Source organism: Camelus ferus, chromosome 19, assembly GCF_009834535.1.
Source record: "Camelus ferus isolate YT-003-E chromosome 19, BCGSAC_Cfer_1.0, whole genome shotgun sequence".
Taxonomy (NCBI): Eukaryota; Metazoa; Chordata; class Mammalia; order Artiodactyla; family Camelidae; genus Camelus; species Camelus ferus.
In genome coordinates this window covers 2258627-2323775 of record NC_045714.1, presented here as the reverse complement: position 1 = coordinate 2323775, position 65149 = coordinate 2258627, and the positions used below count along the sequence as shown (strand labels likewise).

At 50.0% G+C, this 65149-nt stretch overlaps 4 protein-coding genes across 8 annotated transcripts; 3 read left to right on the top strand and 1 right to left on the bottom strand.

The window, feature by feature from the left end:
• The first annotated feature begins 5150 nt into the window (after positions 1-5150).
• On the top strand, positions 5151-25507 carry SDC4 (syndecan 4). The gene is made up of 5 exons (XM_014566691.2): positions 5151-5304; positions 17331-17469; positions 18602-18648; positions 19662-19860; positions 23413-25507. Exons 1-5 carry the CDS (start codon positions 5236-5238, stop codon positions 23562-23564), a joined length of 606 nt encoding a protein of 201 aa, XP_014422177.2. The 5' UTR covers positions 5151-5235; the 3' UTR covers positions 23565-25507.
• Positions 25508-27526: 2019 nt separating this feature from the next.
• Positions 27527-40620, bottom strand: RBPJL (recombination signal binding protein for immunoglobulin kappa J region like). Of its 5 annotated transcripts, none has more exons than XM_032461234.1 (12): positions 40493-40620; positions 39174-39282; positions 37757-37882; positions 36530-36600; positions 36244-36359; positions 35810-35984; positions 33894-34031; positions 33397-33506; positions 32969-33121; positions 32091-32246; positions 31838-31954; positions 27527-31730 (listed from the first exon to the last, which is right to left on the bottom strand). In XM_032461234.1, the coding sequence occupies exons 1-12, from the start codon at positions 40509-40511 to the stop codon at positions 31527-31529; spliced, it is 1494 nt and encodes a 497-aa protein (XP_032317125.1). In that variant the 5' UTR covers positions 40512-40620; the 3' UTR covers positions 27527-31526. The 5 variants fall into 5 exon arrangements, with proteins under 5 accessions (XP_032317125.1, XP_032317122.1, XP_032317121.1 ...); XM_032461231.1 differs by having other exon boundaries at positions 27527-31733; positions 31889-31954; positions 40493-40618; XM_032461230.1 differs by having other exon boundaries at positions 27527-31733; positions 31851-31954; positions 40493-40612.
• On the top strand, positions 37932-51692 carry MATN4 (matrilin 4). Its single transcript, XM_032461227.1, has 10 exons — positions 37932-39250; positions 41444-41557; positions 42268-42837; positions 43567-43689; positions 45614-45736; positions 45835-45957; positions 47503-47916; positions 48018-48170; positions 51132-51239; positions 51322-51692. The coding sequence occupies exons 2-10, from the start codon at positions 41479-41481 to the stop codon at positions 51378-51380; spliced, it is 1752 nt and encodes a 583-aa protein (XP_032317118.1). The 5' UTR covers positions 37932-39250; positions 41444-41478; the 3' UTR covers positions 51381-51692.
• An 8657-nt stretch (positions 51693-60349) lies between these two features.
• On the top strand, positions 60350-62688 carry LOC102517762 (antileukoproteinase). Its single transcript, XM_006193530.3, has 4 exons — positions 60350-60440; positions 61094-61261; positions 61744-61893; positions 62487-62688. Exons 1-4 carry the CDS (start codon positions 60359-60361, stop codon positions 62489-62491), a joined length of 405 nt encoding a protein of 134 aa, XP_006193592.1. The 5' UTR covers positions 60350-60358; the 3' UTR covers positions 62492-62688.
• Positions 62689-65149: the final 2461 nt, after the last annotated feature.

Genomic DNA, 65149 nt, shown 5'->3' with positions numbered 1-65149 from the left:
TCTCTGACCCTGTTTTCTCATCTGTAAAATAGAATATAGTTCACAGGGTCAGAGTGAGGCTGATGTCCAACACTCCCTTTTAACTAAACATACCCTCTGCTCAGGATATGTTAGAAGTTAGATGATGTTCACCCTCTAGGCCAACTAGTAATCCAAGAAGTGGTCTGACCTGAAAGCTCTCAGTCTAGGAGACAATGAAGGCCATTGGCCAAACCAATCAGACTGGCTGTCCCCCAAATTTAGACTAGAAGAGAGAGAGCCAGTAAGTCAGTAAAAGAGATAGAGGCACACATCCAGAAAGAAGAAATATCCTCAAATAAAGACCAAGCAGCTTCAAGAGCTGGAGATAAGCCTCCCAGCTCTTGGAATTATCATAGCAATTGATACCTTCCTCTCAGTTTTAGTCTTTAACCACCTATATCCTTCTTTAACCCCCACATCCTTTTTCCTTAAGGAGAACTGAATGAGACATTGCTCCTTGCACTTGGAAACACTGCGCTAACACAGAGAAGATGCATATACAGTTGCCAGCCCAGAGCTTGGCATATAGTAGGTCCTTAGCCCCCAGTGGTTTGTTCACTAATCAGGGAGCTGCTTAAGAGCAGGGATGGGATCTCATCCACCATGATTTTTCAGAAGTCCTCTCACATAGAAGATGTTCATCAAATGTTTATTGGATAAATGACCAAATGAGTGAATTTCTATGTCTGAGCCCCTGTGGAAAAGCATCCAAATGGCATACATCCATTTATCCATATAACAAGGATTTACTGAACATCTGCTTGTGCCAGGTCTTGGGCAAGGTGTTAGGGATCTATCTACACACAAGACAGTGTCCCTGCTCCCCTGGAGCTTGTATCTGGTGGAGAAGCAGATGATAAACAAGTAAAATAACCAATATATGGTATCAGGTAAGGAAAGTGTTATAACAAAAAATAAAGCAAAAAGAATGATTGGAAGAGGTGAGTACAGTTTTTAGAATTCTTTCAAATACCTTGAGGATGTTGACTCACTGTGTGAGCCTTGGTTTGCCTATCTTACATTGGGGGTGCTGTTGGATTGAATGAACTGGGAGGGTCCTTCTAAGCCCAGTGTTCCCGGTTTCTGTGGTTATGCAAGGCAGTGGTTGGACATTCCACAGCTTCTGGAAACTCCAGGCTGTCATTATCTGGAACTGAAGAGAAATTTGCATGGAGCAAAGACTAGAGATGGTTGGTGGCCATTCTGGGAGAGAGAAGGCCCCAGGGCTCACTCTGTCAGCTGTTCTGAAAATAGTGACATGATTACCCATTATCTACTGTGTGTTGCTGCGGAGGACATTTCTTAGAGGGAGACCTCTGTGAACACAAAAACGGATAGCATTTATGTGCAAAGTATGTGCTGAGAACCATACTCTCAACACTCAGGATATAAGAATTCTAATGACTCCCAAGTTATAAATGAGGAAACTGTGACACAGAGAGGGAAAGTGTTCTGCCCCAGGTTACACAGCCAGGATTACAGCTCAGGTCTCTCTCAACCTGAGCCTGTACTCTTAATATCTAACTCTAACATAAGAGAAAGAAATGTCTGCCCAAGGAGATAGACAGATGGAATACAAGAGGTCTCAGGGGAAGGAGAGATGAAAGCTAGAATGAGAGAACGAGGGATCTGAGAAGGCTTCCTGGAGGAGGAGGCATTTGAAGTGGGCCATCAAGGACAGGATTGGTTGTAGCTTCTTGGGCTTGGTGTCTCAGTCCGGGGCAGGGAACTGGGGACTTCAATTCAGTTCTACAAAACTTGGACTACTGTATTTTATTTTGTGGGAGCCAAAAAAAAAAAAAAAAAGATCTATTAGAACTTTTTAAAGGGTCTCAGGGTCTGATCAAGTTGATTTTAACCCTTTGGGGGTCAGTACTTCTTTGTGGATCTGAAGAGAGACTCTGAAGTTTCATGACTCAGAAAACTTTACATGGAGACATATACCCAACCGAAGTGGTGGCTGTCCATGTACCCTTACCCTCAATCCAAGGAGCACAGGTTAAAACTCCACTGATTCAGAAATAACTATATTCAAACATCTTTCATGCCTTTAGAGAGATTCTCAGAACTTGGAGAAGGGGAAATTAATTCCTTAATTTCAGAAGATAGTTCCACTGTCTCAATTTAGCAGTCTTCAATATTGTTTGTTAGTGTACTCTCTAATCATTATTGAGAAACCATGTAATTCCTGGCATATTTTTTAGTTGATGGCTAACCATTTTCATCAAAAGTTTAAATAGCTACAAAGGTTGTAATTTCTAACATGTTTTAATTCATACACTTAAAAGTAAATGGTTATATTATTCTTCTAAATGTATCCAGTTTAGTTAAGTACCCTAGCAATTTGAAACCTACAACTAGCCATTTAAAAAATACATGAACAGAAACAGACTCACAGACATAGAAAACAAACTTCTGGTTACCATGGGGGAAAGGGGTTAGGAAGGGATAAATTGGGATTTCAAGATTTGCAGATACTAACTACTATATATAAAATAGCTATACAACAAGTTTCTTCTGTATAGCACAGGGAACTATATTCAATATCTTGTAGTAACCTATAATGACAAAGAATATGAAAACAAATATATGTAAGTATATGTATGACTGAAATTGAATTGATATGTACACCAGAAATTGACACAACATTGTAAACTGACAATACTTCAATTTAAAAAATTTAAAAATAAATGAATAGGCTTCCCTCACAGTCAGAAATTTCACATCATTCCTTTTTCTACTTGAACTCAAATTTCCACTCCATGTCCCACCACAATATTTTACCATAATGTATTTTTTTATGCTTAAACCGCTTACCAATAACTCTACTATAACTCTCTGCCATATTTAACTTTCTGTGACCATAACACTAGGCATTAAAATTTTCCATCATTACAATTGTCATACAATTGCAGTTGATCAAAACAATATATATTTCAATTTTTTAAGTCCTACCAAAATTTTTAACCCTTTATTGAGATACAGCCAACATAAAATAAATGACATATATAAGGCATACAATTTAACATATGTATGGTAAACCAGTCTGACAAACTAAGATTATTATACAGAAAAAGTAAAAAAATAAGGTTTTTCCTCCCCAAGTAAGTCATATATCCCTGGATGAATATTGCTTGTGCTAGAATGAGATGGGTTTTTAGCAATAATTTTATTCCCATTTTGCTTTTTTATTGCTGTCAAAACAGTGGTGTGCTGAAGCTAGCTTGTGCTGGCTCAATTTTTAGGAATTTTGTGGGTAATTGTTAAACATAACAATTAATAAAAATTAAATTATATAAACTTACAATTAAATAAACTATATTAGAAACAAAGAAATAAATATTCAAAACTTATCACTTACCAATTATTTCCCTACATTTAACTGTTATCTATGCTCTTGATACTATTTGCAACTCTTGTATTTGCGTGGTGGCTCATCTATAACCAGCTCCATGTTCAATGGCATCACATTAGTAGCTTGAACTCAGCCATGGGGGAGTATTTACACCACAGAAATTGGCAAATGGTACAAATTAGCACTTCCCGCCTCCCCCAACCTATTGTTACACATTTCCCAGCACTGGGCTGGCTGGCTGTAGGTGCTGAGAAACCTCCTTCACTTAATGAAGTTGATGGGAACAAAAGGACTGTTGTTATAGCAATGTGATGACAGATAACTGAAACTGCCTAGTGACCTATCATCCAAAAGTATTTTTAATGATCTTTCTACTGACAACACGATTAGGTTCTCCTTCAATTCTGTGGAAACCAAAGATGGCAAAAACCATCTGACTTGCAAAAGGATTTCTTATTCAGACATGAAATTCATTCCTTTTCTCGGTTTATTTCTAAATCCTAAGGAAGAGTACTGGGGAATAGCTGAAAATAATTGCTTACCTTTAAATCTGGAGGGAAAAAACATGATTAGCGTTTGAAGCTTGCCTTACTGTCAAGGCTCTCTGACTCAAAAGATTTTCATCCTTTGATAATAATTAAGAGGTGGAAAAAGAAGTCACTCCCAAACTCTTCACGAAGTATATGAATTCATAATAGGCCAACAGAGGCCAAATACTCTAGTTCTGAAGCCAAGTTTGTTATCCTTATGCCACAATAAAATATATATAAATATATGAAATATATAATATATATTTTTAAATATATAAATCAGGAAGAGATGAGTTTGAGGTACTTTTGGCACTTTGATTGATATCATAGTACACTATCCCCCCTAAAAATTCCAACATTACTTGTACTTGGGGCCTCAGAGGATTTTATCAGTTCCCCCAACAACACACGTACATGCACTACAAGAGGATATGGAGTAGGGCGGACACGAAACTGTCTTTTACAAAGGGTGGAAGCAGGTCTGAGAATTAAGATAAGCTCAAAGAGATCAAACTTTTTAAGAAGTTCAAAATCTGGAAAACAAATCCCTTTGGAGAACAGCGGGCAGCCACTCTAAAACCAAAGTCTGCGGTAGCTTGCTTATTATGTTCAGCCCACTAAGAATGGTTTTACATTTAAAAATGGTTCAAAAAGCAAAAAGCCAAAGAAGAATGACATCTTGTGACACGTGAAAATTATATGAAATTCAAATGCCAGGGTCCATAATAGTGTTTTATTAGGACATAGCTACTCTCTTTGAAGTATTTAAGGCTGCCTGAGCTACATCGTTAGAGTTTGAGTAATTGCGACAGAGACCGTCTGGCCCGCAAAGCCTAAAATGTTTAGCTCTTTACAGAAAATGTTGGCTGACCCTGCCTTAAAACAACTCGAATTCACTTCCCATTTGGAAAGTCTTCTGTCCTTCAGAGGGGAGCGTACGGAGTTGGAAGGGCGTTGGTCTAAATTCACAACCCTGGGTAAGTCCTTCTTGTCTGTGAGCCTCAGTTTCCCCAACTGTAAAATGGGGTTAGGCAGTGTGATCTCGAGTCACCTGCCTAGCAGAGGATCGGAGATCCGGGCTCCCGGAGGCCAGGGATTCGGGTGGACAGAGCGGCCCGCGCGCACCGGGCGAGTCCCTCAGGTTTCCAGCCGGGCAGGCAGGCGGGCGCAGCGCCCCGGAGGCCCGGCATTCGCGGGGGAATTCCGGGCGGGTACGGGCGGCGGGGGCGAGTGGGGGCGGGCCCGGGGCGGGGCCGATCACCGCCTATAAGAAAGGCCGCGCGCCTGGCCCGGCCACCCGCCTGCGCGCCCTCTCCGGACAGCCGCACGATGGCCCCCGCCCGCCTGCTCGCGCTGCTGCTGCTCCTCGTGGGCGCCCCCGCCGCCGCGGCGGAGTCGGTAGGTGCTTGAGGATCCCCGTGGGGGCGGACCGGTGCCTCCTTTGTTCCTGGAATCCTGCAATGAGGGGCAGTTGGGGGTACTGCGCCGCCCCAACTAGATGCCGAGGCCAGAGAAACTTTGTTGGAAACTTGGTTTCGGGATCCCACGGAGGCTCCGGGGCTGGGACTTCGGGTGGCTCCTCCGCGCGTCTTGCGCCCCCAGCCTGTTGCGCTTCCCGCCTCCCCCTGGCCTCAGTCCCCCTGCGGGCTCCAGGCTGGGACGTGACTAAGCCAGTGTCACCTCTTCTTCCCTCACCCTCTCGCCCCTTCGCTGGTGATCCTGGGGCAGGCCCGGAGCCCTGACCCCACTTCTAGCCCTCCAGAATCCGAGATGGCCTGGGGATGAAGGGGGCAGCGTGTTCTCGGAAGGGGGAGGGGTTTAAGGTTCTGCGGGGCCTTGTTTCACACACGGGGGAGAGGACTGAGCCCTGACCTCAGTTCTGGCCGCAGCCCTGCCACTGGCCTGTGGCTCCGGGGAAGACCTTGCCCCTTCTGAGTCTCGGTTTCCTCATCAGCACAAAGCGGATGGGGGACTGGGGCAGGAGGTGACCAGTGCTTCTTTAGGGCTCCTACAAAGTTGAGATTGATCTTTCAAGGGCAGACGGGAGGGATGGTTTAGACTCAGCACTTTACCAAGAGTTGAGCCTCTGCTTTTCACCAGAAGAGCGTTGATTTCCACTGCTCTGTATTCGGGAAATCCGAAGCACCTACTTTAATTGGGATGAATGAGGGCCAGGGGAAGAGAAGGTCTCAGTGAGCCCTGAGAAGCCTCTCCTTTGCACCAGCTCTGGTTTGTGCTGTAGTTTATAAAGCCCTGGGCCCACCCGAAGCTCCATTCATCCCAGGGGAGGAGTAGGCAATTTTATCTGGGAAGCTGGGGTGGCAGAATTGCAAAGAAAGGCAGCCTGCCCCCACCCCACCCCAAGAGCCTGGATTTTGTGCCCCCTTGGTGGCCTTAAACCTCAGATTGGTAGGAAACAAGTCCAGTGGAGTTTAATCATTAATGTCAGTTCTTTACGGGGCTCCTATTTCTCTGGGATTACTTAGAGGAAGTGGTTTCTGCCTGGCAGACTTCAGTTGAGGTAGGAGTGAGACCCTGGGCTGTACCACCCTCCACACACACACAGTTGCAGCCCTGCAGTGGTGATGGCTGTCTTTTAGTACTTAGCACTGTTCTAATAGCTTTCTAATAGCTGTTCTAATGGCTCTATCAACTAGCTTAGCTCAACCCTCTGTTTACTGTTTTTAAACTGGTCCTGAGGCTAGAGAGGTTAACTAACCTGCCCAAGGTCACACAGCAGATAAGGGGCTGAGTCAGATGCAAATTTCAGCAGGCCAGCCTCCAAGTCCCTTTTTTTTTTATCTTTCTTCTGCACATATCTTAACTTGTAGTCTGATGCTACTCTGAGCAACTGCTGTCTTGTCCCATCCTCAGGTCCCCTCAAGCTAGTTTAGAATCTAAAGACTTAGGGCTGGAATTGGAATCAAGGAATTCGGAGGTAGAAGGAGACTGAGGCCCAGAGTGAGGTGATGACTTGCCCAAACTAATAAGGGCAACCTTGCCAAAAGGTTAGTGGCTGAGCCAGGGCTTGAACTCAAGCCTGCTGCTTACTGCTCCCTGTGCAGTGCTCTAAACTTGGCCCTGAAGAATGTGTCGGATTCACACTGTTGTGGAGGCATCCGAAGAAATGGCATGGCGTGTCCTGTCAGCTTGGGCAGTGTGGGGAAAAGGGGAAAGACCCTGGAGGTTGTGCTGTCACTGCATGGACAGTCACATGCCAGTTTTGGCTCGGGGCTGCAGAGCCTGCAGGTGCTTCAGGGGAAGCAGCAGGCAGCTGTGCCCTGGAGGTGACCAGGAGGATGTGGTTTGGGGGAGGACATGTGGGGACTCATCAGCTGGGGGAGAAGTCAGCCCTGGGCAGCTGCTTCCTCAGAGAGGTGTCCTTCTCTCTCATCCTGACCTCAGCGCTCCCCTTCCTGGCTAATGTTACAGACCTTCCACCTCTAACTGGGCCACAGGGCTTCCCCTTTTGTCCCCCCACCCCCACCCCTTTCCTCCCAAGGTTGTGGCCGGAAAAATCAGACCTAGTCACAATTGGATTCGATCATGGAGGTGATCCGGTCTGCCTTTTTCTTTTTGCAGGTGGAGAAAACTGAGACTCAGGGAGGGTTTTGCTAATAGCAGTTGTCATTTACTGAGCGCTTTACATATACCAGGTCTGGTGCATTTTAATCTCACAAAAAGCCTAGCATATGGGAATTATACTATGCCCACTTTACAGATGAGGGAACTGAGGTAAAACGATACCATCTTGGGGTAGCAGAGAGTTTCCAGGCCATCAGAATCTCTGTCCTGTAGGCCCCCTCCAATAGTGCTATTGGGGCCCCTCCCCAAATTTTAGATTTGAGCCAAAGGCCTGCCCTCCCCTTGGGTGGTGCGCCCCTGCTCTCTTGGTGCCACAGGTTTTGGGAAGGGAACCCAGGCTGAGCCAGACCTTTCTCTGTCTGGCGGGGCTTGCCATCTTAAAAGCAGTTCTTCCTGTCCAGCTGGAAACATTCCCCCTGATCTGCCTTCCTGCCACTCCCTCCCTGGCCAATTAAAGGCAGCCTTGTTTGGGGAGCCCCCCCCCCAGAGGTGTTGCTGCCCAGGGGCACAGACATGGCACCAGGCCCAGTCAGTTCCGGGGAGATATCCCCCACCCAGCTGGTGCTAAGAGATGTTTCTGGTCTTCTGGAGAATTTTCTCCTTGATTGCACAGAAGTAGGGGCAGGGGCGGAAGCTTAGGGGGTCTAGGACCCTTGAGCATCCAGCAAGAGCTCTTTGGAATTCTTAGAAGCCCAGAGAACTACCAAAGGAAAATATTTGGGCCACACTTGGGAGGGCTCTGTAAGACTGGGTCCCTTTCTCTCTCTGGGTTGACAGCCCCAGTCTGTGAAAAGGAGTTTGAATTGAATAGAGAGCCCTTTCCAGTTCAGATATTCTATTAATAATTAAGTACCTACTCTTTGAAAGGGCTGTGGAAACCATAAAGACATCTAAGGCATTCCCTCTCTGGAAGAAAGTTGAAGGCATTAACACACCCCATCAAATTCAGAGCCTTCCTCCCCCACGGCCCTCCCACCCACACACACCAGGGCAGGAACTCCGCTCTGTTCATTCTTAGTAAAATACCTGTCCCTGTAGTTAGTTCTCAGGAAATATTTGCATGAATGAACAAATAAATGTGTGAGTATAGCTTCATTCTAAAAGGTGCACTGAGATTATTTAGTACTAATACGAATGCCTCCCAGTGATACGGTGAGGAATGTATTATTATATCCATCTTTACAGGAAAAGGATGGCCAGAGGGATGGAGGGGCTTGCCAGGGTCAGACCCAGGTCTCTCAGATAGCATGAGGTGTCTGTTTTGAGTGTCCTTAGAGCATGTTCCAAATGAGGAAATTGGCTGGGTTTGAAGGTAGATGCCTTGGGTCCTCCTTCTGAATCGCTGGGTGACCTGAAGGAAACATGCTCTCTGGGGCTCAGTGTCCCCAAGTCTATAATGAGGAGGTTGGACCAAAGCCCTCTCAAGAGTCCTTTCTGCTGGGGGGAGGGGAGCTTTCTAGGCCTCCTTGGTACACAAGAAGGGACGCTGGGGGAGGTGGGTGGTAGAGACATTCAGCTCCTGCCATCCTGGGCTCTTGGAAACAGAGGGCTCTTCCAAGGACTTGGAGTGCTTGAGCCGGCATGAATGAGGGGCTGGGAGTGCCAGGCTGGGCTTCCCGCCCCAGGTCCCTTTTGGGAGGAGTTGGCTCCTCGTGGTCCTCAGCCTCCTGGACTGGTGGACGTGATTTCCAAGAGATTGCTTAAACTTGGGAGAAGGGGCTGGACAGGGCTCAGTGAGTCACTGGAGGAGAGTGATAGCTGGCCTTCCTGAGTCACCCAGTTCCTTTCAGCCTCTTGGCTAATAGGATGGCTCTGCGGTGGGGATATTGGAATGGGGTCCAGAGTTTTACCTTGACCTTTGCGGGCCTATTAAGGATGGTCAGCCTCTCAGTGTCCAGGGTCCCAAAGGGACAGACAGGAAATACTAGTCCTAGCTCCGAAACCTTCACAGTGCCTTGCCTGTGTGTGGACTTTGACGGGGTAGAGTTCAGCCAGTTCTCAAAATTGATCTCTGCAAGCAGGTAGTGGGGTTTTTTTGTTTGTTTGTTTTTTAAATCCCTTAAAACAAAAGTGAGGTTGCAATTGGTCTGAGTTCCTAGAGCAAAGCTGGTAACGGTCCAGATTTGATTTGACCCCAGGATTCTGATTTTTCTGGTGCCCTCCCTTGTTTCTTGGGGCTGGCTGGAGGGCGTTGGAACACTGGTTTGGAGTTCAGCAGACCTGACTCCAGAGTTGTGAAGTCTTGCTCTTACTAGCTCCATAGCTTTGGACAGACCACTGGACCTCTCCGAGCCTCAGCTTTCTGGTCTGTAGGCAGATCTGGACTATGGGGAGGCTTCCAGAAGATGCAAGCGAAGCTTTTCAGATCCCGCCTGGTAGGCAGGAGGCCTTCTTAGTGACGGCTTTGCCCAGGCCGCCTTGATGCCAGATGGTCCTTTACTTTTGAGGATCCCACCCCCAAAGCCCCTGGAAAGCTCTCTCCCCTCCCCACAACAGCTGCAAGGTGGGAAGGGAGGAGTCTCGGGTGGGGCTGACTGAGCCCAAAGCTCCTATTTGTTTGTCTTAGAAGTGGGCCATTTGCTAGTCTGCTAATTATCGGATGGGTTTATATTTAAACAGGAACCAGTTCCCAGCAGCCCCACCCCTCCTGTGAGGATCTGTGGGAACCCCCTGCTGAATAGTTTTCTGCCTGGAGGGAGCCGGGGTAGGGGGACTGGACCACCAGGATGCTGCCCAGGCCTAGGGGTCAGCCTCCTTGTTGGAGGAGCAGTGTTCTATAGTTATGTAGGAGGAGGACCAGAGTTTCTAGTCCGGGTCTTGGCTGAAGAAATTGCAAAAAGCGTTCTGGGCTCTGGGGGAGGGGGTGCAATGGTGGACGGAAAAGGTACAGTGTTATGAAAAGCCAGTTTTCTTAAATTTTCATCGAGGGATGTGTGTGTCAACAGTTAAGGGCCTGATTTAACCCTCAGAGTGCAAGAAACCTGCCTTCTTGGGCTGATTTGTTGTTAATTCACTGGTGACCTCTGGGCACAGTCCCACACTCCCTGTCCACTGGAGGCTGGGTGACTGGAAAGTCAGTACATTTCACAGTCAGAGAAACCTGAGTTCCCGCCCCAGCTCTGTACTTAGCCAGGGACACGCAGCTAGTTAATAAGTCACCTGGCCAGTGTGAGCCCCAGTGTCCTCCATAAAACACTTGTGTCACTCCAGGGTCATAATGGGTGTTTGGCAAACTTGTAAAGTTCTGGCTTAAATTTAGTTTATTATTATTAATTTAGTTTATTATTAGACAAGGGTTCTTAACCTGGCCAGAAGTTGGCTTGGGGAGGTGGTGTCTGTGTGCACATTGAAAATATAAACCACTGGTTATGGTTCTTGGGGTCCAGAACTTTCTAGCCCTCCAGGAGTCTCCCAAAGATCACTCTGATCTTAACAGTTCTTTCCAGCTTCAGTATTCTGTGGTCCCTCCTACCCACTCTTGTGACTTACCACCCCCATCCCCCAGGCTGGGTCCTCCTACTCAGCCCCCTCCCCCTCTTTACCCTGCATCTCCCCCTCCCCCAGCAGTTCGGCTGCCCCAGTTTTCCCTGGCACAGTAGCAGAGGCTGCTAGTCAGGTGACACCTGGGGTAATGGAAAGGGGAGGCAGGGCGAGGCTGGTATGTGTGGAAACAGTGACTTGGTGGGGCCCAGCCGGTCGCGGCCAGGCCTGCAGGGACTGGCTGTACTACTGGAACCTCGGGGCATGGGGGCAGGGGTGACCAAGGGCTGGGACACTCCTTGCCCTGGGGAAGCCCGGCCAGGAGACATCTGTGGGACAGAATGACCTGGTCTGGAGCAGTGGCTTCCCCAAGTGGCGGGGGAGGCTGGGAAGGGGCGGGAAGCCAGGATCCAGGGCTGATCTAATCAGCCAAGACAAGACTCTATCAACTCTGCCCCGGAGAACACGGGAGGCTTGTTTAGCTCCAGCCCAGGATCCAGCAGGGACCTCGGATCTGCTGCCTAGATTACAAGCCCCAACTTCAATGCACCTCTGTCTCTGTGGCCCTGAGGGAGCCAGCCCCTTCCCGGCTGTCTCCACCGGTAATCGGAGCAGTGCCCGTCTTGGTTACCAGGCCTCAAGACAGAGGGCGGCTTGTCTCTTTGAGAAGCGTCTTTTATAGATGGGGAAACAGAGGCCCAGGGAGGGGAACTCCCATGATCACCAGCGAAGTTAGTGACAAGGGTGCAGCATCAGCTCCTGACAGAGGGCTAGCCAGAGGTTTCAGAAGCTACCCCCTGCCCATCCCCCTCCTGCCTCTATTCCTAGCTGGCACCCTTAGATCCTGGAGCCCTTGCTGTGGGAATGGGCCGCCCCGTGGGCTGCGGGGGCTACCGGGGTTGGTGAAAAGCAGGCTGCTGGCAGTGCCAGGCCTGGCTTCGCTCCTGACTGATTGTGTTCAGAGTAACCCGACCTTGGAGTGGGCTGGGCCGACATTCGAACCCCCACCCCCACCCTCACCCCCAGACCTGGCTTAACCCTTCCGGTACCAGCGCACCAGTTCATGGATTGGTGTGTGGTCCCTTTTGGCCTTTCAGATATGTTTTTCATCCCCAAAGTAGATCAGGAAATACTCTGAGGATAGAGATGCCCAAGTAGAATTTCAGGTGTCTCTGATCTTTGCTCCTTTTTGGCAAAATACAACTGGTCTTTCCTTGCCTCTGTCTGCTTAGGACAGGTACTCCAAGCTGTGTGACCTTGTGTGTGTAGGTATCTACCCATCTCTGGGCCTTTTTATCTTCCACATTCTTAAGGGGCTTGATTGGTTGTTGAAAAGTCTGGTCTCAGAAGCAAAATAAATACCCATATAGGGGGATGTATGTCCCTTCATACTTTGCAAAGCACCTCTCTATCCACCAGCCACCTTCTTTCTAGCAGAGCAACTGCTTCTACAACTTTTCCCAGGTCTCTCTGACCCTTTGAGCACTAATCCCCTTAGCCAGCAGGAAGGTAGATGAGGATTAATAATAGCCACTACTCATTGAGCACCTGCTGTGTACCAGGCCAGTGCTGCGTCCCTTGCTCATGCATTTCACTAAATCCTCACCATCCTGCAAGGTTCTACTAGCCCTGGCTACAAAAAGTGGAAACTGAGTTTCAAGATGTGAAATAAACACCTAGGCTAGTATAGTTAGGGAGTGGCAGGGCTGTGGTTTGCTGGTAGAGCTGACTTTACAGATACCCATTCTGCTGGAGGATCCTTGGTTTCTGCCAAGGGGTAGAGTCCTGATTGTGGCACACAGTTTTTGCTTGTTCGGGGGAATATCTGACCCTTCAGGATCAGAATCAGTGTAGATTGGGGGAGAGAGTGACTATCAGTGGCCCCATCCGGGGATCTCAGCCTGGGATCACTCTGGTGGGTTCAGCAGTTGGACCCAGAGTATTCAGCATCCTCACTTCTCCCCAAATTTGGCTTGCCCAATTGCCCTTCTCCTTTCACCTTCTGAAAGAAGGGTCAAGTGTGTCCCTGACCCCTGGGGGTAGCTTCTTCCTCTGGGGAAGAGCCAGTGGGGGGAAGACTCTCCTCTCTTTTCCTTGCACCAGTTCACAGTAAAGCAAGCCCTGACCCTGAACTTCTCCCTGGTGCCCCAGCCACGTTTCTGTTTCTTTTGTTTAAGCAATCTCACTTTTACCTTTGTTTACTCCCTGGCCAGGGGAAGGGGAGCCCTGGCGCCCTGGCCTGGCAGTCTGTGTTTTGGGCTGTGGCGTTGGGGTGGAGAGGTAAAGCGTGGGTGGCAGTGAAAAGTCTGGTGTGGCTGAGACATGGTCTTGAGAAAGATCTGGGTTGAAATCCAGCTCTGTTGCTTTCTAGCTGTGTGACTTCACATGAATGACTCAACTGAAGCTCATTTTCCGGCAAAGTGGGGAGAGCACCTTACAAGGCTGTTGTGTCAATAGCATGAGCTCATCCCGAAAAGAAGCCAGCTTGAGGCCCGGCACGTAGTGGATACTCTTGCTGGTCGCGTCTCACCCCACCCCGTGCTCTTCCTGGGTGGCTGAAGCTGTCGGGCTTTGCGATAGGGTTGGTGACTTTCCTATTCATGCCTTTTGCCTAAGGACTGGATGGGGGGTATATCTGGAGTGACAGCTGCTGCCTGTGGATTTGCTGAGACCTTTCAGGGCAGCCAAAACCCTAGAAATGGGGAGGGAAGACAAGTCCAGCCCAGGAGCCAGGAGACCTAGGTTCTAAGTCCAGTTCTGCTTGGGTGACCTTGGCAAACTACCTTATCTTTTAATCTGTTTGCTGGGTAATAAAATGAGGCGATTGGGCTCTGGCCTCAGATACCTTTGTTGGTAGGCGTTAGTCCCTATAGCACAGGATAGCGCCTACCCCTCTTCTTTTCTAGGGAGAGTCTGGGACGCATCCAGCATCTGTAAACCTCCAGGCACCAAATCCAGGTGTCCACCAGGGTCTGGGAGACCCAGGCCCACTGCTTTATTCAGCTGGTGATTTTTGCTGTGTGTCTGTGAGAAGGACAAAGATACAGGGAGACCTGAGGGCCCAGAGAAGGATGCCTGTGTGTTCACACACATGTGAACACACGCTCCCTGGGCAGGGATGGGGTGAGCCAGGAGCAGGGGAGGGTCTTTCTCTGGTCAGGGGTGGGCCTGGCTGCTGGGTGGTCTGGTTCTTCAAAGCCATCCCAGACTGGATGGGCCTTGCCTGAAAAGAGGGTGCTGTTGGCACCACCCCCTCCTCAACATATACACAAAGGGGTGATTGCCCACAATCCCAAGGAGCATGGTTCCATCTTGCTGGCCTAGTCTTAGGGCTCCTGCCCACTTGGGAGTTTCCCTCTTGTCAGGGATCTTGGCCAGAGAGGGGCAGAGAGGGCACTTCTGGAGTTGGAGAAGAATTTGATTTCCTGTGTCCTCCATCAGTATGAAGCACAGGGCTCTTCCCACGCCTCTTAACTTGCTTTAGGAGGGCACCTGGGCTCTTCTGATGCAGCCTTTAGGGACCCCTTCCTTTTAGAGCTAGGACAGATATCTGACAGGTTCTAGTCCTGGCCACGCTGCTGACCCCTGGTATGACCTTAGAGAAGTCACTTACCTTTCTCCAGGAGCCTGGTATCAAAACGAAGGGTTAGGGACCACCAAGAGGGCTGAACAGGGGATCAGTTTGGGTTTCAGCCTCGGTTTTGCTGCTGACTTGGCAGCAAGACGGTCATACCACGTTCCCTGTTAATCTTTGTGTGAAACAGAGGTAGCTGCCACCAACCAATCAGTGCGCTAATGCCGGGGGTTGTTTTGAAACACTCCTTAGCACTTTCACACACTAACAGACAGGCTTCGTAAATAACAAGCCTCAGCTCCTGGGGATGAGGAGGTAGGGGAGGGTCTCAGCCTGAAACAGCCCAGGGTTGGGACCCCAGCCCCCATCTTGAGGACTTTGAACTCTGCGGTGGCCAGTCTGGTCTCCAGGCTAGGTAAACAAGTGGCCAAAGTACCTTCTTTCCCTCCTGGGCTGGATATGACCTCCACTTAACAGGGCTCCCTCCTAGCCAAGGTAGGCGGGCACTCGCTGTATACGTGTGTTCATGCATGTGTTTAGGTCTATGTGGCTAAAGGCTCAGGTGACTCATGCCTGGGTTCTGGTCCAGTGTGGCCACTTTCTGCCTGTGTGATCTTGGGCAAGTGACTTTAATTTTCTGAGCACCCGCCCCTACCCCCTTAAAACACTTCTGCAAATAAGAGCTATTAAGAGGACCTACTTGATGCCAAGTGCTTAGTTTGGTAAGCCACTAAGGTCCTGCTATTTCCGATTCTGGGCCCCAGGGGAATTTGCAGCAGGAGATGGGGGTAGGAGCACAGGAACCCTGCCCTAGGTACAGGCAGCTTGCGCAACCACAGAGGAGTCTTCCTCCAGAGCTGCCAAACTAAAGCCGCAAGCACGGGGCTGTGCGGGGGCTGGAATTCCAGCGCCAGCAGCTCAACAGCTCCTGATTCCCGAGTCATGAAGTCATCCCTAACCAGGGCTTAACCCCTTCTGGCTCCCCACCCCCATGTGTACCGAGCATTCAGCAGAGATTCTTCCCTTGGCGGTGGGAGGAGGGGGATGCCTGCCCACTGCCTTCCTCCCAGCCTGACCCTGCTCCCTTCCGGGAATCCAGCTGCCCTGGAAGGGGGCGGAAGAGGAGGTGGTAGTCAGGTTCCTCCCACCTCTCCCCGGAAGCCAGTGGAGAGAGTCCAGGAGGAATCTGGGCCCCCCCTACAGTTGCTAACCCTGTCTTAGGAACGGATATTCCTTCTCAGGCGCCCCTTCGTGTTTCTGGCAGTCTCCGCTGGGTGAAGGACAGCCTGGGGCCGTCAGAAACGGAGCCCTGGCCTCTCTCCACTCTGAGCTGTGCAGCTAAGTTGCTGTGTGACATTGGGCAAGTCACTGCCCTGCTCAGATTCTCTTGAGATTCTGTGAAACGGGAGGACAGGATCTCCCTGGCCTCTCTAGCTGGTGTCCCATGGTTCTGAGCAAACCCCCACCTCCTACAGTTAGAGGGTTGGGGAAAGAAGATTGTCTTAGGCAGGGGTTTGTATTCAACTTAATGGAGGGCATGGTGGGTAGAGCTCAGTGGTAGAGCGCATGCTTAGCATGCACGAGGTCTTGGGTTCAATCCCCAGTACCTCCATTAAAAAATAATAACTAACTAAAGAAACAAACTTAATGAGAACCCGGACTCCTGGGAAATAGGAGGCACTTTAATATTTGAATTCATTAGTGAAAGAATAACTTTGCCTAGAGCTGCTGTTCTGTGGGTGGAGGAAGGCGGAGCCCAGAAGCTAAAGGAAAGGGTGGTGGGCATCTCGAGTGTTTCCTTCTCTCTTGAGCCTTTTTTCCCTCTCGGCTGATCTCTAGGGGATGGGAGCAGGGTAGCTGATGTTCTGTAGGGCCTAGGGAAGGTTCTTTGCCTCCCCTGATCTTTCATACTTTCCTTTTGAAACCTTCTCAGTGAGGGTGGACTTAAGATTCTGCTGTGACCAGCTGGGGCCCTAATGGGTGGCAGCTGAGTGACACTCTTGGGTGCTAGAGTGGATGGTCCAGGAGAGGGGGGGTGGGGCTCTGCTCCGCTCTGCCGCAGGTGGGCTCAGTGGGCGATGTTTGAAAGGCTTAACACGCAAGGCTGTGTTGATGTACTTTTTGAGTCACCAGGTCAGGGCAGCGCCCTGACCTGAGGTTGTCCTGGGGTGTGGGTGAGCCAGCCTTGACTGTCCCAGCCCAGTCTGACTCAGCTGGGAAAAGTGTACTGGACAGGGCCAGACCAGAGACAGCGGCCCTCTCCCTGAGACGGGTGAATCAGCTGTGACAGCATCATAGCGCCCCAGGACAGGGGATCCTCTGGCTAGCCCGTGTGCGTGGGGAGCGCTGGCTCTGAAGTTGGGCAGCTCCATGTGGAATCCTCACTCCTCCATCTGCAACTCGTGTCACCAAAAGAAAATGATTTAATGTCTTTAACGCCCAGTTTCCTTGGTTGTAAAATGGAGTTAAAGACAGGCCTTTGGAGTTATTAAGAACAGGGCCTGACACATAGCAAGTGCTTAGTCAATGGTACCTAGTATATTTATATTCTGATTATTACCACCTTTATTATTTTGATTAGCCCAGAATGGGAAAGAGATTTGTGTAAGGTCACACAGCAAGTTAGGGGCCAGGAGGGGGCCAGGATCCAGGTCTCCAGCCTGATCCTCTTGCAAGTACTCCAGCTCACCTTCCTGAATGCCCATTCCACTGCCTTTCAGGATTCAGGGGGTGCTGTAGAGCTCTGGGGGGCTATTGGCTGATGTGTCTCCTGTTTTCACCCTAGATCCGAGAAACCGAAGTCATTGATCCTCAAGACCTCCTAGAAGGCCGATACTTTTCCGGAGACCTACCAGACGATGAGGATGTGGGGGGCCCTGGGCAGGACCTCGATGACTTTGAGCTGTCTGGCTCTGGAGATCTGGGTACGGAGGGCGGGGTGGGCAGGCTCCGGGCTGGAGGGAATATGTCCTCTCCTCCGAGGATGGTGACCCCACCTTGAGGCTTGGATTTTCCTATTGTGCCCCTCCCCCTTAAAAAAGGAAACAAAAGTAACTGGATCAGCCCATTCCTGACACCCTCTGTGGGCGAGTTGTTTGTTGCTTTGAGTTCATTTAGAGTTCCTGGTTTTCTTTGCACCAGTCTGAACCTGTCCACCTTCGGATGAGGGTTTGGGGTGGGTGGGGGTGAGAAGGAGGACTGATGGAGTATTTTTCCTCCTTTGAGAGGGAAGAGGAGCAGTTCAGAAGCCTGGGGGAAGTGGGGGGAGAGGTGTGGGTGGGAACCGAGAACAAACCCTTGCTTCAGAGGGGGTGAGAGTAAGTGAAGGGGCCCAAGCCTCTTGGGTCTGGACCAGGAGTCAGGGACTTTCCTGGTCTTCTGTGGCTTCTGGCCCTGGCTGCTGGGCTAGACAGAACTGCTGGAAGCATCCATTCTACGTGCAGGGTGGTGTAACGATTTGAAGCTTGAGCTTTGGAGTCACAGAACCCTGAGTTCAAATTGCTGCTCTGTGACCTCTGAGCCTTAGTTTCTTAATCTGTAAAATGGGAGTAGAGATGACAGTACATCAGTGTCACTGTTGTGGAGATTGGACTAAGTTAAAGCCCTCGACACTTAAACCAAGCACTCGGTAAATACTTCAATATGGCAATTTCTAATATTTACTATTGCAATCTAGTGTCTTCTCAAATGAACCCCCCAGAGATCTTGTTGAAATACAGAATCTGAATTAGTGGGCCCTGAAATTCTGCATTTCTAACTGGCTCCCAGGTGAGGCTGTTGGTTCTGGGATTTACTTTATGAAGCACGGGTTTGGAGCTGACAGACAATCTGCCCAGCTATCAGCTCAGCATTCCTGTGAAAGAGTCAGGGAGGCAGGTCTTAGGAGCCCCATTTTACAGATGAGATGACTGAGGCTAGGGCAGGATTGATCACTTGCTGGACATTGAGCAGTTGCGGGCTGATTGTGAATTAGAAACTCCCACCAGCCGTGGCTGAAGGGGTCCTTGACCTGGGGAAAACTGATCTCACATTCACACGGCTTTTCTGACCTTACAGATGACTCAGAGAACATCAAGATCACCCCCGATGTGACCCACCCCTTGGTAAGTAGCTACACTCCTTTGCCTCTCCTGCTCTTAGCACCTGTTGAGAGGGGCGGAATGAGTGAGGGTCTGACCTCACTCTGCAAGGAGGTTTTTGTCTGTGGCTCTGAACTCTTAGGATGGGCACAGCTGTGGGCCATGGTAGGCCATCCTTTCTGCAGGGATAATCACTACATGATAAAACACTTAGATGTCGTGATAAACACTTAGATGTATTTCCAGCCTCTTTTTTGGTGCATTTTTAGGTATTTGCCAATGTTAATATCGCATTACATACACATTTCTGGGTTTTTGCATTTTTCACTTAGAGTGATCATGAGTATTTCATCACCTAATTAAATGTTTTTCCTACCCATTTTTATTAATTATTTTATTTTTATTTGGCGGGGGGGAATTAGGTTTATTTATTAATTTTTTTTTAGTGGAGGTACCGGGAATTGAACCCAGGACCTTGTGCATGCTAAGCATGTGCTCCACCACTGAGCTATACCCTCCTCCCCATCTACCTACCCATTTTTATAGTCTATATAATCATAGTTCACCCAGTTGCCCTTATTGATGAAAAGTGGTTTACGATTTTTTGATATTCTTAAATTACAACACTACCACAGCATCTTTGACACAAATCTCTGATTAGCTCCTTAAGAGAGTTCCAGAGGCGAAACTGCTGCCTTTGAGGGCAAGCTGTTTCTGCAGTTTTGCCAAACCGCCCTTCAGAGTATTACTCGAGAACAGCCACTGGCCAGTAGTGAGGGGGAACACCTGCTTCCCTGTGCTCTTGGTCACATAATTCATTCCCCACTTGGGATAGATCTCCTAAAAAACTGGAGGGTAAGGATTTGGCAGCATAATTGTTAAGAGATTGTTAACTGATTTCTGCTCCAGGACCCCATAGTTTGGCTGGCAAGATGCAGAACCAAATTCCCCACCTGGTTGAATGTCCCTGTCCCCTGCCCTGGGACCCCTCCCTAAACCACGCTGAGTGTTGGTCTCTTCTCCTTCTCCCCATCCAGGTGCCTCTCGATAACCACATCCCTGAGAAGACCGGGCCTGGGAACCGGGTCCCCACCGAACCTGAGGAACTGGGGGAGAATGAGGTCATTCCTAAGAGGATGTCACCCTTTGATGGGGATGAGGATGTGTCCAACAAGGTGTCCATGTCCAGCACAGCCCAGGGCAGCAATATCTTTGAGAGGACAGAGGTTCTGGCAGGTAAGGTCCTACGCTCTCCACAAGATATTTTGAAGTGGGAGGGGGCTCAGTGGGGGACAGGGCTACCAACAAGGATGCCTCTAGCCCATTAGTCTCCTTGGTACCCCTTCCTTATAGCTAGTGGGTACCCTGGGGCCTTGAAGGGTGACACTTCCCCTAAGAGGTGGCTTTGACTGCGTGTGCAGCTTGGTGGGTGGAGAGGAAGAATTGCATGTCAGAGGCTAAAATAACAGTTGTTGAGTCATTCACTGGGCTTCAGTCCTTCTCTTCTTTCCTTTTTTTCCTTTTTTTTTTTTTTTGATGGTGGTGGGTAGGTAATTAAGTTTATTTATTCATTGTTAATGGAAGTACTGGGGATTTAACCCAGGACCTCGTGTATGCTAAGCATATGCTCAGCCACTGAGCTTTGTCCTCCCCCTTCTCTTATTTGCAAAGCACTTCCACAGCCTGGGTTTGGTACCCAGGGAGTTAATTATTGAAAGTTTAACTTCCCTTGAAAATTTCCCCTGAAAGTCCAGAGGCTTGTTTGGCTTGGGCTGGTTTCCCTTCCGGCCTGCTCTGTCCATTGGCAGCCTCGTGACCTTGGCTGAGAAGATTTGCAGCCTCAGTTTCCTCCTCCTGGGGTCGGTGTCATGATGCCGTGAAAAATAGAATCTGAAATAACTTGGTAAACTGTAAGGGGCTGTTCTGATGTGTTAGTATAGGTCACAGTGGTAGTGGGACAGTGCAGTATGGTATAGTATGGTAGTAGGCACACAGGGAAACTTCAGTGTCAGATTTAAGAAACTAAGGCCTAGAGAGAGTGCACGTTTGGCCTCAGGCAAGAGCCGCAGGAGTCTTGGCTATAATGTGCCGTTGTCGGGGAAGTGATGTCCCAGGGTAAGATTTCAAGACTGGCTCTGTCAAGCCCAGCTATGGGGCCTTTAGCCAGGGCAGTAACTGGCTCCTTCTCTTCTTCTCTGGCAGCTCTGGGGGTCTCCAAAACTGGAGAGGGTTGGGGGGCTTTGTCAGAGGGAACTCCCTATCTGGCCAGATTTTAGAGGCCAAGGGCCAGTCTAGATGAACCAGCCTGGTGAGGGGGCACCCCGGGTTCAGGCTAGGTCACTCCTGTCTCCTGGGAACCAATCAGGCCAGCAGCCCCAAGGAGGCTGGAGGTACCAGGAAAAAGCCCTGTGTCCTGCCTCCATCCAATACAGATAAAGAATCTCAGGGGAAGGGTATAGCTTAAGCGGTAGAGGGCATGCTTAGCATGAATGAGGTCCTGGGTTCAATCCCCAGTACCTCCTTTAGGAATACTTAAATAAGTAAACCTAATTACCTCCCCACACCAAAAAAAAAAAAAAGGAATAATGAAAAATCTCGCCTGCATCTTTAGGAGTATGACCCTGGTGACACTGGGTCCAGCTCAGCCCTGACACTGGCCTCCGGGTACCTGAGTCAACATTCTTTTAACTTTGTCTTCTCTACTTTCTGTGTGATGTGGGTGGGGTGAGGGATGCTTTCAGGACAAGAGGGGCCCTTAGACATCTTTTAGTCTTGTAAATTTCAGACTTCTCTGGCGGAAGTCTTTTAGAGGTAAACCTCCCCCATCTTTCTTCAACCACAGAGTTTCACTTCTAGCTGGTGGATGTGGGATTAGCAGAAGGTTTTTGCTTTTACTAAGGGTTCTACTGCTTTTAAAGAAAAATTTAAAAAAAACCACTGATCTGGTCCAAATAACTGTTTCTTATCCACGGAGAGACTGAAGCCCAGAGAAAGAAAACCACCCGCTTTGGGTCACCTAGCAAGGGAGACCAAGTCACCTCTTAATACTTCCGATTGAGAGTTACACAAGTGTAAGGTCCTCACGTGCAAAGTTGTGTTGTTGAGCTAGCTAAGGCGGGGCCCTGCATTCTAGTAGCTTTTAGACAGCACCTGGGAGTTTAGCAGGTGCTTGCCCTGTAATTCATGCACTCCCCTCTTGGAGTCTCCACCACAACTCTACCCAACACGTATGGTTACCTATACTCTTACAGATAAGGAAACTGAGGCTTGGAGACGCCTAATCACTTGTCCAAAGTCACAAAACCAGACAGTGGCACTTGAACCTATGACCACAGTCACTTCTGGGACTGTATTTGAGCCTTGACCTTGTGCAGAAATCCCAGCGCAGACTAAGCGTCTCACAGAGAAGTCATCAGAGGGAGAAGCAATAGAAACAGGAATGGGGTTGATACCTGACAGTCCGTGTCCTTTTCCTGGTATTTCCTGGGGGCACTCGGTTCCTGCTTTTTCCTGGTTTTAGCCAATAACGAATCTTCCTTGGTTCCTCTGTCCCCATTCTGTGCAGAGATTTGGAGTGTGTGCAGGGACGGAAAATTAATCTTCTTAGGCTGAGTAAAACTGAATTAGGGGACTCAATCTGCCACAGAAAGGATTCTGTGAGATATCCTGGCCCCCTCAACAAACAGGAGGGAGCCATCCAGGCTGCCTGGCGTAGCACAGAGAACACAGGCTCACCCGAGCCTGGACGCCCACGTCTGTCTGACACTAACCCAGTGCCCTCGGCCAGGGCTCCTCTCTCAGCCAAACTGTGTCATTTAATCAAGCATGTTCTGTTGTGCCAGAACAGTTCAGGGTGTTAGGGACACAGGTATAAACCATGAAGTTTCACAATGAGTATCGAGCATATGTTATGCACTGTTTTAAGCTCTTTGAGTAGATTCATATATTTAATCCTTAGGACAAACCTATGAGAAAGATACTTTTTTTAATAAAAAAAATTCAGGGGAGTAATTAGGTTTATTTATTTACTTGTTTTTAATGGAGGTACTGGGGATTGAATTTAGGACCACGTGCATGCTAAGCACATGCTCTACCACTGAGCTCTACCCTCCCGCAAGAAAAGTACTCTTATTTCCGTTTTGTAGTGAGAGAGATGAAAGGACTTTAGGTCACATAGCCTGTAAGTGGCAGAGGTGGGAATGGAACCTAGGCCTTAACCACTGAGCTACGTGTGTGCGAACATAAAACACATGTGCAATTACCTTTAAAGCAGTGGGGCGGACACACTCGTAGGTCATGACTGTGTATGGTAGCATGTGCCCGTGTGTATCAAGTGGGTCCCTGTCTGTGGAAGTGTAGGCCCGTGCAAGTATGTGCACCCGGGGTCAAGGAGAGTGCACGCTGTACTAGGGACTGGGGGCGTCAGGGTGTCTCGGGGATTTCCACAGCCTGCAATTTTTCTTATTCCTGACTCAGTGCTAAGCTGTCACTGGGGAGTTGGCCTGATGTTTGGGAAAGAACCTGGCTTTGGACTCAAGCAGATTTGGGTTGAAAAGGTCGGCTCTGTCACTCTAGCTCTGTGGTCTTCAGTGACTTACAGTCACCCCCTTCTCATTAACGAGGCTGTGAGAATCAAATTAAGGCTGGCATCAGCTTCGCGTGCCTGACCCCCACGGTGGTGATGGCGAGGATGCCTAGTTGTAAGAGGACCGCCGGGATGGAGGCGGCCGGTATGTCCCGAGGTCCCACCGGCAGCTCTCACCTCTCCGCTCTCCTCTCTCCTTCCAGCTCTGATTGTGGGCGGTGTCGTGGGCATCCTCTTTGCCATCTTCCTGGTCCTGCTGCTGGTGTACCGCATGAAGAAGAAGGACGAGGGCAGCTACGACCTGGGCAAGAAACCCATCTACAAAAAAGCCCCCACCAACGAGTTCTACGCCTGAAGCTTCCTCAGGAGCGCCTGCTTGGACTTTGGGGGGGAGGAACACTGAAGGATTTTGAAGCGTGGACATTAAGGGAGGGGGTGGGCAACCCAATACTGACCTATCGGCCTCTCCAGCTCAGATCTGGTCTCAGTGTCAGAAGAGACATCATCTTCTACTGTTCCTGCCTGCCTCTTGATAGTCTCTGGGCCTCCATTGTCCCAGCAGAAAAATGGGGTTAAACTTGGCCTTTCTGAAGGCAAGTCTGGGATTGGATTGTTTCTTCATCTTCCAGTTTAGAATCAAGGTCCAGCTTAGAGTCTATACTGAACAGGCAGGCCTCACCCAGAGCCTTTCTAAGCTATTGTATGAATCCTGCTGGAGGCTGGGCTCCAGAGGACCCTCCCTCCCTTCTTCCCTCCCTCCCCTCTACAGCCTGCCTCTCTGCCAGGAGCTGGGAAAAGGAACCAGAACTATCTATCTGCACCTTGAGATGTGTCCGTCACAGGGCACCTGCAACCACACTGTGGGAGTCTCTTGTACACCCTTGGGCCATTCTAGGCTCTTCCAAGTGACTTATGGAAATCAGCCTTTTTTATTCGGGGAGGTGGGGAGAAGAGCTGAAAGTTCATCGTGAAAGAGATTTGTAGAATATTCATAAGTCTATTTTTAGTAGGGTATTTTTTTTTAAGGGTTCATTCCTTTGTACAGAGCCTCTCTACCTGGGCAAGGGTGCACAGATACCAAGGCGTTCTCTGTTCTCTTGCACATTTCCACAGTAACCTGCTAGGTTTGTATTTAATGGGTTTTTTGTTTGTTTGTTTTGTTACTCGAAAATGAGAGAAGAGTTGGAGATATAATTTTTATTAATTTTTTTTTTTTTTTTTTTTTTTTACTATTTATAGCTTCAGACAGGGCCTCTCCTTCCTTCTTGCCTCTTTTTCTTTAAATCCTCTCCCCATTTTGGGGGGTTCCTTTTTATTCTTCCTACTCCCGTGCTCATGACCTTGGCCCTTTCTGAAGCTGCTTCCTCTAAGAAGCTTTTGCTGAAACATAGTTTTCTAGCAGATCCCAAAATATAAGTTAGGGGATGGTGGGATATTTGTGTCTCTTTTCATGTAATATATTATTATTCTTCCTTGGTTCTAGAAAAATAGATAAATATATTTTTTCAGGAAATAGTGTGATATGATATTCCCGTTTGAAGTCAAGCTGGATGGTTGAGTGAGTGGATTTTCGTGTGACTGAGTGGATCTTTACCTCTTTCTCATGTCCTATTCCTGGTGCCTTCTTCTCCTGATTGGGCCGGAAACCTTTCTAGCTTTTGCTTTGAGCTCAGCTGGGGTTCCTTCATTTGCTGTCTCCAAATTGAAGAGAAAATTGGAGAGCTGTGCTCTCCAATACAGTGACCCCTAGCCATGTGGGGCTATTGAAATCAATTAAAATTACACAAATTGAACCGATCGATCATTCCTCAGTTATGCTAACTACATTTCAACTGCTCGGCGGCCACGTGTAGCTGGTGGCTGCTGTACCAAACATGCAGGTGGAGCCCACTGGCCTCTGTTGGACAGCATAGCCAGAAAACTAAACTGGTTTAACAAGTCACAGCCCCAGCTTTGCTGGGACAACCTTTGTCTCCTTGGACAAAGGGGGATGGGGGAGGGCTGATCAGGCCCTGGCTCTGAAGCCTCTTATCTGCGACCCTTCCTCTCCAGAGAGGAGAGGCCTAGGGGCTTAGCCTGGGCAGGCCACGTCTCTTCCTGATCCCATTCGTTGGGGTGGGGGTTGGGGGAACCTACCCTTGCTTCCTTCATCTTTTACTACCGCAACCCAGGGTCCCAGCTGGCTGGGTCCTCCTCCCCCAGTGTCCTGTTCCTCTGGCCATGTTGGGAGCGAGCACCTCACACTGTTGTCTGTTACTGATTTTTTGATAAAAGCAATAAAATCTGGTACTTTCTAGATCGCCTGCCTCTATCATTTCAAAGTTCGTAAGATGTCATCTTTTCCCTTGATCTTAGTGGAGCCTGAGATAATTGCTGCCAGATGGAGATAGAGATGTCAGAAGCCAAGAAAGAGCCCGGGAAGGAGGAAGGAAAGTCAGGACATGCACACGGTGGCCTGTGGGGCATGTCGTGACCACCTCGGAGTTTTGTTTAGGCGGCACTGTGTTTCGAAAACAAACAAAAATCCTTGGATTCGTTGCCAGCTATGGAAATAAGGATGTTTCCCACAAAAATCTGGATTCCCCACTTTTCTTAAGAGGGGTGGAGTCAAGCTCTGACAGCTCTCAGGCTGCATGGCAACCACTGGGAGTTGCAGACAGGCGGGTCCCCATCAGGAGGCAAGTTCTCTGCTTTGCCACAGTCTGTCCACCTGCTTCACTCATGTCACCTGCTTGACCAGTATTGTCCAAAACCACTTTGCATCCCCTGCCCAATTCTCAGAAATAATGTTATCCCAAGTTCCACTAGGAGTTAGCTCTCCAGATACATTAACCCCTGTTCAGAGTTGACCAGCAATGGGGTGACAGTAACCAGCCTTTAAGATGGCTTCTAAGGAGTCTTGCCCCCGGGGACTCCTGCCCTTCTGTAGTCCTCCCTCACAATGAAGACTGACTAGTGTGACCAATGGGAACTAGTCGCAATGACAGTTTTTTTCATGATCCTGCCAATTCTGAGGCAGCAGAAGCACTGTCCCCTATATGGGGCAATTCCTCCATTGAGCACGGGGATGCCTACAGGCCAAAGAGATGTCCTCCTTGCCAATAGTTTGCTATGTGGTTTCGGAGAGTGGGATAGTCAGAATTCTAAGATGGCCCCCAAGATGTCTGCCCCGTGGTGCAGGCATCCCACATATTCCGTCCCCTTGATTGTGAATGGGACCTGTCAGTATGATGAGTGGATGTCACTCCCATGGTAAGGTTACCTGGGACAGCACAGTTGAAGGGATTTTGCAGAGGTAATCAAGGTCCCACATTAGCTGGGTTTTGAACTAATAACAAGGGAGAGTATCCTGGGTGGGCCAGGCTTAATCAGTTGAAAATATGGAGACAGGGATCTGGAACCTTCCTGATAAGAGTGATGCTCTCCTGTTGGCCCTGAAGACACAAGCTGCCATGAGTTCTGCAGCTACAAGGACATGGATTTTGCCAACACCCTCATGAAGCTGGCAAAGGACCCTGTGCTCAAGGGAGACTGCAGCCATCCCTGGCTTACACCTTGATGACAATCTTGGGAGCCCCTCAGCAGAAGACCCAGCTAAACTGTGTGTGGACTCCTAACCCACGGAAACTTTGGGACAATAAACGGTGTTGTTTTAACCTGTTTGTGGCAATTAGTTATGTAACATAGAAAACCAATACAGGAGGGCCACGTACCTCCGCTGGGCCATCAAATTCCTCATTGAAATGGGAGGAAGACTGCGGTACCGGATCACCTCTGAAAGCGCTTCTGGAGTAACAGTGGCGGCGAGCAGCCCAGAGAGATTGGCTAACTCTGGGCCAGTGTTGAAAGTGCTTTCTTTACATATATTATTTTATTCTTAATGGCATCTTATGAAACAAACACTATTTTTCCCACTTACAGAAGAGGAAGCTGAGGCCCAGAGAGGTTAGGTGACCTGAGCTTGCCGAACTCACCCAGCTAGTCCGTACAGCTTGGCTGTTGTCTGAAAAGCCACCATTCGATCCGCATTCCTTCATTTAAAGGTGACCCTTCTGAAAATACATATGAGTGTGAGGAGAAGGGAATGTATGTACATGTATACTGTGTATGTATATCTGGATCTTTCTTGACTTACAATAGGGATATGTCCAGATAAACCCACCATAAGTTGAAAACATAGTTAGCTTGAAAACGCATTTAATACGCCTAACCTCCCGAACATCATTGCCTAGCCCTGCCCACCTTAAATGTCCTCAGAACACTGACGTTCGCCTACAGTCAGGCAGTCGTTAACACAAAGCTTAGTTTGTAATGAAGTGCTGAACATCTCGTGTAATTTATTGATGCTGTACTGAAAGTGAGAAGCAGAGTGGTTGTCTGGGCACAGCAGGGTTGTAAGGGTGTCAACTCTTCACCCTCACGATCAGTCGGGTGGTTGGCTGCTGGCCGGGAACTGAGGCTCCCCACCGCTGCCCAGGATCGGGAGAGAGGGTCAGACGGCACATCACTGGCCAGGGAAAAATATCAAAATTCAAAATTCCAAGTACGGTTTCCACTGAACGCACATCGCTTTCGCACCAGCGTGAAGTGGGAAAATCGTAAGTTGAACTATGGTCATTTGGGGACCATCTGTCTGTGGGTATATGGACAAAACCAGCCACGCACAGAGATTCCGACCCTGGATAAGGCGCTAGTGATGCAGGGTCAGAAGGAGGATGTTTTGAACCAGATGGGGGCTTGGCGATGAGCTTGGCAGAGTGAGCCCCACCTTAACACTCTATAACCAGAGTGAGTCCATAAAGAACTTGGTCACAAGGCTCTGCCTTCCCTCCTGAACGTCATCTGCCCCTCCTATCCAACCGGGAGGCGAGCAGCTGGCTGTAACAGGTGTTTACCACTTTACCACTGAAAGTGTTATTGTGGCTCAGCTGCCCTACCTGCCTTTGTCCCTTGGGGTCTGGAACAGAGCCAAGTCTAACTGGTGGGGGCGTCTCTGGGTGTATATGGTCAGGCTGACCCTAGCAGAACTTAGTATATATGTCTTACTAGTTTCATTACACTTAAAGCCACTTCCTCTCCCCTGCCATCTTCACGGTCTGTGCCCTCAGCATCCTCCCCAGAGAGTAAGATATCTGAGAATTTTAGCCACACTGTGGTTATAACGGGTTTCTTTTAAGTTGAGAAAACTCAACAGAAGAGAGAGAGAGAAACCCAAAAGTCAATGTTTAAACCAGAAGACCAGCTTTTCCTCAGTCCACACACACTCTACCTACACCTAGCAAGGAACTGAAAGAAGAGTGTTAAAGAGTATAATGTAGATTAAAAGAATCTCAGAGCCCCCAGACAGCATTAAAAGTACAGCATTCAAATCTGGCTCTGCCATCAACCTGCTCTCAGTGCTTCATGGACCTTCTCTCTCAGAGCCTGTTTCCCCATCTGTAAAATGAGGAGGAAATATGGACTAGAGCAATGATTCTCAACCCAATAGGGTTCTGATGCTGAGAGCATGAAAAAGTTAAGATTATCTTTAAGGACCCTAGCTGTTGAACTATAAATGAAAACGCCAATTCTTGAAGGAGAACAGTGCCACCTGCTGGTTTCACTTTGCACTTGCAAAATCCAAATACCTGCCAAGGCAGTGCAAGGCAATTTGCTGTTTATTGAGCGCCAACCAAGGTTCAGAGCATTGTAATGCACCTCCTAGGGCACGCAGCGACGAGCTCCTTTCCACCCAAAACTCACAGTCTAGATGGGACAACTGGCATGTACATAAAGCCCTTTGATCCACGGTGGGCAGTACATGGTGGGGTTCTATGGGAACATGAGGTGGGAATCCTGGGGCCAGGGCTGGCTTCTTGGCCTTGTGATCTGGGCAGTCACACAAAGCCCCGTGCTTAGCGGGGCCCTGCCTTGATTTCATGCTCTGCTATCGCTGTCTTGAAATTCATAATGATTTTTTAACAAGGGGGTCATACATTTCCTTTTTGCCCTGGGCCCCACAAATTATGCAGCCAGATTTTCTTGGGGGAAATCTCAAAGGTTTGGAGAGCTGGGTTTGGAGAGCAGAGCAGTAGTGGAGGAAGAGGAGAGGAGGAAGGAGAGAGGGAGGGAGGGAGGGAGGAGGGGAGTTTGATGTTGGATGGATTCAGCCTGGGGGCTGGGAAGACCTCCAACCCAGCAGCTGGAAATCAGAAGACACAGACTTTCAGGTGGGTATGTAGGTGAGATGAAGGGTCCTGGGATGCCCTGAGGGGTGTGGGGAAAAAAAAAAAAAAAAAAAAGAGCTGCATGGTTGGGCTTTCTGGCCAACCTGGGTCCTTGGCTTCTGGGACTGCTGCCTTGTGGAGTGGCGGAGGAAGTTCTTGAGGGCAGGAAGGGCCCTTGAGCCCCCAACTCCTCATGTTATGAAACTCCTCTCAGCCGCTTTACAAGTGGCTTCTCGCTTCAACAGCATCATGGGGCAGTGAGCTCAAACTCTCCTGGTGGGGGGCACTCTTGTCGGAGACATTTCCCATCAACTTGTTCCCTGCCTTCCTCAGCCAGGAGCCACTCTCAGGAGTCATGACCGGCTTTGAACAAGCTTCTCTTTTCCCATCATTGTGGGTTTTGGGCTGCTGAGGACAGAACTTAGTCAAGACTTTGGGGAGCTTAAAGAGCAAACCCCTTTTCGTTCCCTTGGGAAATGTCACTTTCTTCTTTCTCACTGTGGGGAGTCGTGGTTCCCACCTGCTAGGGGAGGAGTTTCACAGGAAATGAACTTACTCAAGAGTACAAAGACGGGCCCAGAGGGATGAGAACTCTGAACTCACTCTTCAGACCAGGTTTCCCCATTTGGCACCCCAAGGGGCTGGTACAGGGACATGGCACCTATAATATCTGTGCCCACAGTTCCAACAGCCAGAGCCAGGACCCTCCCTGTAGAGCACGGATTTAGCTGAGGGTGGGAAGGCCGGCCAGGGATGGTTAGGATTTGGTCCCTGAGCACCATGCAAAGCTCCTCTCTCTGCTGGGTTATCGCCCAGTCAGCCCCAAGAATTCTGCCTGGAGTTGTCCTGGGAAAGTTTTGTTTTGCATCCTGTGGTTGCCCCGGGCCTCAGGTGCATCTTTGCTTCAGGTGGAGAGAAGCCTAGTAGGGTAAAGTCCTCAGAGGCAACAGGTGGCTTCCAGGGCAAGGATGGGGGCTCAGGGATGCTGGCTGCGTCTGAATCCCGTTCCTCCTCCAGAAGAGGTCAGAAATGTAAGCTCCCTGCTCCATCACTCATGTGGTCTTTTCTCTGTGTGTCTGGGTAGAAGTACCCTGGGTAACCTCCCTCGGTGGTGAGTTGCATCATACAGATCAGGCGCTGCCTTGGACAGAGGTTGATGCTAGCACAAGAGAGCAATCTCAGACCCTCAGGACTGCATCTTACTGGGCCTTCCAGAGATTTGGCTCCGCTCAGTTAAGATGGAAAGACCTGGCCACGGCCCCAGGCACCTGCCCAGCCACCAAAGTTATGGGCAGGAAAGCAAACGCCAGTGCAGGTCCTGGGCTTCACAGCAGCCACAGGAAGTCCAAGGAGGGGTTAGGGCTTTGTATTCCAGGGTGGAACCCAGTACTCCAGGGCAAGCCCTCCACACTCCAGGGGGTACTCAGTGCTTTGGGTGGGATCCAGTGTTCCAGAAGGGACCTGGTGCTCCAGGTGGAACCCGGCACAGTAGGTCATACCTCATATTCCGGGCAGGACCTGGTGCTTCAGAGCAAGCAGGCCACACCTCATGAGCCTGTGCCCCACACTTGGGTGTGTGAAACTGTGTGTTTTCTCTTCAAGGGGAGACACAGCTGCCTGGAGGGTAGATGCGCTGGGCTTGGCTTTTCATGGTGTGTGAAACTGCATGCAAGACACATGGAAGGAGAAAGAGAAAGATGGAGGGATAGGGATGCAGGAATAAGAGAGATCTACAAAGTTAGAGGGAGAGAGAGAGTGTGTGATTGATTTAGAGAATGAAACAGAGGCAAAGACAGGGAAAGCCACATTCCTAACTGGTCACAAAGGGAGCATCACTCAGGTCGTGTCTTCTTAGGCTGAAAAAGACCTGTAAGATCCGCAGGGCTGGGTTTCTAGGGTGAGCGCCTGCTGCTGCTCTGGCTGCATGCTTCACTTCCGCAGCAAAGTGGCAGGGGGCAGGGCCTAGGACCCAGAAAACCGGCCCTGGTGCTAGGCCCCGGCACGCCCCTCAGCGGCGGCAGCCTCAGCGTCCAGGCCGCGCTGACTACGTCTGGATGAAGAGGTGGAAGTTGGTGCGCGTGAACTCGTGGTGGATGCTCTCCAGGAGCGCGTCAGCGTCCGCGGCCGGCGCGGGGGCGCCCGGGGGACCGGGCCGCGCGTTGTACTCGGGGGTGTAGGTGAAGGAGAAGGCGCTGGGGTAGAAGAGGCCGTCGGCGCGCACGAGGCTCACGGGTATGGTGATGGGTGTGCGCAGCCAGCGCCAGTCGCTGCCAAAGGCGGCCACGTCGGGTACCACGCACACCAGGGACCGCGGGCTCCTGGGGGCGGGCATCGAGGTTAGGGCTGCAGGGACGCTGATAGCCTGTATACCCCACCCCCCGCACCCGCTCTGTTCCCTGGAATCCGTGGAAGCGCCCCCCACCCCCACCCCATACCTGTACATGGTTTCGGCTTCCACGTCCCCGAACCACACCTTGAGCCCGGCGTGGAAGTTCTCACCGTGGAGCTCCAGCGTGGCCACATCGCCCCCGCCACTCAGCTGGGGGAGGGTGAGACCAGAGGGTGTGGGAGAAGCGGTGGCCGAGCACCTGCAGCCCTTCCTCACCGGCACCCCCACCCCGGGCCAGCGCAATCAGGAGCCACGCCCGCCAGCACCCCATAGAGCCTGGATTCACCTCGAGGGTGCTAATGAGAGGCACTGGAGTGACAGGCTCCCGGGTGCAGGCCAGGCTGGTGCTGAAGGAGAATTCCACCGACTCCGTGCCGATGATGGTCCAGCAGGAGCTGTCATTGAGCAGCGCCCTGTTCGCCTCCTTGGGGCAGGGGGAGGCCTGGGAGGAGACCCGAGGGAATGAGACAGAAGCTACTGATGGTGGCCATCAGCGGGACCAGCCCGCACAGGGCCGGGGCTTCCGCATTCCTAGCGTTCCAGTCCTAGCTCTGCAGTTTACCTGCCTGGTGAGCTCGAACAAGATCCTTAAGTTCTCCTATTTAGAGTTAAATAAGCTCGCTGGACTAGCTGGTTTCTAAAGGTCTATTTTCTTAGAATTCTTTTTTTTTTCCCCTTAAACATTGTGCAATTCTATGCTCTAACATTCCATCATTGTAAAATTCTTTGGAAGGGATTATTGCTCAATAACAATGCTATTTTCTACATGTTATGATTTTATCTCAACATCCTATGATAATATTCTCTGGGGGGTAGTATTGCTTAATAATGATAATTTTCCACCTTCTATAATTCTGTCTTCAGATTCTATGATTCTAATAGTCTTTGTTCAACAACACAATACTATTACTTATTATTATTTTTATTTACATTCTACAATCTTATATCCCAGCATATTCTGACTTTAATATTCTTTGAGAAGGAGTATTGATCAATACTATTACTAGTATTTGTTCCCATTTGTCTTGATAGTCTATGGTTCTAACATTCTGTGTGAGGCAGCATTGCTCAGTAAGTAGCAGCCACGATGAGGATCCTACAGTCTAGGGTTCTCTGCATTCTGACTTTCTGGGATGCTTGGGACAGGAATTCTCTGCTTCTCACCTGAAACTGCACCACCTTCTCTGTGGCGAGACATAAGTATGTGCCACCCCCTCCTGGAGGACCACCCGGAAACTGGAATGCACACTTGTGCAGTTGGGAGATGGGCTCGTCCACGTCGAGGAGTGCGCACTGTTTGGCTACTTTGCGGATGATCTACAGCGGAAGGAAGTGTGGCAGCAAGGTGCCTGGGTGCTCACAGGCTGCCCTCCGCCAGCTTTCTGCTACTCCAACAGCCATGCGGGACATTGGCATATCCCCTCCCCATGCCAGCCCTTGACCTCCATCCAGCCCCACAAAGCACTGAGTTTCCCGAGTAAGGATAGGTGTCATTATGCTTTGGGCTCTCACCCTCCAGCCCTGCCCTCGTGGGTCACACCTTCTGCATGGAGGACCTGGGCCCCCCCCAGGTGTACCTTCCCTTCCCATACCATCGGAGGTAGTGTGAGGCCCGTGACAGTGCAGACAAGCTGCACCAGGGAGCCATAGCGGACGTAGCCCTCTCGAGGCGGGAAGTCCCCCTGAGAACAGTGTTCATCAGCTGGAGGTAAAAAGAAGGAAGCGAAGGCTTCAGGCATCCCAAGCATCTGCCCAAATCCCACCCTTCTTGCCTTTGGCTCCTCACATCACACATGGGTCTTATGGGCAGGGCTGGCATGCAGGAAGGCAGTTAAGGCTGTAGATTCTCAGTGGAGAAGTCACTTGTGACCATCCTTGCAAATGTCTGTCCCCTGGCATGAGGACAGGGCTGGAGACTGGAGTCAGATTAGTTTAGGATCAGTCACTGACTCACTGGGACCTTTGCAAATGTTTTTGTTTCTGAGCCTTAGTGCCATGGGGCAAAATTGATTTTCCTCGAGGAGTTGTGGCGAAGATGAAACAAGTGAATGCACATGAGGCCCAGCCCCTGGCCTCCCGATGGGATTACCCAGGTGGAGAGTGAAGGCAGCCCACTGGCGCGCGCTGGCCACAAAGTCCCCGTCCTCCACAGAGAGGTAGCGCGTGGAGACCGTCTGGGATCGCAGGCGGTTGAAGAGGGAGACCTTTGAGCCCGAGGATATGCACACTGTGAGAGGAGGCAGAATCAGTGCCCCTGCCTGGCTTGGTCCCTTGGACGTGCCAGAGAAGTTCCCATCCTCTGCCCCCTGAGACGGTCTGGCTCAAATACCCACTGGCCTAGACACACTGGGCACGTATACGTCACAGCTATAGTCCTGCTTCTGTACCTTTGTCCTTTTTTGCTGCCTGAGCAGCCCAATAAACAGACTTTTATCAAGTAGTCACTAAGTGCCTACTTGGTGGCTGGCACTGAGCTGGGTACTGGGTACCAAAAGTTAGAGCCAGTTTCACTCTGGAGGGAGTTCACAGTCTCAGAGGGGAGAGAGGGAATACGTATAAAATTTCAACATGATGTGGTGAGGGCTGGCCTCGGGAGGGCTTCCTGGAGGAGGTTATACCCTCCACGGGGGAGCAGGAAGTAGGTAGGGGTTCCTCAGGGGGCTGCATAAGCAGAGGCCCCGTGGTGTGAAGCAGCAGTGTAACATTCTTAGGGCTTGACACTGACCTCTCCCAGCCTGTAGTGCAGACTCAGAGCCACCATTTCGTTTTCTAAGTGGACTTTGACCCCCTGGGGAGAACGCACTGGGTTCCTGCCCTCTCTCCCCTTACAGTGCAGGCCACACTGTAGGGCTCAATGTATGCCCCAAGTTCCCATCCATTACATGATGATGATAGTTAATGGGGATTGTGTTTCAGGGACTGTTTTAAATGCTTTACGTGTCTTAGTTCTTTTGCTTCTCTCAACCCTCTGAGGTAGATAATATTATCTCTACTCAAAGGAGCAACTGGCTCAAGATCACACAGCTAGCCAATGGCAGAGCCAGGATTCCAACCCAGGCCACCTGGTTTCAGAATCTGCACTCAAAACCATCACACTATGCTACTTACCCCTACCTGGCTCTTTCCTGATACCAAGGCCAGCCAGAGCACTGCCTGGATCTGAGACACCCTTCAGGGTTCTTAACAGACAGAAAGTAAGTATGGTGTAGGGGTGGGAGCTGGGCTCCGAATTCACATTGACTCAAGTTCAAATCCTGGCTGGGCCACTTCCTAACTGGGCACTCTTAGGCAAGGCATCTGGAATCTAAGGGGCCCAAATGTTTCTTAAGTGAATGGATGAATATTCCAAACCTCATTTTCCTCATCTATGAGTAACAATGACAGCACCCACCTCACAAGGTTGGTGAGCATCAGATAGGGTGATGTATGTACACACCTGCCGAGAAAGCCCCCCTTGCCCTACTTCTTCTTCCCCACTTCCAGCGAGGGTAGCGGTGGCATTGTCATTCTCATTCAGGCTTTTTTTCCCCTGATATTTTCAAAGCCACCAGCTCTGAGATTTGTCACTTAACATCCAGGGCAGTACTTTTCTCAAACTGTCTCTTTGATCAGCTCTGTGTGTTTCTCTCTGCTGGGCTGTGCGTTCCTCCAACAGACACTTGCATATACATCAGGCACTGAATACATATTTTTAACTGAATTTCTTCTGCCCTTTTATTCTCATTTTTAATCTGTCTTCAGTTCAGCACCTGCCGGCCGTTTTGGAGCCCCCAACCTCAAGTCGGGTATCTGCCCTTTTTCTCTGCTCCTGCCTAACCCTTCTCATTCCCAGACTTAAGCCGGATCTACTCACCCAGACTCCGCCCCTCTTTCGGCTCAGACTCCACCTCTCTCACTCTGACCCCACCCTTACAATCCAGGACCCCACCCACCCCCAAGTCTAGCAGCTCCAGACCTGCTGGCACCTCCCCAACCTGCCCCGCGGCCGGGCCCCGCCCCACTCACGGTCGGTGTTTTTCAACGACTGCTTCTTCTGCGACGGCTTCGAGATGACCTTGATGAGGCGACTATGGAAAGTGCCCAGCTCCCGGCCCCCTCGGAGCACTAGCCGCAGCACCAGCCGGAAGTGCTTCCTCTTGTCTGCGTCCGAGATGTACAGGGTCTTGGCGCAACCGAATTCCTACGGGGTTCCCGGGGATGGGGGTCCTCTCATACCAGCCCCCCGCCCCCAGATGAACCCACCTCCCCTAGTTATCTGACGTCCGCCCCGTCGGATGTGACATGAAGCCGCATGCCCAAGCTCTTGGCTCACCCTCAAGGCAGAACCCCGGTCTCTCGGCATCCCCACCTATCTTTTGGCAGGGCAGTAAAGGAGCCCCAACTCTCCAAGGGAGAGACAAGGATCGGAGCAGGAATCGGACCCACTCCCATGCTCTCACCCTGGAGTCCTGCTGCTCCTCGAAATTCAACTTCTGCGTCTCGGCGGCGCTGCTGGATGCGCCATCCAGTCCCATGTAACCACACACCGTGGGCCCGGTCTCCCCTGCCTGGTGGGCTGGAAAGGGACGCGAGCAGGCTCTGGACCGACTCGAGTGTCAGGCAAGCCTAGTTCTCGCCGCCAGAGGGCGCGGCGAGACTGCATTGAAGAACCGCCCCGCTCCCTGGCCCTACTGAATGGTCCCCCTACAGAGGGAGGCATCCGGCAGCCCTGGAGTCCACCCTCACCTTGGCCCTGCGCCGACTTCACCCTCCAGCCAGGACCTGCGAGGTAGACACAGGGTGGGGGGCAGAAGAACCTGCGGAGACACGTAAGCGCTGAGCTCGTATATCCATCTCCACTTGACTGTCCTGTAGGCATCTCAAAGGTAGCAAAAACCCGACAGAATTTTTGATTCCCCCTCCACATTTCTCACTGCCCTCCCTAGGCTTCTCTGTGAACCCCATTAACATCCGAATCGTCCCTTTCTCACATTCCTCATTCAATCCATTAGTAAGTCCTATCCACCACCTTTAAAACACATCCAGAATCCATTGGCTTCTTACCACCTCCACCTTAGTCTCAGCTGCCATCTCTTTTCCTGGACCACTGCATCAGCCTTCCAACTGGCTTCTCTGCTTCCACTCCTACCCCCTTCAACCTGTTTTTCACACAGCAGCCAGAATGTTTTCATTTAAAAAAATTTTTTTAACATATGTTACTCATCTTAAAATTCTCCAGTGGTTTAAATTCAAAGTCCTCACATGATCTGGCCCCCGCTTACCTCTCCAAATTTATTTCCTATGATGTCCCCTCTCCTTCTCTTATTCCAGCCACTCTGACTTCTTTTGTCCTGGAACAGGCCAAGTTAGTCCAGTGCCTATGTCTTTGCATTTTCTGTTCCTTCTAATGGGAACACGCTTCCCCCAGATTTTCTGATGTCTGGCTCCATTTTCACATTCAAGTCTCAGTTCAGATGTCACCTCCTTAAAAGGCCTTTCTACCACCTTACCTTGCTAGCTGAAGTACACCCTCACTCCTCACTTTCTGTCCCATTCCCTGTTCTGTTTCCTTCTAGCTCTCATCACATTCTGGAAGCATCTTGTTCACTGATTTTGTGCGGACTTCACTGTGCCACACTAGAGTGAAGATGCCATGAGGGCAGGGACTGTATCTGTCTTGTTCAGCCGAATGTCTGGTGCCCAGCAGTGCCAGAGAGCCCAGCACATGATAAGCACTCAGTAGGCAGTTGAGGAATGAAAGAATGAATGAATGAGTGAATGAGTGGGGACCATAGATTTACAAGGAAGTTCTGCTATAGATCAAAGTTGGGGCCAATGGCCCCTGAAGGAAAAGGCCCTGATTGGCCTATATCTGAGCCCTGAGTCCTCCCCAGGTTCTAAAAGGCACTAAACAGGCACATAGGGCTGAAGGTTGGGCTGCAGCGACCTTGGAGGGGCCGCTGAGGGACCTACCGCTTCTCATTTCCGTAGGATTTCTGGGCCACCTTGGCGTGCAGGATCCGCACCGTCTGCTCGCACTGTTGCTGCAGGCACCTGCGCACACCTTCCCTCAGGACTGCAGCCGGCTCTGGGGATGACCTGGGAGTGGGGACAGGCCGGTCCCCACAGCAGGGAGTGTTAAGGGGCAAGGTAGTAAAGAGCCCAAAGCAGGGCAGGTTGAATGAAATGAACTGAAGGAAGGGGCCGTTCTAGTTCTACCAGCTCGCAGTCAAAGAGAAGTGATAAAGAAGGGAAGGGACTTGGGTTCAAGCCATGGGTTAAATATTTGGGCTGCGGGGTGCTCAATAAGGCCTATAGGGAGCCCACCAGGACCACCCAGGTGCCACTCCGCAGGTCTGGCTCTACGCCCATTGCAGCCTGGAGCATTGGGGAGAGGCCCCAGCGGCACAAAGGCCGTGCTTGTGCCAGCCTCGGGATAGAGACAGAGTTTGTGAGGGCGCATGGCTTCCCTGCACCCTGAGGGGACCCACCCCAGCAAAGTCTTGATGCCAGAGGGGAAGAGCTTTTGCTGGACCCCTGGACCAGACTTCTCTCTTGCCTGCCTGCAGATGCCTGGAAACATGGAAGGGCCCCCAAACCGTGTCCCCAGGATCCTGGGGGAACATCTGAGTCTTTTCTGGGTCAAAGAGACACTCCCAACCCCTTCTCTCCCAGAGAAGGGGCCTGTTGCTATCTGAGCTTTCCCTGCCCTGATTACAAGGCCTCCACCGGCCCTGTGTAGTGGGCCAGTGAGAGCCTAGGGGCCTGGTGGTTCTCCGCCTTGGCGTTTTGATGGGTGAGGGTGGGAGGGCCCAAGACCTAAGTAACTACAGACAACAGGGAAATGGCATCTGTGATGGGAGAGATTTGAGGCATCATCAGATGGGGCCTGGGGAGTGCCATGAACCTCTGAGGCTGCCCGTCTGAACCCTTTACACTCTTCTCAGGACCAGAGTCCGAGCCCTCTCCCCATCCCTGGAGGGGGCGGCGGGGGGCAAGAGCCGGGCCGCGCCCTCGGAAGCCGGGCCAGGCAGCCGGCGGCCGAGCCAGGCCCCGCTCCGCCCCTTGGGGCTCTCCTCGGGGAAGTGCCTCGGAGGCTTCCAACGCATTCCGGCTGCGGAGAGCGTAGCCGCCCAGCCTCCCGCTGTTGCCGGATTCCGGCCCCGCAGCCCAAGCCTGCGGCTCCAGGGGTGGTGGGAGCGGGGGGCGCCGCTCTGGCCCCGCCCCAGCCCTCGGGGGAAGGGGAGATCACTCCCTGCTAGTGGGAGGGGTCCTGGCCGGCCTCCCCCTCCCCACCCTCCAGCCCCCTCCGGGTTAAATGCGGCCGCCGCCGCTGCTCGTTCCAGCTGCCTGGCCGTCCCCACCTCGGGCAAGCCGCCCGCGCCGTTACCTGGTCCAACTGCCCGGGAGGCTCCGCCCGTCGGCTCCGCTCTGCGGTCGCGCCTCCGAGCTCTCCGGCAGGCTCAGGTGAGTCAAAGGGCCTGGGGGTGCTGAGGGGTCTGCAGGGAGCAGGCATCTTGCCAGACCAGGCTACCGACGGTATTTAACCAAGGCTGCACCGCCTACGGTGCCCCCATCTGACCTGCAGTGCCCTTCCCCACCTCTGCAGGGTCCCTTCCAAATTAAGCCCCCACTAGCACGGTCTCCAAAATAGAGAGGGGGGACTTTCCCCCTAATCTCCCCTCTCCAGGAACCCCCAGGAATGTCCTCCAGGTGTTTGTTCTTCAGCCAACTTTTGAGGAATTATTCGTTCTCCTCCCTCGAGGGTCCACTTTCCCTGCCCTAAGGGCTTTTCCGAATCTTTCTTTTTAATGCAAGGATTAACCCCTCTGAGGAGCTCCGGGTTCTAGCGTCAGCCCGGTCACGTTGCCACGTTGCTGTGTGACCTGGGCAAGACATTCCCCTCTCTGGACCTGGTTCCTTCCTCTGCAGAATGAGGGATTGAAAAGGCGATGAACTTGGAAGCAAGTGCTATTTTGACTTTCTAGGACTGGGTGGAGGTGGGGCTCCAGGCGAGATGTTGGCTCAGGCCAAGAGCAGGATAGGGGGGACCTTGATCAAGATTTAGGAGCCCCAGGGCTTCTGAAGGTAGGAAAGGAAGCGAGGCGGCGAAGGCCCCCTGTGCCTTTACCCCCATGCTCTCCAGGGGTGCTGGCCTCCCTCGACTGTGGCATTCTGCACCTCCCACCCCCAGCACATATGGCTTGGTCACTCTCCCACGACTGGCCCTGCCGGAGGGATTTTTGCTCCTCTACCAGGCCTGGAAGGCGAAGGCAGTGGGGATCCGGGATGGGAAGGGCTCCTGGAGGGAGCGACAGGCACCATATCTTGCTCAGAATAGGACCATTCACGGAATTGGGGAGGGGGGCGGGGCTGCGGTTGGATTAGGGGCAGCAGGCCCCCTCTGCCAAGAAACAGAAACAGAAAAATGGCTAATGCAGCTTCAGCAAAAGGCGCGGGGGGGGGGGGAGGGGGGAGGCGCGATGGGGTGGGGTAGGGAGCCAAGGGAGTGAATGGAAGGAAAAGAGGTGACGCCTAAACGCGAAGTTGCCAGGCAGCTCAGAAGGGAGAAGGGCAGCCAGGAATCCTAGGTTCCTTTGCAGCTCTGTGGGCCACCATCTTGGGCCTCACTTTTCCCACCTGTACAATGGGAATCCTTCGTGATTCTCAAAGGGTGTCGCCAAGGGCCGCGGGAGGATGAGTGCTCACCTGCCCCTACAGGGTCCATAATCGCTCTCTGAGGCCCTGGACGGCTCGCTCGCCGCCTTCAAGGCGCGTCCAATGCCAATGTCCCGGGAACCCTGCGCACTTCTGCTCCTCGGCCCTAGCGCCAGATATATCCTGCCCAAGCCTTATCTCCAAGGCCCTGGGGCTCCCGGCCCCATGTTTGCTCTGGGCAGGGGCACCTGCTGGGCAGATGTGGGCTTCCCACGGCCACCTAGCCTACACAGCCATACTCGGGAAGGCGCCCCCTGGCGGCCTTTCCTGAGAGCAGCCGGGAAGGGCGGTACCAAATTCCTAGTTCATCTGAGTGGTGGGTTTTGGCCAATGTGATGCGGACCTGAAGTTGGGGCGGTGCCTGTCTGAATGCGGTGGGTCGCTGTAGGAGGGAGGACAGCCGCACAGAGGCGCCTTGTGTACAAAGGGAGGAGCGGAGGTGGGAAATGGCTTCAGTCTGCAAAGGTTCACCTGGGCTAGTCCTCGGAATCTCACCGGCATAGGACTGACTCCTGGCGCAGTCACTTTCTTACCAGCGCTGAACTTTTCTGAGCTTGTTTCCTCATCTGTGCAATGGAAACAGCAACAGTCTTAGACTCACAGAATTGTGGAGAGGATTCAGTGACTGCCGCAAAGCATAAAAAGCGTTTTACACCGTGCCTGGCATTTAGGAAAGGCTTTTTGCTTTTTAAATTTTGTATATTTTTTAATCTACTTTCTGTTTGTTTACTATTTTGCAGTTCTGCAAAGTGGAGTTCCTTGTGTCTCCAGCAATCTCGCCGTAATGAAATTTTTTTTTACTATGAAAAATTTCAAACATGTACAAAAGTAGAGAGATTAATAAAATAAATCCATGACCCACCTCTCCCTCAAAACACCCATCACCTAGAATAAGAACTCTGTAAATACCATTGCTTTGCTATTTTTCCTTCCTCCCTTCAGGCTCTGATACCTCCGTTCACCGTTCCCCAAGCGCCATGAGGGGGCTCCTACGTTCGCTGCTGCCCACGTTGCTGCTCCTTCTCCAGCCCTGGGAAACCCAGTTCCAGTTCGCAGGTGAGCCAGAGTCCAGCCTTCACCAGCAGGGGGAGGGAAGCAAAAGCCAATTCTCCATCTACAGCCAACTGCCTGCTAGGGAGAGAAAAGCAAGAGCTTTGGAACCATAAGGGGCAGAGTTCCAGTTCACTGCTTCACTTCTCTGGGCCTCAGTGTCCCCATCGAAAGAATGTGACTTGGATGTAAGCAAGTTGGGCTCATGTAGAACTGCCCAGTCGGTGTTTAATTAAAAAAAATCATTGAAAAAAAAAGCAGATGTCACATAAAAACTCTTGGGGGTTCTCTTGAAAAGTCCAAAGATCTGCTAACATGAGGTCCTCACGGCTGCAAGGCAACATTTGGCTGCAGCCACCCACTTTAGGAGGGATACGGGCTCTCTGGGTGTCCATCATCCTAACCAGCCCGTTCACTCATTCATGTTGCCTGCATGGCTCCTATAGGCATTTGAGTTTGTGACATCCCCTCGCCCCCTCCTGAATGGATAAATACCTCCTGAGAATAGCCCTCAGAGCTGTAGGATAGAGATTTGGTAGTCTGACAGCCCAGGCCCTCAGCAAATGATGGGGTAGTGAATGGATCTAACCTGCATTTGCTAGATTAATTCTGTGCTGGGCGCTGTTATGCCCTCGGTTTCCCTGGTGGCGGCAGAGGTGTCTAATGGGAAGTTAGGCTTTGCTAACCTAGGAAAGTCCTCCCTGATTTCCTCACAGGTCCCAGGTGCCGTACTGGGCCCCTGGATTTGGTGTTCGTGGTTGACAGCTCGCGCAGTGTGCGCCCCTTCGAGTTCGAGACAATGCGGCAGTTCCTGGTGGGCCTCCTCCGCAGCTTGGACGTGGGGCCCAACGCCACGCGCGTCGGCGTGATCCAGTATTCGAGTCAAGTGCAGAGGGTTTTCCCGCTCGGCGCCTTCTCGCGCCGCGAGGATATGGAGCGCGCCATCTGGGCTTTAGTACCGCTGGCGCAGGGCACCATGACCGGACTGGCAATCCAGTACGCCATGAATGTGGCCTTCAGCGTGGGCGAGGGCGCCCGCCCGCCTGAGGAACGCGTGCCGCGCGTCGCCGTCATCGTGACCGATGGGCGGCCCCAGGACCGTGTGGCCGAGGTGGCGGCGCAGGCGCGCGCCCGCGGCATCGAGATCTACGCGGTGGGGGTGCAGCGCGCCGACGTGGGTTCCCTGCGCGCCATGGCGTCTCCCCCGCTGGACGAGCACGTCTTCCTCGTTGAGTCCTTCGACCTTATCCGGGAGTTTGGCCTGCAGTTCCAGGGCCGGCTGTGTCGTGAGTGAGGGGAGCGTTGGAGCTAGTCTCGAATTCTCCAACTGCTTAGATTTCTATTCCCACCACAGGGAATCCATCCCATCCCTGGTGGCCTTGCTCGTTTTATCTTTAGCCCCGCCCACCAGGCCGTTGCGTTTCCCTGGCCTACCGCAGGCTCTGTCGAATTCCATCCAGCTCTGCCCACTTTTGCTTAAGGCTTCGCTCTCAAGGAGCAAAGTTTAGAGTGCCCCCGCCCACCTTGATGAGCTGTTTTGGTTTGCCACAGGCTTAATGTCTAACTCCAAAACCGCCCCTCTATGCACGGAGCACTGCCCTTCAAAGCTGAGAGCAATCGCCCACTCCGAACACCCCGCCCACCTGAACATTACTCAGCCCACTCTCATTTTAGCTCCTCCCACAGTGCTCCAAGAGCTGTTCGATCACACCTTGAGTTACTCTCTTCACCTTGATTTAGCATCTCTCCACCTCCTATGCCTTACTCCATGTAGTCCTCCCTTATCCCACTGACACATCTGGCCCGGTGCCCTGGTCTTCTGAGCCTATTCACAGGGACTACAGAGACCCTATACTTTCCCTAAGCCCTCCCGCCTGGATTGGCCCCTCTGAAACGAGTCATATTCCATCTAAAGACATCCTTAAGCATGGTAGCTCCCTCTGACCCCATTCAGCTCTCTTGTGGAGGGTTCTGCCCATTTGTCCCCTGCTGATTCTACTCTTGCATGTCCTCAGGAAAGGACCTGTGTGCTGAGGGGGGACACGGCTGCCAGCACCAATGTGTCAGCGCCCCGGGCACATTTCATTGTGCCTGCAACCCTGGCTACCAGCTAGCAGCAGATAACAAGAGCTGTTCAGGTGAGAGCTATACCTGCCTTGCAGTCTCACTGATCCTGAGCCTTCTGTGGCTCCCTATTGGCTCGGCATCAATCCAATGAAGTAAAAGTCCAACTCCCACACTTTACAGGTCTAAGAAAGGGAAGGTATTGCCTGGGACCACACAAGTCCTTGGTGGCACCAGGGCTAGAAATCTTGACCCCACAGTTAAGTGTGCTTTCTACGGCCTTCTCTCCTCACTCTTTCAGATTTGCCTTCTATCTGACTCGAATACACCTCCCAAACTTGTGTCTTTTCATAGGCACATCTTTACTGTTTCTGTTACTTAGACACTGTTGGGGTCTTCAGTTGGGGTCTCCATATATCCCTTACATTCCCCACCTCCGTATATGCTGCTTCTGCATCTCAGTTCTTTCTGGGCTGCTCACCTGGGCTGCCTTTGCTGTTCCTTTCTGCACCTGCAAATCTCACAAGGCCTGGTTTTTCATTTTTGCCTTCTGAAAAGCTGTCACACACAGTGCCTTGCTAAAGCCATTGGGATTTTTTTTTTTCTCATGTATATGTGTGCTCAATCCTTTGATCATAATGGCAGCTACTGTTTATTGAATGCCAAGTTAGTGTCAGACATTGCCCTAGGAGTGTTACGTAACATCATCTCGCAACCTTACAACATTCTGGAAAAAGAGGTCCTGTGTTTCTAATAACCCAGATGTCAGCTGGGGTCTTCTTATTTCTGGAGCCTAGAAGAGGCTGGCTGGAAGCCCCATTTGATGACCTGTGAACATTCAAAACCCTCCCCAATAACTCTGAGCATTCCTCAAGTGCTTACATCTGTGGCTTCTGCTGAACTTGTTTAATTTACGGGCCCCGTAAATTTCTCAATTTCTCAGTCCCCACTATTCTCATTCATGCCTGTAAATTAGTCTCTTCCTTGGTTTCCACACTTGTGCACGCAAAAGCATGTGTGTGTATGTAAATTGCACATATGCCTATTTTACTAAAGATGAGGGTGGAAAGGGGTGTGAGTTGACACTTTGAGTGAAGTCAAACGCACACACAGAAAAAGAAACACCCGTTATGTATAACTGAATATTAGACACCCTTGATCCTGAAAGTCCTTAGTCACCCTGCTACAGGGAACTTTTCACTGGCAAACTCAGTCCACAATTACTCACCTTCACACCGTCTCTTTTCTAAGAACCCTAAATTCTCACACCTTGTGCAGGACAACTCACCTCTCCTCAGTCCCTATTCCCCAGCTCAGCTCTTGGCCATATATGCACATCTAAACCATCAAGATCCTCAACAGGGCAATAGTTCTGTCTCCTCAGAAGGCAGTTGTAAACAGCAATTGCTCTCTTCCATTATATATCCATTTTACAGATGGGGAAATGGAGGCTCAGACAGGTAAAGTGGCAGAGCCTTCTCCTTCCCTGTGAGTTAGTGAGCATCTGGAGGGCAGGAGTCTTGTCTTCTACAACTGTAGATTCCCGTTTTCATGCATGGCTTAGTAACAGGCATGCTGGGATACATCTGGGGCTTGAGTTGGCCCAGTGGGAAGGTGTACACTTAGAGAAATCAGAGATGCCTGGGTAAAGCCCAGGCTAATTAGGTCAGGATCTGTGGGGGTTGGGGTCCAGGCATAGGTGTTTTTAAAAAGCTCCCCAGGGGGCTCTGCTGTCAGGGCTGAGAAGTGCATCCCCAGGCATATGCTGACCTCACCTCTTTCTCAGCCATCGACCTGTGCACTGAAGGGACCCATGGCTGTGAGCATTACTGTGTCAGCTCCCCGGGCTCCTATTTCTGTCGCTGTCGGGCAGGGTTTGTACTCCAGCAGGTCCAGAGGAGCTGCAGGGGTGAGAGAGCCCCCCAGTGAGCACGCTGGACCAAGAGCTCTGATGGTTCCAATCCGAAGTGCCATCTTGCTATCTGTTCTTCCCACCAGCCGTTGACCACTGCAGCTTCGGGAACCACAGCTGCCAGCATGAGTGTGTTAGCACCTTTGGTGGGCCACAGTGCCGCTGCAGAGAGGGCCACGACTTGCTGCCCGATGGGAGGAGCTGTCAGGGTGAGGAGGGGTCTCCCGCGTTTGTGCAGAGGAGCAAGGGATCTTAGCCGGTGGAGTCCACCCTGACTCATCTCATCCTGACTTGTCTCTCCTTTAAGCCCGGGACCTCTGCAATGGTGTAGACCACGGATGCGAGTTCCAGTGCGTGAGCGAGGGCCTCTCCTACCGCTGCCTATGCCCTGAGGGGCGGCAGCTCCAGGCAGATGGCAAGAGCTGCAACCGTGAGTTATGGGTGGGAGGGGGTGCTGTCTGCCTCTGCCCCACTGCCCACATTCTGAGCATCCTTGACTTTGTCCTTGCCATGGTCTAAGGGTGTGGTATGAATGTGTGTGTATTGGTGGCATTGCCCTGCCTCCATCTCTTTCCCTCAATCTTCTACCCTGCTGCCAAGGTTAATTTAAAAAATACATATTTGATCACACTTCTCCTTGCTTGAAAGCCTTCTGTGGCTCACCAGTGCTTACAAAATAAAGATCAAATGTCTTACCCCTAAGTTTTTCAAATGGTGAATGGAACTGCATTTGAAGCACAAATGATGGGTGTAACCACAGTGGACAGTGAAATCAAATTAGTGGGTTAAAATTCAGAATTTTAAAGAGAGAGAGAGAGAAAATAGAGTTCACTGCATGTAGAAAGAGCAAGTATTGTTCATGAAACTTAATGTTAATTATATATAAGTGCATCATGATGTATTATTGTTATTATTGTTGTTGTTATTACTGTTATCATTATTATTTTACTGTGGGTTGTGGTCACAATTTTGAAACCACCACCTTAAGTCATCACAGTCTAGTAGTGTCAGCCAACCCCATCAACCTGTCTCCTGCCAAACTTGTACGTTTTAGCCATGCTGGCCTGCCCATTTCTGAACCTGTCAAAAGCTCCCAGCTTCTGTGCCTCCGCACATGCTGCCCTCACCATCTGGAATGTCCCTTCCTGCCTTGGAGAACTCCTACTCATCCCTGAAGACTAAATCGAATGTCACCACCTCCATGCAGCCTTCCTCACCAACTCCAGGAAGAATGAATTATTCCTACTTTGCTCCCTGCACCCCCCTCTATTCTAGCACTCTCCTTGAGGGTAGCCATGGCATATCTGATTGCTCTGTTCTATCCTGATTTCTTTGTGGATCAGGATTCTGTTTCATTTATTGTTGAACCTCCTTCAGGGTCTAGCAAAGTCCCTAGCTCAGAATAGGGGAGGCATCCTTATAGCATGACTAGGACCTTGAGTTTTGGGGTCAGGTAGACCTGGCTTCACATCCTTGCTCAGCCACTACTAGTGGAATCTGGAACAAATAAATGCCTATCTTTCAGAACCTCAGATTATTAGAAAATGTGGATAATACCCAAGGTTATTAGGAGGACTGAGAAAAAATATATAAATCATCTAGCTCAGTGCCTGGCACATGGTAAGCTGTCAAATAGTAAGGTTTGTGCTTTTATTTATTACTGTCAGTAGTGGTCAAGTGTTTAGAATTCTGTCTGATATGTAGTAGATGATCAATAAATGGTAGCTATGATGATGATGATAATGATGATTTAAAAGATGCTGTTAGCAAGTTGACTTGTGCTAAGCACTCAATAAATGGCAAAAGTTATAATGATGCTGCTGATGATAACATTATTATTATTTAGCATAGCTTGGCATAGGAAGGACTTCACACAAAGTATCTGTTACATAATAAATGTGAATAAATAGATGAGCAGTTGGCTCCTGCCAGCCAAGAATCTGGTCCCTCAATCCCAGCTCTGCTCACCGCCTAGGGTGCCGGGAAGGCCACGTGGACCTGGTTCTGCTCGTCGACGGCTCCAAGAGTGTGCGTCCTCAGAACTTCGAGCTAGTGAAGCGCTTCGTGAACCAGATCGTGGACTTCCTGGACGTGTCCCCCGAGGGCACGCGCGTGGGGCTGGTGCAGTTCTCGAGCCGCGTGCGCACCGAGTTCCCGCTGGGCCGCTACGGCACCGCGGCCGAGGTGAAGCAGGCGGTCCTGGCCGTGGAGTACATGGAGCGTGGTACCATGACCGGGCTGGCGCTGCGTCACATGGTGGAGCACAGCTTCTCCGAGGCGCAGGGCGCACGGCCTCGCTCCCTCAACGTGCCCCGCGTCGGCCTGGTCTTCACCGACGGCCGGTCCCAGGATGACATCTCAGTGTGGGCAGCGCGTGCCAAGGAGGAAGGTGGGCTGAGCGCGGGCCGCACTGGCCTGAGGTTGGGCTGGACGCGGGGGAGGCGGCTTTCCTGAGGCCTAGGGCGCCCCCTGTGTCCCTCGACCCTGTAGGCATCGTCATGTACGCCGTGGGTGTGGGGAAGGCGGTGGAGGAGGAGCTGCGAGAGATCGCCTCCGAGCCAGCCGAGCTGCACGTGTCCTACTCCCCCGACTTCAGCACCATGACGCACCTGCTGGAGAACCTCAAAGGCAGCATCTGCCCGGGTGAGCACATCTGTCTCGGGACCCCTCCTCTCACTGCCCAACCTCCCATAGCTCCCTTTCCTATTCGCTCCCGCCCCCTTTATTGAGTGACAGCCAGGGGATGGGCTCCTGTCATTCAAAGTGTGTGTAGTCTATGGACCAGCGGCAGGGCTGTCACCTGGTGGTTTGTTAGAACTACAGCATCTCCTGCACTCTCTAGACTGACTGAATCTGATTTTGCACTTCAACAAGCCCCTCAGGGGACTTGTATGTATGTTAAAGTTTAGGAAGCACCAGACGAAGCTAGCTGTCCCCCAAATCAGTGGGTGTTCAGAATAATTGGGGGAAATTTTTTCAAAGGCAAGCCCCAAGTAGCATTGGTGAGGGGAACTACAGCAGAAATCCCTTTAACTTGGTGAAATTCAACTTTACAGACCTGGCAAAGTGGCAGGACTGTGTATTTCAAGTACACAAAGATGTGTATTAAAACAAAAAGCTGGTAAATTCAGTCTATCTACTTTATTTGGGGCTCAGCTGAGGAAAAAGGGACCAACCCTATCTGTGGAGGGGCAGTGGGCTGTTGAACTTGTCTACTGTACTTTAAAGGCCATATAGGGAATTTCTGGGGGGAAATTTTAACATAGAGTCTTTAGAGTCTAACCCAGGCCTAAGGTATGACTCTTTCAGATTACCAGGCCCCATGTCCAGAACTAGGTTTATTAGGACTGGACTAGGCCTGGAGAAACTATATTTTTAAAAAATACACACACACGTGTGTGTATGTATATGCATATTCATGTATATACACACATGTACACCTACGCATCTCTCTCTCTCTCCCTCTCTCCAGGCTGATTCTAGTAACTAGCCAGGGTTTTGTGGAGGCACTGCATTAGCTGCTCCTTCAGAGTCCTTCCTGCCCTAACTCTTAAGTTTTCCACAGTGTGAGTTTGGACAAGTCACCTAACCCTGACCCTACCCTTAACTTTCCTCTTCTGTAGCAGGGGAGGGTGCTGGCTGCCCCAGGTTACCACCAGCTCTAGAATTCTAAGAGAACTCTGGACTGTGTGGTTGAAGATCTTCACCAATTGGCTGGATAACCTTGGGCAGCTCCTCCCCCTTTGTTAGCCTTTGGTTTCCCCATCTGCAAAGTTAGGAGTCTTTCTGGGACTGTTATCAGTATCATTGGTGACACAACATACAGCAGTTTGCTGAGGGTGCATATAAGACTAAGATACAACTTTTAAATCATAACAGCAACTCTGTATTGAAGGCAACTGCCAGGCATCGTGCAGACGTTTACAATGGCACACATTGACAGAATTCAGTGAATCTAGGATACCATCTGTTATAAGATTCACCATTATTTTCTATACTGCTAAGAAAAAAAGATGCCAAATTTAATTGTAATGCACTTATTTTCATTTCAGAGATGTTGAAATGTATGAAGAGATAGAGAGAGGCCTGGATCAGTGGTTCTTTTTCTTTCTTTCTTTCTTTCTTTCTTTCTTTCTTTCTTTCTTTCTTTCTTTCTTTCTTTCTTTCTTTCTTTCTTTCTTTCTTTCTTTCTTTCTTTCTTTCTTTCTTTCTTTCTTTCCTTCCTTCCTTCCTTCCTTCCTTCTTCAACAAAGAGGATTTATTTGCAAGGCAGGCAATTGAGGAGATGGGGGAACAAATCTGAAATCTGCCTCCTCAAAGGCAAGGGGCTTAGGTTATTTGTGGGATGAAATGAAGTTTCAGGGCGGTCTGAGGTGTGGGGAGCGTGGGAAACGTGATTGGGAAAAGTTGTGATAATTGTTAGTTTTGGGAAAAGGTGTGATACTTGTCATTTTGCACAAATGTAACTAAGCTACAGGCCTCTGCACATTCAAAAGGTCACACGGGGGATCGTCACCTACAGCCAGCTGAAGCGTGGGTGGTCCTATTGGATCAGTGGTTCTTAAAATTAGGGTGCAACAGACTCCCCTGGAGGGCTTATTAGATCGCAAATTACTGGCTCCAACCACAGAGCTTCTGATTCAGTAGGTCTGGGGTAGAATCTGACTATTTGTTTTTCTGATAGCTTCTTAGGTGATGCTGATGCTGCTGGTCCAGGGACCACACCTGGAGAACCACTGGTCTAATTGAAATACACTAGAAAGTGTTTACTTGTGTCAGGTAATGCTCTAGATCAGCACTGTCCAGTAAGGTAGCCACTAGCTACATACGCCCATTTAACTTAAATGAAAGAAAATAACTTAGTTCCTCAGTCACACTAGGCACATTTCAAGGGCTAAAAAGCCATGTGTCTTTTTTTTTTTTTTTTATGAGGGGGAGGTAATTAGGTTTATTTTTTTATTTATATTTGGAGGAGGTACTGGGGATTGAACCCAGGACTTTGTGTATGCTAAGCATGCACTCTATCACTTAAGCTATACCCTCCCCCGCTAGCCACATGTGTGTTGTGGCTAACACACTGGACAGGGCAGATACAGAACATTTCCATCACTGCATAAAGTTTCGTTTGGACAGTGTGCTGTGGATTCTCGCTACTCAAAGTGTGGTCCACAGGCCAGCGGCATCAGCATCACTCAGGAGCGGATTAGAAATGCAGCATCTCAGCTCCTTCCCTGTTAGCAACAAGAATCCATATTTTATCAAGGTCTCCTGTTGATTCCAATGAGCATCAGGGTTTGAGAAACCTTCTAAGATGTGTACACACATACACACACACACAAATTGTAGAATCATCAGCACCAACCAACGAATAGCTTTTCTCACTGTATCCATTTTTACAGGTAAGGAAACGAAGGCTTACAAAGGTTGAGTGAGTTTTCCAATATCTCATAGCGAGGTAGCTGGGACTCATCCCAGGTCTGGCTGAATCCTAAGCCGGTACACTCAACCGCAGGCCAGGTGGAGGGATATCGGAGGGCCTTGGCCACGGCCGGCCGGTCCTTTTGCAGCTTCTCACTCCCGTGACTCTCTGTGCCCCGCTGGCAGAGGAGGGCATCAGTGCTGGGACAGAGCTTCGGAGCCCGTGCGAATGCGAAAGCCTCTTGGAGTTCCAGGGACACACGCTGGGGACGCTCGAGAGTCTGTCGCAGAAACATATCCTTTGGGGCTAGGGGCTCGGGATGGAGGGAAGGCGAAGGGACCCCCATGAGCCCCGGCGGCTTCCTTAACCGCTCACTGGCCCAGATGACGGCGCGCCTGGAGGATCTGGAGAACCAGCTGGCCACCCACAAGTGAGGGCCGCGGGTGGCCCGGACCCGGGCAGGGGGCGCGGCCCCGCGGACTGGGCCCCCCTCGTGCGCCGTCGGGGCGCCGGGGCCGGGCGGGATCTGAGCCCCTCGGGCTTGGGCTGTCGGGGGAGGAGGCGCTGGCGGGCTCCCAGCGCTGCGCTCGAGCTGGCCTCGCCTGGACCAGAAGCCTGACTGCGGGGGTTGGGGGTGGGGAATGGGGACCGAGGGACGCGTGCTGCGCTCAGTTCTTTGTTGGATTTCTTTTTTTGTTTGTTTGTTTTCTTTTTCTTAAAAAAAAAAAAAAACTGCTTTCCACGGAGTAGGTGTGTGTGTCTTCCTGTGCCGCCGGGGGGAGGGGAGGCCAGACAGAGCGCGCTCCAGCGGCGCCCAGGCGGCGTCTCCTTGGAGAAAGGCGCATTGTGCGGGGGTCGGGCTGAGGGGCAGGGGGCCGGGAGCTGCTTCCCCCTGCTTGTTTATTCAACCGAGAACAGATGGCTCCTTATGCAGGCTGCAGGAAAGGAGGGGGCTGCACAGGTACCCTTGGGGTCTGGGCAAGGCTGCGTCCCTCCATCCTCCAGCGGATCGGACACTTGGCTCTCTGGCCATGCCCCTCTCCTGGTGTCCCCCAGTCTGGCTGGAAAGCTGTTAGAACAGGGCGGGGGAGTTAGTGAGGCAGCAGGAGGCAGTAATTGAACCCCTAAATGGATAGGGTGGGGAAGCATAGGTAAGTTTCACCTGGATTTTATCTCCCTGAATTAGGTTGGAAGAAGAGAGGATGTCAGCCAGGACCTCTGGCCCAGGGTAGCCTGCTCAGCTTCTGTTCTCCTCCAAAAAAACCAAAACCAAAACTAACCTTCTATCGGTAAGGAGCACAAACCAGTACAATTTCCCAAATGCGTGTTAGAAACTGCAAAGATTAAAATGCTTCCAGTCCTAGCGTGATTATGGGCAAATAACTGGGTTTGTTTCCTTATGTGTAAAATGGGGATTGAAATAATTACCCTCAAGGGTGATGGTGAGAATGGAGGAAATTGTTCTAAGGCATCGGACATTGTGCCTGTTGCATATTAGGTTCTCAATTAATGGTAGCTGTTAATGATTCTTATAATAATAACTCACATGTTTAGTCTTGGGCATTATTCTAAGTAATTCGCAGGTATTTTCATTTTTTTCCTCCCAACGACCTTGTGAGGTAGGAATTATTGCCTGTATCATCTCCATTTTACAGGCAAAGAAACTGAGTCATTGAGAGGGTGAGTTTCCCAGAGTCATGTGATCAGTGAGAAGCTGAATCAGTATGTATTTGTTTCCTATGGTGGCTGTAACATTACTGCAAATTTAGTGGCTTAAAAAACACAAATACTCCTTGAGGTCAGAAGTCTAAAATGGGTTGGCAGGGCTGCATTCCTTCTGGAGACTGTTGTTTCCTTGCTCTTTCCAACTTCTAAAGGCTACCTGAATTCAGGTCATCACTTCAGCCTCTGCTTCTGGCATCACATCTCCTTCCCTGACTCTGACCCTCTTCTCTCCACAGCAGCAGGACCCTTGTGATTATACTGGGCTCACCCAGCTAAGCCACCGTAATCTCCCCATCTCGAGCTCTTTATCACATCTTCAAACTCTCTTTGCCCTGTAAGATAACATATTCCGAGGTGCCAGAGATTAGGACGCAGACATCTTTGGGGGGACCATTATTCTGCCTTCCACACAGTACTTGAAGCCAGGCAGACTGAGTTCAGAGCAGGCACTGTTAAGCCTGTCTATGCCTGGCACCTAGGTGGGGTGAGGAGGGAGAAACAATACTAAGAAAAGCCCCTGAGCTGGGGGAGCTCAGAGATGGAGGGAGTGAGGTGCACTTGACCATAACTGTAGCAGAAAGAGGATCCTTTAGGTGAGGGGATGGAGCAATCGGCAGGCAAGAAGGGAAGAATCATGGAAGAGGTGACCTGCAGCCAAGCCTTAACCCATGGCTGGAATTTCCCTAGGTAGCCACGAGGGATCTCATAGGTGAATGAAGCACAGATCTGTGTGGTCAGGAGTGACTGGAGTGTGGGGTGATGGGATGATTGAGATCTTACCTGGACATGAGGGTCAGATGAGCGAAAGTGCTAAGTATGGTTCCTGGCCTGTGACCTGTCCTACTCCTTTGGTTTATGGCGGGGGAACCAGGCTGCCCAAGCTCACAATGAGAGAACCCCAGCTGGATCAGGCAGCAGCCTGTAGGGGTCTGACTGGAACCGGGTCCTTAACTGATTGTGGGGAGGCACTGAGGACAAGGGGAGGCTCTCTCCTTCGCTTCCCCCTGGCGCTGGCCAGGACTGCCTTCAGTGGGGTTTCTTTTCTCGTCTGCTCTTTTCTCCTGCAATTTTCATAGTGGCCACTGGATGACGCCTGGAGCTCTGATTTGGAGTTGGATCCCAGCGCCCTTACAAGCACTTGGCATCGGGCACTTGGACTAATGAACCAGGCCTGCCCTTCTGAGAAATACCCTCCCCACGTCTTCACACCCCTCTCCCGACTCTGGCAGACCTCACCCCAGCCTAGAAGCTGCTTCACTTCCTAGGCAATAACCACACAATCCTGAATCTGAAGACCAGTCTGGCTACTTCCTAGCTATGTATAGGTTTTGACAGAGGCTAGTTCCCTTGTCCACCTCCTGATTCTCTCTCTCATTTCCCTTTCCTCTTGCTCCCTTTACCCTCTTGGATAGGAAAGAATGTTCCACAGAAGGGTAGCTAGTCCTTGCTTCTTTGTTTATACCTCTCTCCTAAACTCAAAGGATGGGAGACTTTAAAGTTCAGTAAAACAAACATTTAATGCAAGAACAGAGAGTAAGAATCCAAGTAACAGCATGGAGGGAACTGGCGGGGAGAGTAACATTGTCAAGAGAAGGCACAGAGCCTGAGCAGACACTGCGCCTGGGCCTCCTGGTGTCCTGACAAGCAGGGAGGTCACATGGCTTTGAGAACCTGATAAAACCAGGCACAGAGCACTTATGTTTTGGGGGACTCTTGAACCTACGTCCCCTGGAGGGAACTCAGCATTCTCAGCCTTCTTGGTTCCCTGGAGACTTGAATAATTAAAAAGCATAATATCTTCTGCAGTGGTTGGTGAGCTGGCAAGTTGGTGAGTGACAGATGTCACTTGTGGTGCTCTTTCTTATACCTGGTAAGATGCGCTGGACATAGCCGTGGGTGAGAAAGCCAAGGGCAGGAAGGGGCTGTGACCTCAGCCAATCGCCCTGATCCCTTTCAGAATTTCACCTCTCTCTTTGTTCTCCGGGGATCATGGTATTTCTATGACTTTTTGCCTTTCTAGCTTTCACTTTTAGCTCACAGTCCTTCCCAGTTTCTCCAGCTGGCATAGCTGCTGTCTCCAAGGCTGGTTGACTCTTCTGGCTCTTTGGCCCTAAGATAGCGAGAGAGGAAGGAGAAGAAAGCTATCAGTCACAGAACTCCCCCAGCATGCAGCATGCCGGGGACTGCGCCACACCCTGGGCCTGCATTGTCTTGTTTAAACACCTTGGCTTGTAGAAGGGAAAACAGAGGTTCAAAGAGGCCATCTTCGCAAAGCCACAAAGCTTCAGTTCATCAGGGACAAAAGTGGACCCTTTCAAAGACGTTTTTACTAGGAAGCTTAAGAGGCAGACAAAAGCAAAGCACAAGATGTGGAAGAGATGAAGGGCAAAATGCTGGTTCTTCACTCAGGGGTAACTGAAGCACACATAAAACTCCCAGATCCGTGAGCCATTGTGTCTTCCTGCTCTTCATCCTGCCGTGGACAATCCCACCTCCACATGTCACCTCCTGCTCTGCCCTTTCCCAGGTCCAAGGTCATTCTTTTTCCTGAAGTAGTGAATGCAATTACTGCTGCTCACCTAGGACTCCCACCCCCAGGGAACGCAAGGCACGCAGAGTGCTTCCTAGCAGCTGAGCGGGAGGTGGGTATCCAGGGAGGAAGTAGGCAGATTAAGATAACAATGCCAGCACTGCAACGTGCAGTTGCTAGTTGAGGTCCATTTCCTCCCAGAGGAACAAGAAAATCTCAGGGTGGCCTCTGATCCTGGCAGGTGCTTTACAAAAAAAAAAAAAAGCCTTCTCAGTGAGTACTTCTTGAATGTCTATTTGGGAGACATATTAGATGCTGTACTAGGCACTGGGGATACAGTGGTGAAGAAGAGAATCATACTCCCTGCCTTCTACTTACGTTCCAGGAGGGGAACGTGGACAGCAAAGAGGTAAGCGAATAAGTTTCAAATAGTGATCAAAACTAGGCAGATGATAAAATAGAGTACAGGAATAGAGCGCGGCTGGCCAGTAGAATGTCTGTGATGATGAGAATGTTCTCCATCTTTAAAATCAACTGTGGCTCAGGATTGAAACTGCTTTCTGATTTGATCAAAGAGGGGCTTCTGCGAGCTTCAGAGATGAAAATGGAGCTATAGCCTCTTAATTTTGCCATCTTTGATCAGAAGTTCTCTTCTTATTTTTCTAATTGAAAAAAATCACTAGTTAAAATGTGCATCTGCCGCTCTTGGAGGGGACTCACCTGGGCCCTGGGCATCGGGGCCAAGTGCAGCAGAACCTCTGACCCTTCTACTTCTACCACATTTAACTTAAACATTTGTATCAAGGGTAGAACCCACATGATAAACGAGAGAGTAGGGAGGGAAAAAAAAGACAGCAAACAAAAAGTCAGCATCTTTTCTTGTGTAAGAAGCGAGTTCAAGAGGGCCGGTGTGTTTACTGGAAAGAATTCTAGGGGAAGACACCATGAAGCAGAAACTAGACCAAGACCCTAATTATGCGCCCTAATAGAAATCATTCATGATCCCCTCCCTTAGAAGGTGTCTAGAGGTACAGAGCCTCAAGGCCAAGTGGAATCAGAGGTTAGCTAGAACGGTCTCATTTAAGAAGGAACCCTCCTCCCCTTCACTCCCAAAAAACCCCCATGGAGCTGGCTAGCAGAGGTCTGTGAGCATGAGGCTCACCTCCGTCGGGAGAGTGGCCATCCAATCTGGGGCTGGGAGGATGCAGACAAGGGTGATGTTTCCTAGAGTGTCCGGGCTCTGAGAGGTCTTCCCTTTTACCCAACCCAACACACTCTTGGTACAGGTGAGGAAACTGAGGCTCAGAGAGGGGCAGTGCCTTAGTCTAGAGTATGCAGTGAGTCAGGGACAAGATCCTCAAGACTTCAGATGTCTAAGCTGCCAGTTCAGAGAGGTCGGGGAGCAGAGGGACTCCAGTCAAGGTGAAAGATGGCATCTGTGAGGCTGAGAGAGAGACCTGGAGACTTAGAGGAGGACTGGACCAGTTGGAGCTGATGGTCAACTGAGCAAAGCCTCCCTATTGCTCAGTTTTTACACTTGGGTAGACTTCATATAGTAAATATTTTGGCCCCGCCCCTGTAATTTACAGCTTTGATGCAACTGTAATAAAAATCTCAATAGATTTTTTTTGAGGGACTTAACCAATTGATCCTAAAATATGTGTGGTAGAGTAGAAATGCAAGAATAGCCAAAACAATTCTGAATAAGTAAAACCGAAAAGACTTGTGCTGCAAAGCACCGAGATATAGAAAACATACATGTTAATTGAAAGAGTACCAAGGAAGGCTGGTTTGACAATAGGCACATCGAGTAAGGAAACCCAATAGAACACAGAGACACATCCATCTACATACGAAAACTTGATGCAAAATAGATGTGGTTTTATAAATTAACAGGGGATCAACGATATGGGGGAACGATTGGCATTCCATTTTGGAAAGAAATTGAAACGAGATCCCTACTTCAAATCTTTCACAAAAAATAAATTCCAGCTAGATGAATGACTTCAATGAGAAAAATAAAACTTGCAAAAATGTTTAAGGGAAATGGAAGGGATTGCTCTTCGGTGAGGAGAGTTTGATGTGAAAAGTACAATCCGTAAAGGACTGGGAAAATTGGGTACACTGACTCCATCAAAATAAAAAAATATATATCCGTTTAGAAAGATGACACCAAACACAAAGTTTATGCTAAGTGATGCCTCTCTCTGGAGCTCATTCACCATCTGCTGGTTTCTGGACCTAGAGGGGAGGAAATGGTGCCTGGATACTGAGAAGACGTCACATGCTCTGGCTAGACGGTGAGCAAACATGATGGCACCGACAATTATTCTAAATCTTCTTGGGTTAATCATAGTACCTTACATGGTCTAGTGAATTTTAGAATACACTTTAAAATCAAATTGTTTGCATAGACAAGGGCCCTCTCTATACCCTAGAAGCAATTCTGTCCTGAAGGCTCAGTCAGGCATTTAATGGAGCAGGGCAAGAAGGGCTCAGACCCAAGGACCCAAGAACCTGATGGCTCCCTGCTTGCCTAATATTCAGCACACCTACCTGTAATAAGAACAGCATCTGCCATGCTGAGTGGGCCGGACACTGTGCAGAGTGCTTGCCAAATACTCCTTACAACCACCATGTGATATAAGAGAGATCAATACCCCCATCTTACAGCTGAGCAAACTGAGGCTCAGGCAGGGTCAGTGATTTTTCTTCCAACCCAGGTAACTCTGACCTAAAGTTTAGGTTCTTAATGACCATGTAATATTGACTCCATGTGCCTTCTTGATTGTAGCCTCAGGGCCTGGCATAATCCTTGGCACGCAGTAAGAATTCATTAAATAATTTTTTTGTGAATGAATTGCATGAATAAGTGAATGACTCTACAGTATCTAGCAGAAGGCTATAGAAGGCATGTGAGGTAGGCTTAGCGACTCAATCTTGGGTTAAGATCGGGCCAGGAGTGGGAGTGCCCAGCCATCACCTATTACTAGTTTTTGGGAACCAACATGGGAGTAACCAGTTTTAGAAAAACTCGATCTGGGTGTTGTGTAATTAACTCAGTATGCAGTTTTGGGCATGTACCTTCTCCGGAGGGCTTCAGTCTCTTGCTGTCAGCTGGAGGTTTGGTATGGATCAGAAGTCAGCAAAACATATTCTGTTGACGGACCAGAGAGCAAACATTTTAGACTTTGTCTAAAACCTAATTTGGGTCTCTGCCACAACTAGGCAACCCTCCCATTGTAGTAAGAAAGTAACCTCAGACAATATGTAAACAAATGAATGTGTGACTGTGTTCCAATACAACGTCATTTAGAAAAACAGGTACCTGTCTGGATTTGGTCCCAAGGTTGTAGTTTGCTGAGTCTTGATCTAGATGATCTCTGCATTCCCTTTAATCTTCACAGTCTATGAGAACAAGATGTATGAAGGGCAGAAATGGTCATGCAATGTGAATACCCTTCTATGGTGTCCATGGCAGACACTGCTAATTGATCACAGGACTCTTCTGATGAAAAAGGAGTTGGCTTTTATAATCAATCACAGATAGAGAACTCTAACTGGAGCATTTTCCCTTTCAATCTCTATAAAGCAAATTTTTGGAAAACTCCAGATACCCTCTTGAGTGTAGCTCTGAGGAAGATAGGAAGAAACAGAAATTGAGAAGTGTGGCAACTTCTTCCGGTCTCATCCCCCGGTGAGAAGAATGAAATTGTCCTTGGGGTGATGCGAGAACCAAAACCCTAAATCTAAGTCAAGCTGTTTGACTCAACAGTGACATTATCCATCAGTGGAGGTCAGACATTCCATCTCTCTCTTACTCGCCCTACTGAGTGCGCCAGCTAGGAGAGAAAGCCCCTGACACATGGTAGCTATTCAGTGCATGCTAATTTTCTTCCTTGTCTTTTCCCACCAAAATTTAAATCACTGAGTGACTTCTCCCTAGAGGGATCTGTTGTCTGTCTAGTTGGGGGATACTTCACAAACGAGTCCTTATGGAGCCGTCACTGCTGGATAACGCATGACGCGATCGTGTCTCTTTGCATTTCCACAAACCTTCACTTTGAAGAATGAATGGGGAAATTCCAAGCATCAAGAAGTGACATGATATTGAGGCAAGGGCTTGGGCTTTGCAGTTAGACCAATTTGCCTTGGAATCTAGAGATAATGATCACTCTCTTGACAGTTAGAAGCAATCTATACAGACAGGGTAGCACATAGACTAGACTTTATGGCAGCCATCATTTGTTGTTGTTGTTCTTGCGTGAGATCTGTAGGGTACTTGGGGGTAGGAAGCGTTCCTCTAACATCTCAAATTGTACGCCGTCACTAAGTGTTGATTACAGCGACCAATGAGCTGCTTTATCCCTTTATCTCAGATTCAATTGTCTTTACTTGTAAGGGAAACAATTCATTTATTCTTTTCAGAGTCCTTTCACCTCTGTAACCTCACAGCTCTCTGAAAAGGCTGATTTGTGAGGACCATCTCATTTCACACTTGGGAATCCTGAGCTCCAAAGAGATTTGCTGAGGGCAGAGCTCTTTCTTCTGCGTCTTTTATTTGACAGCTCTTCATGAGCGCTTTCCACGCATCCGGCATGGATTACACACTGGAGATACAGGGGTGTAAATATTTCGGGGAAGTAAATATCTGCTGGTTGAGGACTTTGTCATCTGAAATTTGAGGAGGAAATTGCATTGAGCAATCAGTGGAGAGTTTCACAAGCCCCTGCAAGTCCAGAATTGGGAGAATTAGGGGTGCACTACCCAACATCTCATTGAGAATCAGATCTAAATAGCACCTCCACAGTTGACCTCTTGCCCGCCTCTCCACCAACAAGGCTAATGGGGCGGGGGCCCCCAGGATGTTCAGGGCTCAGATGGACACCAGAGATGGTCTCCTTATCAGCCTGGCAACAACTTCCAGGCCAGCCTCTCCTACTTCTTCGCTGGCGGTTACTCTGCTGGCCTTGCAGTCTTACCCAGGGCCGGGAAAGGGCCACAGTCTCTCTGGTATCAGGCTTCCTGGTCTGTGGCCAAGCTCCCTGCTTATGTCATCAAAGCTAGGAGGGGCCAAGGAAATTCTGGCGAGGCCACACCCACTAGTGAAAGTATAAACAGGGAGGTTTGGCCATCAGAGCTACCCCCGCCCTCACCATGAAGTCCAGTAGCCTCTTCCCCTTCATGCTTCTTGCCCTGGGTACTCTGGCACCTTGGGCTGTGGAAAGTGCTGAAAAAGGTAAGCTGGAGTCACCCCTGATGATCTTGACTGCAGGGTTGGAGTCGAAGGCTCCCAGTGGTGTGGAGATGGCCCCTTCTCTAGACTCTACTCTCTCAGCTTAGTTTCAGGAGATATCCCTGACAGTGCGTTCATGTCCATCCAGGCGCCAAGGTCTCTGAGAGGGCTTCTGAGCATCTGGAAATGCTTCTCTTACTTCGTCGTCTATCAGCCCAGGTCTCACTCCCATTCTGTTCTTATTTCTCTCTCCCTCCCAGTACCCTGTCTGTGGCTCTCCAGTCATCAGTCTGATTCTCTCCATTAGTCTCTGTTTTCCTGCTTCTGGCTCTAGCTTTCCACCTGCCCGTCACTTCTGTTTATCTTTGTTTATTTCTCCCCATCTCCATCACGCCCAGCCTGCCTCTCTGCTTGTGTGTAACCTGGCTATTTCCTGGGGTAGGAAACCTTGACTGGGGGCCCTATGCCTTTCTCATGACCACACATGTGGTTTAACCAAGGCTGTTAAGGCTGTTATGGAGGTCAGACAGAGACTTTCCTTCAGACTTAGGGGACAGTCAGCTAGGTGGGGGCCACTCCTGGAAAGCGGTGCTTTGTCCAGGAGCCGTGATGGCTACTCAAGCCCCATCCTGAATTCTTGCACATCTCTTCCAAAGCTTTGAAAGCTGGAGCCTGCCCTCTTAGAAATCCTGCCCAGTGCCTTAGAGTGACTAAATATGAGAAACCCAGGTGCAGGAGCGACTGGCAGTGCCCAGGGAAGAAGAAATGTTGCCTGGATACTTGTGAACTCAAATGCCTGGACCCTGTTGACATCCTGAACCCAGGTGAGGAGGTGGGAGAGCTAGTGGAGTGAGACAAAGGACATGGCATCGGGGTGGTGGTGGGGACAGGGTCGAGTCCAGGCCTCCTCCTGGCCAAGAATTGTTGAGCCAAGTTTGTTAGCTGGTCAGGGAGTCATACTGCCCCAGAGAGGAAATTATTTACCTAGCTGGTGAAGCAGCCAGTCTGCCGGGAGGTCAGTTGTTCAGGTCATAGTCATCTGGTCATTCAGATAACTAGGCAGTTGGCAGTGACAGATCCAGTCCGCACTGGACACCTGGTCACCTGCATTGGCTGAGGGCCTGATGTTAGAGAAGAGCCAGATGCTACCTTCCGGGGGTACCTGGGCCTCAGGAAGGACATGGTGGTCATGAGGATGGGAGGCAATGATTCTCTGTGCTCAGGCCAGGGCAGGGGCTGGGGCCAAGGAGCAGGGGGGTGTTGTAGAAGGTACAAAGCTTCTAACCCATAACTCTACTCTCACCAGTTAAGAAAAAGCCTGGGAAGTGTCCAGTGGTCCAGGGTCAATGTCTGATACTTAACCCCCCCAACCACTGTGAGACAGATGGCCAGTGTCTGGATAACTTAAAGTGCTGCAGGAACACGTGCGGGAAAGTCTGCATCTCCCCTGTGAGAGGTAAGGAGGGGCTGGGGCAGCTGACCTCTCTCCTTCCAGTCTCTCAGTCTCAACACTCCAGAATTCCAGGCATGTAAGCAGGGGGACTCCTGATCCCTACTCCAGCAGAGCCTCTGCCTGACTCCCTTGTCTTTCAAGAGCACTGTTCCCCAAGCCTCAGGGTAAGGATTTCCCTTGGATCACTCATGGCTTGGATTCTACTCCAGCCCCTCTGGGTAAGGGCCCTGGGCAAGTGACTCTGAGTCTCAGTTTCCTTATCTGCAAAAGGGACCTAATGCAATTGAAAGTGCATTGTGAAAAGCCCTGCGAGCACTAAGTATGTATTATATAAGGTTATAAGGTTATATCCAGTATGTTGTCTAGGATCAAAGCCCAAAGGATCAATGGATTTTGAGGAGAGGCTAGCTCAATTATTTGACTTTAGGGTTTTCTAGTAAAATAGAAACTTGGACTCAGCCTCCTGATACCAAGACTCATTCAACTATATCAACACCTTGCCATTTTCTCTATCTCGGGGGGTTTCTTGGGGGTAGAATGTGGAGATGATGTGGCTGGTTCCTCTGCTGAAGCTCTGATCCAATTCCCTCTCACAGCTTGATGTTTGCCATTTGGAAGAGGCTCTGGATTTCTACTTTGTGTGGCCTGGGAATTCCATTCCTAGTCCCAGACTTGGCTCACTGGAGCACTCCATGGTGAAGACCTGGTTCTACCACCAACATTTTCTTTGCAAAAAGGCTTGGCACCAATAGGCTTCCAGGAGATGTCTATTAACTGGGCAATAAATGAATGAGCATCTTTCTCTCTGTACGTTTTGATTCTGTGTTTCACTGGGGAGTATGAGTCAGATGGGAGGGAATGTTGGATAAGAGGCCTCCCTCCTACAGATATGGAGTGGAAGGAAGAGGCTTAGAGGCTGGACGGACGTGAATTTACATCACAAGTCTGAAAATATTGGCTCTATGATTTGGGACAAATGACTTCATCTCCTACATCCTAATCTCTTTGTTTGCAAAGTGGTGATAAAAACCAATTTCTCACAGTGCATTGGGGCACGTAATGGGGTGTGAATGGCCACATTTCTGGGGCATGTTAAGTTCAAAAATGGGGGCTACTTGGGGGAGGGTATAGCTCAGTGGTAGAGTGCATGCTTAGCATGCACGAGATCCTGGTTCAATCCCCAGTACCTCCATCAAAAAAATAAAGAAATAAACCTAATTACCTCTCTCCGCCCCCCCCCCAAATGGTGGATACTTGCCTTCTGTGGTGATTGGAACCTCTTTCATCTCTTCTCTCTCCCAAGACACTATTTCCTCTATATTAAAATAAACGTTGAGCAGAATAACATGCACTATGAGTCCTGAGAGAGGACTCCAAACACTGCTGCCCATTGTATATTCATATCAGGGTCTCCGAGAGAGCACAACGTAGTCAAGCATTGGATGAAACGATGTTTTACCTCCACAGAGATGAAACAGCGAGACCAGCTTCCATTGTGGGCCTTGATCTCCCCTGGCCAGTGAGTCTCTGCAGACATTTACCTACATACACTCCTCTCATGTCACAGTAGAAGGACCCCATCCCCTCTCCATGGAGGGAAGATATGTCAGTAGGGTTGGCCGGATGCCATAGTGCACACGCTTATACAAAACAAAGGAGCCTACACTGAGCTTGGAATAGGAAAAGATATTTCACAGGTGGCGATAAGTTTGGCACGGGCTGTGTGGGCTCTTTATCTCTTGGTAAGTAAATATTCCAGGTCCAAGGCCCCTTCTTTTGCAGTGGAAGATGCATGCATGAAACTGCCTTTCCCAACAGTAAAATATTGCCATGGTGGTCACCTTGATGACATGCTGTCGGCCAGTAACATATGAGGGTGATGTTGTTCTTGACTCGCTGGAGCAGAAAAAAATAACAAGAGCCGAAATTCTTATGGACAGAGCCGAGCAGGGGACTCTGCTCCACATTGTTCTGTGCTCTACACACTGGAAAGGAAACTGAATTAGGTAATGATTGAAAAGAAAACAAACAAACAAACAAAAACAAATTATAATTCAGTCTTTTTCTGGAAAATGTCAGTGGTCTAAGAAAATACTCCATACTACTTTCAACCAATATTCCCAGAACAGCAACTAGATGTATTAAACTAACCATTTCAGAGAGGAGGAAAGGAGGGAGAACCATTCAGTTAATTTTAATTTCATTCATTTAATTTTATTCATTTTAGCCACACTCCACGTTGACTCCCAATGATCCTCCCCTCTTGGCATTCACACCCTTGTGTGGTCCCCTCTTACATTTTGCACAGTTGGTCTGTACGACCAAGAAACTTTGCAGAGTGATAGTGTAACTGGGCAGGACTCTACTGTCTTTGGTGACCATATGGTATTTGTAACTGCTGAATTGTATAATAGTTTAAATGGCTTTTCTCATGCTCTTGCCAACCAGGGTTAGGCTGGGGAGGAGGGAGGCTTGGGTGGTCCGCCCAACCCCTTCGTGGGTGACCATGTGGGGATCATGCTCAGTGCCATGCTTTTGCCTCCAACACCTCAGAAATGGCATTTCGGTTTCTGTTTTCTGTATCTTGTTGTTCATAACTTGCCCCAACTGGGAATGCATGAAGTTATTTTTAGCCCCTTGTGGTTTCTTTGTATTCTATTGTTCAGGGTGCAGGTCCTAGCCTGTGTCACCACTGCAGCAAAAGGTTCCAGGCCTCAGCCTGTCTAAAAATGCTACAAGCATATACCAACCTGACTTTAAACTGTACAAATTTTTCAATAGTGCACTTTTCCACAGACCACTTTCCTAAGCACACTTCGTTCTAGGCACAAGAATATTAGATTTCTAAAGCCAGAGGAAAACATCAGACCCAGCAGAAGGAAGGGGAACTGTTGCATCTGCATAAACAAGAACAACTTTGCAATAATTTGTTACCTTATATGCAAGCTCTGTGAAAACCAGCACCCTTGAGCTCTTGGACTTTTACTGGAAACCCTTGCCTTCTCTCCCCAGCAGGCTCACAGTTTTGGAAGCATCACCCCACTGTGACCTCCTTTGCCTGGCAAAGAAATACAGCTGCCTTTTCTACTTCATCTAAAATTCTGTCCTCAAGTCTCAATTTAGTAATCGGGGTACAGAGGCCGAGTTTTGGCCGCAATAGACAGCTGTGTCCTTATGAGATTGTGGCCAAAACACGGCCTCCGTACCCCGCTTACTGAATTGAGAATTGAAAGCTGGTTCTTTAAAAAGATTTTCATAG

What these genes read in the sequence shown, in the direction of transcription:
- SDC4 (XM_014566691.2), top strand. Translation starts at nt 5,236, where the DNA reads ATGGCCCCCGCCCGCCTGCTCGCGCTGCTGCTGCTCCTCGTGGGCGCC. An exon ending in CCGATGTGACCCACCCCTTG is followed by an intron (nt 18,649 to 19,661) that starts GTAAGTAGCTAC and finishes CTCCCCATCCAG; the next exon opens with GTGCCTCTCGATAACCACAT. An exon ending in GAGGACAGAGGTTCTGGCAG is followed by an intron (nt 19,861 to 23,412) that starts GTAAGGTCCTAC and finishes CTCTCCTTCCAG; the next exon opens with CTCTGATTGTGGGCGGTGTC.
- RBPJL (XM_032461230.1), bottom strand. An exon ending in GAAGTCGGCGCAGGGCCAAG is followed by an intron (nt 36,360 to 36,529) that starts GTGAGGGTGGAC and finishes GTCCCTTTCCAG; the next exon opens with CCCACCAGGCAGGGGAGACC. An exon ending in GTCGTTGAAAAACACCGACC is followed by an intron (nt 34,032 to 35,809) that starts GTGAGTGGGGCG and finishes CTCCTCTCACAG; the next exon opens with TGTGCATATCCTCGGGCTCA.
- MATN4 (XM_032461227.1), top strand. Translation starts at nt 41,479, where the DNA reads ATGAGGGGGCTCCTACGTTCGCTGCTGCCCACGTTGCTGCTCCTTCTC. An exon ending in CGATGGGAGGAGCTGTCAGG is followed by an intron (nt 45,737 to 45,834) that starts GTGAGGAGGGGT and finishes CTCTCCTTTAAG; the next exon opens with CCCGGGACCTCTGCAATGGT. An exon ending in CGAGAGTCTGTCGCAGAAAC is followed by an intron (nt 51,240 to 51,321) that starts ATATCCTTTGGG and finishes TTAACCGCTCAC; the next exon opens with TGGCCCAGATGACGGCGCGC.
- LOC102517762 (XM_006193530.3), top strand. Translation starts at nt 60,359, where the DNA reads ATGAAGTCCAGTAGCCTCTTCCCCTTCATGCTTCTTGCCCTGGGTACT. An exon ending in TGTGGAAAGTGCTGAAAAAG is followed by an intron (nt 60,441 to 61,093) that starts GTAAGCTGGAGT and finishes TCTCTTCCAAAG; the next exon opens with CTTTGAAAGCTGGAGCCTGC. An exon ending in TGTTGACATCCTGAACCCAG is followed by an intron (nt 61,262 to 61,743) that starts GTGAGGAGGTGG and finishes TACTCTCACCAG; the next exon opens with TTAAGAAAAAGCCTGGGAAG.